This window comes from Aulonocara sp. 'chitande type north' Nkhata Bay, linkage group LG8 (assembly GCF_057382095.1).
Source record: "Aulonocara sp. 'chitande type north' Nkhata Bay isolate Kocher_YH1m ecotype deep benthic linkage group LG8, A_spYH_male_GT1.1, whole genome shotgun sequence".
NCBI lineage: Eukaryota > Metazoa > Chordata > Actinopteri > Cichliformes > Cichlidae > Aulonocara > Aulonocara sp. 'chitande type north' Nkhata Bay.
In genome coordinates this window covers 6,692,689-6,763,288 of record NC_141351.1, presented here as the reverse complement: position 1 = coordinate 6,763,288, position 70,600 = coordinate 6,692,689, and the positions used below count along the sequence as shown (strand labels likewise).

Genomic DNA, 70,600 nt, shown 5'->3' with positions numbered 1-70,600 from the left:
TTATACTATTTGTGCTAAAACATAGTATTTCTACTAAATGTAGTATTTATGCTTAATCATACTATTTCTGCTTTTTATGGGATTTGTGCCTAATATAGTATTTCTGCTTTTTATAGGATTTTTGCTCAAACATAATATTTCTACTAAATGTAGTGTTTATGCTTAATCATCCTATTTCTGCTTTTTATAGGATTTGTGCTCAAACATAGTATTTCTACTAAATGTAGTGTTTATGCTTAATCATCCTATTTCTGCTTTTTATAGGATTTGTGCTTAATATAGTATTTCTGCTAAATTATAGTATTTCTGCTTTTTATAGTATTTGTGCTAAAACATAGTATTTCTACTAAATGTAGTATTTATGCTTAATCATAGTATTTCTATATATTTCTGCCAGGTCCCCAGGCAGCCAATCCTCTGTGAGGACTTAGACATTCAAATTTTCAAATCAGGGCCTGCACGGTTTCCCAGCCAATCATATATGTGTCCTGAGGCATTCAAATTTGCATATTGGGGCCTTCATGGCTTCTAAGCCAGCCAATCATATCTGAGGGCTGAGGAATTCAAATCCACAAATCAGGGCCTGCACGGCTTCCCAGGCAGCCAATCATATATGTGGCCTCAGGCATTCAAATTTGCATATTGGGGAATTCGTGGCTTCTAAGTCAACAAGTCATCCATGTCGTATATCTCTAAAAATTCACATTTTAATGATAAATTGTTAACACTGGAAGATTCCCCCATCTCTTCTGAACAAAACGGTTTAAGAATGACCGTTCTAGCCCCTACGGTTAGGAAATTATGGTCATTTGTTTGTGGGGAGTCCTCACTATGAGAAATAGGCTGCAATAATCCTGTGCCTCTCTGTGCTGTGTGTGTAAAAAGATGCACCTGTTTTGGCGGGAAAACGTAAACAGCCACTCTGATTGGTGGATTTAAATTCGGCAGCTCTCTCCCTCTGTGTGTGTGTGTGTGTGTGTGTGTGTGTGTGTGTGTGTGTGTGTGTGTGTGTGTGTGTGTGTGTGTGTGTGTGTGTGTGTGTGTGTGTTTAGTGGGAGAGAGAGGACCCTGCCCTTATTTGGCAGCATGTCATTGTAGGATTTAAATTGAATATAGTTAGACTGGTTGACTGGATTAGAGCCTGTGTTTGTGTGTCCCTCTGTGCATTTCTGTTTCAATATGCCTCCATATTTGTAATTTTGTAAGTTATTACTATTCTGCTAAATCATAGTATTTCTGGTACTTTTCGGTACTTGTGCTAAATACAGTATTTCTGCTAAATCATACTATTTCTGCTTTTCATAAGATTTGTGCATAATATAGTATTTCTGCTAAATTATAGTATTTATTCTTTTTATAAGATTTGTGCCTAACATAGTATTTCTGCTAAATTATAGTATTTCTGCTTTTTATACTATTTGTGCCTAATATAGTATTTCTGCTTTTTATAGGATTTGTGCCTAATATAGTATTTCTGCTTTTTATAGGATTTGTACCTAATATAGTATTTCTGCTTTTTATACTATTTGTGCCTAATATAGTATTTCTGCTAAATTATAGTATTTCTGCTTTTTATAGTATTTGTGCGAAAACATAGTATTTCTACTAAATGTAGTATTTATGCTTAATCATAGTATTTCTATATATTATATCTGCCAGGTCCCCAGGCAGCCAATCCTCTCTGAGGACTGAGACATTCAAATTTTCAAATCAGGGCCTGCACGGCTTCCCAGCCAATCATATATGTGTCCTGAGGCATTCAAATTTGCATATTGGGGCCTTCATGGCTTCTAAGCCAGCCAATCATATCAGGGCTGAGGAATTCAAATCCACAAATCAGGGCCTGCATGGCTTCCCAGCCAGCCAATCATATATGTGGCCTGAGCCATTCAAATTTGCATATTGGGGAATTCGTGGCTTCTAAGTCAATAAGTCATCCATGTCATATATCTCTAAAAATTCATATTTTAATGATAAATTGTCAACACTTGAAGATTCCCCAATCACTTCTGAACAAAACGGTGTAAGAATGACCGCTCTAGCCCCTACGGTTAGGAAATTATGGTCATTTGTTTGAGGGGAGTCCTCACTATGAGAAATAGACTGCAATAATCCTGTGCCTCTCTGTGTTGCGTGTGTAAAAAGATGCACCTGTTTTGGCGGGAAAACGTAAACAGCCACTCTGATTGGTGGATTTAAATTCGGCAGCTCTCTCCCTCTGTGTGTGTGTGTGTGTGTGTGTGTGTGTGTGTGTGTGTGTGTGTGTGTGTGTGTGTGTGTGTGTGTGTGTGTGTGTGTGTGTTAGTGGGAGAGAGAGGACCCTGCCCTTATTTGGCAGCATGTCATTGTAGGATTTAAATTGAATATAGTTAGACTGGTTGACTGAATTGGATCTTGTGTGTGTGTCTCTCTGTGCATGTGTGTTTCCTCATGTGTACATATTTGTAATTGTGTGGCTGTCATAAATTTTTTTTCAGATTTTTGTCATTTAACAAGTATATTTGAGGGACCCTCAGCATGTTCAGCATTTTTTCAGCTGTCCATTTTGCTTTTCCAATTTTTCTGTTTAACTTATTACTATTGTGCTAAATCATACTATTTCTGCTATTTTATAAGATTTGTGCTTAATATACTATTTCTGCTTTTATAGGATTTGTGCTTAATATAGTATTTCTGCTTTTTATAAGATTTGTGCTTAATATAGTATTTCTGCTAAATGTAGTATTTATGCTTAATCATATTATTTCTGCTTTTCATAGGATTTGTGCTTAATGTAGTATTTCTGCTAAATTTAGTATTTCTGATTAATTATAGTTTTTCTACTAAATCATAGTACAGTATTTCTGCTTTTTATGGGATTTGTGCTAAAACAAAGTATTTCTACTAAATGTAGTATTTATGCTTAATCATACCATTTCTGCTTTTTATAGGATTTGTGCTTAATATAGTATTTCTGCTAAATTATAGTATTTCTGCCAAATTATAATATTTGTGCTAAAACATAGTCTTAATTTAAAATTACAATATTCATAGTTCATCACAGTGTCTCTGGTAAATCACAATATTTCTGCTCTGTTGTACTATTTTTCTAAATCATAGTGTTTCTGTAATGTTTAAGTATTTTTGGCTAAATATATTCTTTCTGTTATCTTAGACTATTTCTCCTAAATTCTTGTATTTTTGAGAAGTTATCATGTTTCTGGTAAGTTACAATATTTCTGCTAAATTCTGCTATGCTATTGTATTTCTGCCAAGTATTATGTTTCCTCTAAGATATTGCAGTTCTGCTAAGTTATTCCATTTTAGCAAACTTCTTTTGCTTCTGCAAAGTTTTTACAATTTCTGCAACTTTTCAGCTTTTTCAGCTACTTTTTGCATACAGCTTCACCTTTAAGCATCCACACTGCATTTTCGCAGGAAATGCAAATTTTTCTAGTCTATGGATTGTTGTTTAGTATAAAATAAATAATAATAATAATAATAAATATAATAAATAATAAATAATAAATATAAATAATAATAATAAAATAATAAATAAAAATACATAAAATCATTTTTTCTCAGTTCTTCCCCATAGAAAAAGAACACTGCCATTTAATCTAAACTCTTTATTGGGACTTTTTTCTGCAGTGTCACGTGTGCAGGTGTGAAACGACACAGTGGGATATTTAAAAAAAGAAAAACACACACACACAGAGCAGGATTATTTTTGGCGGCATGCTTTATTTTCGTTTTCCAACCATGATTTTAATGGTCACAAACTGCGCTTTTCGCTGCCGACATCTCAACGGTATTTCTCAGAGAGACCCAGGGCCACGGCGGCCAAGAATTTGTCGAAGGCGACATGAGTTTCCGGGGTGAAATCTTTAGGGAACATAGTGGCGATCACCACCATAGCGCAATGAGCCAGCATCTGCAGAGAGAGGAAACAGTTTACACCAAATATATGAAGTTTGCTCGGCAGAAATCGCTTTTAATAAACAGACTGTTTGTTAGTGCAAATGCATAGTCAATAAACTCGATCTTCTTAAGAACAATCTTTTCAATACGTTGGATTACTTTGTTACATAAATTAACCGTGCGTGAAATAGGAATAGACAATAACCTCTGTTTATAACTGAAATCGCATATGCACATGATCCGCGTCTTACCTTGAAGTTAGATGGATCCACCCTCAGCTTGAAGGCGTGCAGCTCGCTCAGTTCCAGCAGGCCGCCTTTCAGGTTGTCAATCTTGGACACGGCCTCAGTGACTCCACCCAAGATCAGCTTTCCGTGAACCATCACGGGCTCAGAACCGGGAGTCAGGTCCGGCCAGTGGGAGAAGTAAGTCTTGGTTTGCGGATACACGAGGAGCATCCTGTGGAAGCAGAGATGAACATGGTGGGTCACAAGCTCCAGTGGCGCAATCGGTCAGCGCGCGGTACTTATAAGACAGTAGCCTGCAGAGTTATGCCGAGGTTGTGAGTTCGAGCCTCACCTGGAGCACGAGCTTATTTTAAGTAGTGGAAACACACATCTGAAGTGTGTTTAAATATTTGAGGCGACTGTTGCTGTAATTTGGCGCTGTATAAATAAAATTCAATTGTACTGAATTCAATAAAGAAGTGCCAATACAGCCTTACCTGCCCAAAGCGTCGCCTCCAACAGTATCCATAACCTTGGCGACCTTGGCCCAGAGTGCCTTGACGGCAGCCTTGTCTTTCTCAGTCAGACTCATGTTGGATCGGTTGTCTCTCTCTCTCTGATGATGCTACCCGGCGAGGAGCTGTGCTTAAATTCAGTTGCCCCCCTGGGTCACACCCAGGGCATCTGATACCAAGCCACAAGCTGTGACGCAGATAGGACTCATTCACCGGACCTGATAGAAACTTGTTTGGCTTTAGGCCAACGCAGAGGGTGATATCTGCTGGTGACATCTTGGGTGTGAATTTGCAAAAAAACACTCTGCATTTTTTTCGTGTAGGATACCAAAAGTGCAACGTAACCACATTTTCTGCTTTGCAAGTTTGTGAGAAGTTAGAGGTGAAGCACATGGTCCCCTGATGACTGATGAGTGGAGAACATCTCAGGCGGAGTGATATCATGTGCAGAAAGTCTACAGTTCTAAGAACAATGAGTGAACTCGTGTCTAAGGAGTTGCTGTGAAATTAATGCCAATAAAACTGATTGATTCATAAAACTGAACACATTTTTCTATTACTTCCAGCTTTACTGAGGCCTGAACCAAGTAAATTATAGTAATAGTAGTAGTAATAATAATAATGATAATTTTGAATATTTACAAAACAATTCGATTCGATTCGTACTACTTAAATCAATCAATAAAAAAATTAAGTATATTTTCGTGATGTGATCATCATTTAAACAATTTTACCAATGAAGTACAATATAAGTATAAGAAAATGATCTATTAAAAAAACAGATTTCGTGATCGCAAAGAATGTGGGTCATTTATGGATGCAGGTGGGAGTTACAAAAATGCGTGCATGCACATTACGCACTTACAGAAAAGAGCGCAAAATTCTATAATATATGCAAGTACACTCGGTGGATCTAGGATATACTAAAAATACAAGATTAAAAAACAGCTCTTCTTATCAAATTGAAGCTGTTTAAAGCTTTCTCAGATTTATCAGATTTAATTTTTTAATTCAGAATTTTTTTCTTTTTTGGCTCGGTTCATAAAATAAGTTCCTATCAGTGGTAGAAAATAGAGCAGACGGCCTTTATCAGCCAGCTCAAGTGTTCTTAATCAAAACACATGCATCTGTGGACGCAGGGGGGTTTGGGTGGAGGGGGGTTCGCTGCTGCAGATAACACCGGTGTGGTTTACGAGATATAACTTAAAGAGCGTCAAACACTCTCGAGCTGCTTGGCAACCATTCCTCACATTTAAAATAAAGACAAATAAAGACTAAATAAATAAATAAATTCTTTCATTTTTCTCCGCATAAATGTTTAGCCTTTTTACTTATATTTCTATATAATGTTGATATTTTTGTGAAGATGTGAAGTTGTTGAACCTTTATTTGTATAATATCAGGCAGATACAGACGAATTATGCATTTCCATATTTTAAAAAAAAATCTGAATTCACATTTAAAATATATACACACTTTATTTAGATTTTAAAAAGTGGGGGACGCACTTTAATCAATGTTGACAGATAATTTTCAAAAGGCCTTTTTCGCATTTTATGAATTTTATCCTCTGTGTGATTTGTTTAAAAGTAAAATAAATAAATAAATAAATAAATAAATAAATAAATAAATAAATAAATAAATAAATAAAATAAAATAAAAAACTCAACAGCAACTCAGGATTCAGCTAATAACAGCTGAATAAATAAAAATAAATAAAAATAAATAAAATAAAAATAATAATAAGAATTATCAGAGACTTGAGGACTGCATTTGAAATAACTGTAATAGAATATGTTGGGAATATTTTGCGCATAAAATATTGGGCTTTGGAATCTTTGGCCGCACAATAACTGCGCTAATTGAAATTTTGTTTTTGGCTTTGCTTAAATTGCGCAGGACACGAATAACAAAACCGTATCAACAAATCCAGAAACTTCTGGTGAAGTCTGCAGTTTATCTCACGCGCATCATCTCCAGCCTATCACAGCAGACTTCTCATTTGGGGTGGGGGAGCTTCGACGCATTTAAATAGATGCAGGGGGTCTAGTGAAGCACTATTCAGCCTTTTCCTTCAAGCCTGAAGAAAAAAATCATAATCAAACGCCACCATGGTTGAGTGGAGCGAAAACGAACGCAGCATCATCTCCAACATCTTTTCCAAGCTGGACTATAACGACATTGGGCCCAAGACTCTGGTCAGGTAAGGAACACCTCTGCAAGAGGACAATCCTTCCTATGACGTGCCCTGTGGCCAAACTCACGTGTGTTTCTCCCTTGCAGGTGTCTGATCGTTTACCCCTGGACTCAGAGGTATTTCTCCTCCTTCGGTAACCTCTACAACGCCGAAGCCATCAGCACCAACCCGAAAGTCGCTGCCCACGGAATCAAATTGCTCCGCGGTCTGGACAGCGCTCTGCAGAACATGGACAACATTAAAGCCACCTACGCCGAGCTGAGCGTCCTGCACTCAGAGAAGCTGCATGTCGACCCCGACAACTTCAAGGTAAACCTCAGAACCCGCCTTTCTTCTTCTTCTTTTTAATGCAAACACGACATTTTCTTATACCTTTTTTTCTTTCTCCATGCAGCTGCTTTCTGACTGCCTGACCATTGTTGTTGCTAGAAAACTGGGTTCCGCTTTCACCCCAGAGGTTCAGGCTACCTTCCAGAAGTTCATGGCCGTGGTGGTGTCCGCTCTCGGAAAGCAGTACCACTAAAATGTAGATCCGTCTGCATCTGGAAGCCAGAAGGAGATCTAACGCCCGTTTCAATATGTTATGGATCACCTCAAAAGAGAAATAAAGGCCCACTGAAGCAAAGTTTACGTTTTCCCTTTGTATTTTTTTTTTTAAATTTTACACATGCTTATAAGTTATATCTTATATCACACTGGGGGGCTGGATGCCGAGTAGAGGGCAAATAAAGGATCTCGTTTGTACTTTTAGGTTTTTAGACTGTAACATGGCGAAATATGAGAGCGGATTTCACTCTTGCAAAGGTTATAATAAAAACTAAACTAATAAATAATAACAACTTCAAAATAGAAACCATATATTTTATAGGATTTGTAAGTAAAAACAACCATAACCGCAAAATGACCAGTAACAGGCTGTTCTTCATTCTAACGAGAGTACCCTATTGTTTTTCACTATAGATACTACTTTGTTTATTTCATTTTCTGTTGGGCGATGAATTGCGTGCACAGCTGGGGATTTGTTGTAAATTACAACTGGAACAAACAAACATACATGCATTTAATTTTAAGATTATATTTTTTAAATGTACTTTATTTATCTTGCTTGCACTTTCTATTTCACTGTTTATGCCGCTCTCCTCACTCTCAATCAGAGATGGGCAGTTACTTGTAACGCGTTACTGTAATCCGATTACTTTTTTCTAGTAGCGAGTAAAGTAAGGGATTACTATTGCAAAAATGGTAATTTGATTTGATTTGATAAACGTTTATTGGTCCCACAAGGGGAAATTTCCTAAGGCTGCCGACCTATTGCACGTAATGGAGGCGCCATCTTACCCTCTGACCACACATACATTACACAAACATCACATGGGGAAGACAGGTCAGAGAGGTATAACAATGGAAAATGCACCACATGAGGAAAGATAAGGAGAAAAAAATAACTCCTCCCAGACTGAGCTCCAACAGGGAGACCAGTTTGAGAACAGAAAAAAACACCTCTGCACATGAAAAAACTCTAAATACACTAAAGAAACACATGACAAGCAACAGGGGTGGGTAAAGGGTGAGAGACAGCCGATTTAGACAGTGCATCCGGGCCTGCGTGCGCTGGTCTCCTTGATCCACCGTCAGCATCGGAAGGGAATAAGCGTCGAAGGCGTTTGGAAAGGGAGGGGGGATGAGTGTGTGCATATCAGTGTATATGTATGTGTGAGTTCAGCTGAGACAGTGTCCTTCGCCCTGCTAGGCTAAGTAAACAGTCTTCCAGCCAACCCAGGTGTCCTTGTTGTTCAGCCCCAGCCTTGCAGCTGGCGCCAAACGGGTGTCCGCATAAGTGATGGTGTTTTTACTTTAGTGCGAACAGCTCATATGAATTTCAAAGCAGTTCTACAGTCCAACACTGGTCTCTCAATCTCCCGTTGGAGAGCCGCGAGCTTCGCCATACTTGGGTTCTGTGATGTTGTCATTTCTTGTGCTCAAGGAGCCGATTTCTGAGAACTCACGGCAGCGTGCCTCCCCGAGATGTCATCCAATTTGCGCCCAGAGATGTTATTCCGAGCTAGCAGCCGTAGCATCTCCAAGATCTTATCCGTGCTGCACTCAATGAGCCCATTTTGAGAAACTCACGCCTCTCCCATCGTTCCAATCCCAGCGGGCAGCCTTGTGGGGGTTTGAACAGCCGGTTCTGCTTTCTTAATTCTTCGATAAGTCAGGGCCAAGCCAGCTCCGATTAGCCAGAACCCTGTTACCATGATTCCGAATAGGTAGATATCTTCAGCACTCAGGCCCACCCAAGCCCAAACTTCTCGTTGAGAAAGGGGTGTCAATTGCATCTAGGGACCAGTTGATCCAATCCATAATTCCTCTTTTAGGTTTTAGAGAACAGACTGTGAGAGAGTGTTCCAGGGAAAAGTAATACAAAAAACATGACACTAGACAAGGACATAAGAGGCTAAGCAGGGAAGCTAAGGGAGAGGAGGAGAGGAGAAAAGTGCGACCGCCTTCATCAAGAGCAAGAGCAGAAAAATTAGATTACTGTTACTTTCCCGCAGGAACGCTGTATTATGTTTAGAAAAGAGAGAAAAAAATGAAAGCACTGAAATCTGTATCAACTGTACCTTTTCCCACAATTATTAATTCATAATCTTTGAATTATGAATAGGTAAAGGTGTGGTGCTACTTGAGGGCATCGGAGTAACACTAAATAACTGCAGTTAGTTAGGTCAATAGTTTAATTGAACTATAGCTATCAGAGCTGTCAGAATGATGAGTGGAACGCTCTTTGGGTTATATAATATTGGGCTAATTTAATTGCAAAGATGGAATCAGTAATCCATAATTGCCTGCCAATGTCCAGCGCAGATTAGTTGCTCAAAAGTGTACACACCATACCAGGGAGTGCAAATGAGAGATTTGCAGGTGTTTGTCTCTGCTGTTAAGATAAATGAGAGGAGGCGGAAGAAGAACCAGCATGGTTTTCTGTAAGGTTGAAGTATTTTGTTAGAAAGCACCGCGAATGAGTGTGTTCCAGGGGAACAAGACTGAGGTGGAGCGCAAGATTTATCCAGAGGAGAGCTACACTGTTATAAACTATTCCATCATAAACCTGACATCCATGTGTATAGCTGACCTGTGCTATACCGAGAAGAACACCAAACATCATTTACCGTCAGATCCCGACCCCTCTATTTAGCAATGAAGACATAGCTAATGTGTCTCATGCGTAAATGCTCACACTGCCCATGTTTTTTATTTTTTCTGCAGATTGCGCACTAACACAGTCACATTGACACCTACCCCTTTTTAATGATAGAAAATACATTAATGCAACATTAAAATCTCTGTCTGCCCACTGCAGCAGGAAGGACCAAGTTAGAGGACAGAGCCAAAGATTTAGCATTCCGCTCACAGCTTTGGGCCACCCACCAGTCACAATTACGCACTCGCTTCCAATAAATGAACACACATCAACTATCGCATATCTTACAACCGAAATGACGCGTCTCCCCCCCTTTCCCCACAGCGGTAAGTTTCGCGTTAGACTATTGTTTCCTTCTTCCCTCTAATCTGTAACAAACAAAACTGAAAGTTTTGACGGGACTCAAAGGGTGGAAGTGTCTAAGATTAATGTCTTAAATCTAAGCCGTTCAATAGCTGTTCTTCTCCACAGCGGAACAGGTCAGCTGCAACACTGATTTCAGGTTTACACGGTGGAAGACTTTGTGATACAGTGCAGTTCCTGAGCTGTCCCATATATCTGTAACTCTGACATTAAGCCCGTGAAAAGCGGCGGAATTCATAATTCACAAGAGGATAGGTAAGGGAGAGAAATGACATTAAAGAAGTGGGAGACAATCCTACGGGGAAAGAAACAGAAAAGCAGCAGGGTGCTGTGATAGAATTGGCAGTGATAAAAATGGTCATGCGGATGACTTTACGTCACTCGGTCATTTGATTAGTTTATTTAGTTATAGCTGAATAACGCAAACTATCAAATGTGGCGGAATAGCCCCAGAAATTAATGAGAACTCAACAGTGAACCCATGGACTTGGGCGGGCACGTGACCGCCCCACTACTTGATCAATTAGCCCTTCACCTCTACACATCTTTACAATAGAGCTATTTATACACCACAAACTGGGCATAAAGATATTTGTGTTTATTTATAGAAGAGTTCATGTAGTTAACCGAAGCTAAGCTACAAAATAAAATGAGGTGTGGAAAAAAAATCTGAATTAACAGAAAAAAAAACCTACACTACACTTAAAAAAATGAATGAAAAAAGGACACTGAATACAAAAACAACTAATTAGAAAATACAAAATTATAGCTAAGTGCAGTGGAATCAAACTAATTTCAGCACCAGAGACAGCGCCGTGTTCAACGTCCTCACAGCAGCTTCATTTTTAATACGAAAGATTAAACGGGCTCCTTCTGTGTTTTTAAACATTATCAACAAGATAGAAGTAGATATTTATGCTTTTCACATTTGATGAAATAATGGAAAACAAAAACGTATAATTTCAGAAAATACATTACACAATAAACGTGCTAACTCAACCCTGAAAAAGTAAAACTACAAACACATAACGATCGAAGAATATCTTCATAATCTACCGAGAACAAATGCCCAGAGAGAGAGATCACCAGTTACAGTTTTTATTTTCTTCCACTTTAGTAACTTTTGTAAATGTACATCTGGAGTCATAGCTGTAAAATCAGGCCCAACAAAAGGACCTTATCTTTCCATGAGAATAAACTTTTCTGTCAATAAAAAAATATTTTTCACCAAATGACATTGAAAAATGGTGTATTGAAGAGCTAAATCACAGCTCCTTATTAAACACAGGCTATTTGGGTTTTTTAAAAAGTATCTAATTCATGTATTCAAACAATATTCTTAAGAGAAATTGTGAACATGTCTATGATACTAACGATTGAATTAGACTCTTCAAAATTACCTAGGGTCACTTTTACTTGCAAGGACGTCACATTTCATGACGTTAGAACAGAAGTCTGATGGTACAGATGAGGAAATAATTGTTTTATTCTCTGGTGAATTTGTATTTTTCTCACTTCCAAAGAAATGAGCACAAACAGAATTCTGGCTGGACTGTAGGGATCAAATAATCATTTCCTCAGTGACCTGAAAATGAATTTATAATGTTTGTCTCATGTGTTTTTCTAGATTTTTGTTTGATATTCTGTACAGTCACTGTACAGTAAACCTGCAAATTACAAACGTACAAATTTACCCCAGGATCAAATAATTATTCCCCCCACTGCGTACCTGACATCTACACCTGGTTTTTAACTATATAAAAATTAAATTTTTTTTAAAAACCCTCACATAATTAGATATTCTGACATCTTACATTAAATGTAATATTACTGTAATATTATTATTATTAAAATGATAGAAAATGTATTATTTATTAGTGAGTTATGAAGAAAAATGTACGTTTTAGGGTGTCCCACAGTACTACATTTCAATACAGCAGCCGAAAGGTGGAGAAGACTGCTGATTGCTCAACGTTTGAACAACAGTAGCTCCCTTCACCCTCCCTATCTCCAACTCTCATCTTCTCAAATCCCCCCAATCACCTGCCCTTCCTCTACCAATCTCATCTACACCCACACCCCACCTACTCTTCAGCATGTGCTCTAACTGTAACTGCTTCCTTACATATTGCGCAGTCTCCCAGTTATTTTAATGCTAAGATTGCTTCAAGCAGACTCTTACTTCAGGCCAACAGGGCACGGTCCTCACAGATGTCAGGTGTATAAAAATTTCATCTGTGTCTCTGATGTTTTGTCTTTTTTCCCTCTCATTAAAAATATTTCAACCTTGTCTGACTCATGGATTTTCACGTACGCGAAGCTACAGATAAGAACCAAAGGTGAGAACACCAGTCTCTGCAAGTTTAGGGTTCACAGGAACTATCAAGCCTATGCATTTTTACTTTACTGGGAAAGAAGTCTGAGGATTTTAACTTAAGCGTAGTACAGCTCCTAAATTATGAGTAATTTGGCATTATTTGGACTATGTAGCCTGTAAAATGTAGATTGTAAAATTACAACCGTGCGTAACTGTGCGCAGATACAAACAGAAGGCATAAATTATCTCTCATGCTCTTCACATGAGATGACTGCTACAATCAACTCAAAATGTTAAAAACAACAACAACAACAACAACAACAACAACAACAACAACAACAAAAACCCAGCAAAGGTAAAAGCAAGGATGAAGAAATGAATGCAGTTCATTCTGCTGTCATGATATTAAAAACATTTACACTCCCATTAAGTAAAAAAGAGTATTAGCACGTTTTGGCAATCCTAAAAAAAGTTAATTTTTGTGTAATCAACCTCACAACAAAGATGTCTGTAAATTACAGAAGTTATTTCACTTAAATATCTAAAAAACTGACATTTAACATCTTGTCTATGAGCTGCTTTGAATATTGCATCAGCATGCGTCTGTATTACCACCAGTTTACCAAATGGGGGCACTGTTGCTCTGTGTACCGTAAATACTTTATTTGAGGTCCATAGATAAACCTGGAGAGTCCTCCCAATTCACTGGTGTTAAAACCTGAATCCTTTGTTTCTGTAATACTAGAAAAATAAAACAATAAAACAAAAAACAGATTAGATTTAATATTAAATGTGCCTTTGTAGTTGTAAATGTATTATTTATTATGAAAATATTTTACAGTAGGAAAGCTTGCTTAAGTAAAATAATGTAAATTATCAGCTGACATGACGGTGAGCAACTAAAAAAACTTAACTCAGTCAAATGATGAATTCCTTGAAAATGATCAACACAATGCATTTTGAACGTGATATGATAATGCGTGAAACACCACAGATTCGATTTGTTTTTATTTGATAATATAACAGCACAAAAACTAACACACGAATTGCACATTTTTTACCATTAAAAATGTAACAAAGTAATGACAGAGACACATACAGAGAAAAACAAAAAGATTTTACATAGCATCATAAATGCCTCGTATGCTTTCTGGAAACCCAGTGCTTGAGTCTCATCTGTATTTCTCAGCAAGAACAGCAGCAAACGCTGACAGGTACTTGTCCATGGCGGCGTGAGCCACCGGTGTGAATTCATCCCCCAAGTAACAGGCAAGGCTGACGAGCATACTGTGCGACAGCAGCTGCAGGAGAAACACAAAAGATTGGTAAAAAGTGAACAACATACTTACATAATTTATAGTATGTGTCAGTTTTCTGAAAATCATGAACCCACACACTGCCATTTATCGTCCTCAGTGTGTTATTGTTAATATAGTGATGTAGTATTGTGTAATTTGCACAGAAAGCATGTCTGATAATTTTAAGTGCCAAACAATGCATTAAAAATATCGTCTCCTCCTCACCCTCTCGCCTCACAACGGCTAGTTTCACAGCTTGTAATTCCCCAAACATCCACAATTGTCATATATGTATAATACAATACCGTATACTTATACACATTGTCATTTTGTTCACTTATAATTTTTTTTTAACCATTTTTCAGATTTCCCGACTGGTTCACATACTGCCTTTTTGCACCCCATTTCAATATTCCTGGAGGAACCCATTTAATCAAATGTATTATTTATTTTAATTAGTGCTGTCAAAAGATTAAAAAAAACATTTTTCCATTTTTTTTCCTCCTTCATAAAACAAACTAGTTGATTTGTCATCTGAACAGGCTGGAAAAACAAAACAGCAGCAGACTTACAGTTAGTAAATCTGTTGTTTTCTTTTTAGTTCAGTTAAACTCTATTATAGAATTACTGAAAAAATCCCTACATACTAATAGGATTATCTTTTGCATGCAGAATTAAAATGCACAAATAAATACAATTTCATACATTGCAGTCACCTGTACGCCTTATAGCATACAACAAAGAAATTGCACAAGTATATATATTAACCCTGTAGCAAGTGCATCATATTTGATACATGAGTTTCTGGCAATTATTTTGTGGTTCAGGCTTTACTGGATTAGTAGATATACTTAATAGGAAAATCTGAATAACAAAAAACTGATTATCTCTGATTAAAAGATTAAAAGTAAATTAAAAAAAAAATCCAATGCAAGAAGGGGATGGAAGGGCTGTAAATAGGTCTGAGGTGTTTAGGCACCTTAAAGTTTCCGGGGTCTACCCGAAGCTGGTAGGCGTGCAGAGTCTGCAGGGGAGCCAGGGTGACAGTTAGCTGACTGATGTCTTGGGCCCCCTCAGCTATAGCCAGGACTATCTTCTTCCCGTGAGAAAGCAGGTGGGAGGAGTTAGGACTGATGTCTAGATGGGAAAAATATGTCTTGGTGCCCGGATAAGAGGCAAACATCCTTAAGAAGGGAAAAGTGAAATTATTTCCATGCTGATATGATAGGAGCAACAGAGTAAGTGCTACATGTTGACTGTCTTTGGTCACCAACTATCATTTGTGTGAACTCGAGGCCCACAAGTTTCTAAAATGATCTCGGATCATTGCCAACACCTTGAAATCCCTATTAGAGATTTCAGGAATTACCCAGCAGTGAGCACTAGATAAGCGTTACATTCTCTTGCGGGATTTGTTTGCAGTAACTACTTACTTTAGTAATGGCTAGGAAATCCTGTAACAATACTAAAATCTAATATTAACATCTGCAAACTGAAATGAAAGCTTATTGGTAGAGGAATCTATTTATCACAACACACACTCTTACTGGAGATGTTACTTTGTGTGTAGGAGCCTAAATCTTCATGCAAAACCATTTAAAGACAATGCAGTAAAGTATGAAGGTTACACAGGTAAGTCTCAACCTACCTAAGGAGTGCATCTGCTCCAATCTCTGCTGCCACAGGAGTCAGTCTTTCCCATATTTCCTTAATTAAGTCTTTTTCCTTCTTGGACAACATTGTGGCCTATCATACACAGAACCACTGTAGCCAAATATGCAAAGTGTTAGGTCTTTACAGCCAAAAAAACAAACAAGAAACTAATCAACCATTTTTTGCGCTGCATTAACCTGTTAACCTAAATGCTAAAAAAGAAGGATGAGTGAAAGAGCAAAAGTAATAGTTCCTACTGTTTGAAGAAAACAGCTTGTACTGGTTGACCTCTCAGCAGATGTGTTGTCTCTCTCTGCCTCTGTGTTATCAGACCGCAGCCAGGGCAGGGTGCGGGCGACACACCACCACACTATCTGCTACCGTATGTGCGTCACACTGCATATTTACCATATCATTGGTGGGGTAGAGCTCAAGGTGCAGCTGTAGTTGAGCCCCCCCCCCCTTCATTGATGGTAGAATTCTTTTTCTTCAGCCTATTGTTAATAGTTTTTAATTTATAGGCATTTCAGCAGATTAGTTGCTGTATCTGCTTCAGGGCTTTTTGCTCCCATGTAATGAACAAAGACACACACGCACACTAAAAAGTAACATTTTAAAAAACTAAGACTGAATCATAAGTTTATTTTAATGAATATGTTCTCTAAACCTTAGCAACTATTAAAACAGAATTTAGTGCTTCTGTTAGCAACATTAAAATAAAGAAAATGAGTCAATACTAGTGTAATTTGGATGATAATCTTTTTTGTCTCAGCTGCTCTTATCTGCAGGTCCACAAGTTGCCGGTTACAGAACAGTGGGTGTGAGCCCAGCCCATAACGTTATGAACCACACTGCAGTGCACATAGAGATCACATACATATAAGCCAAGTTTTAATGCCTCTGCTGATCTTAACACAAGACGTGAAAATGAGCCAGTGTAAAACTACCTCACTGGACTCAGTGAGCCTTGTATGTAAGCTAATATTGTTTATTGGACTTGTTTCTGTTTTCAATTTGAAGCTTGAGTGAAGTTTAAACAAATAAATAAACAACAAATAAAGAAACTAAACGTTTCTTCTGGATACCAAAATTCAGAGTTGTAAACTTTGGATTTCTAGCAATGGTAAACTTACTGGGGAGCTGTTTTGCTCATTTCCAGATCCACGTTTTTTTTTTTTTTTTAACAGCTCGTCAGATCATCCACTGAAACAAGCTATTTTTTATTTTTAGCTCCTCTCCTTTTAAGCCACTCCTAATTCTCCTGATTGACTCTAGCTGTCCATAGCAGTTTTATATGGTGAACCAAAAAAACTCAGCAAGAGTGTCTTTTTGTTTGGGTAAATATACATTAAAAGTGATGTTTAATGCTGAAGAGTCACAGTTACTCAAGTGGCCCTTTAATATTTATAGTGATTAAATAACATTACATCAATAATAATTGGAAGAATAATAAGCTATAAAAAAAAAACCCTTCTCATGTCAAAAGTCACATAAAACCTCTTATGTGGCTCAAAATTATTACCAAAGCTTAACATGGTAAATTAGAAATAACCTTTTTATTATGATTGTCGACTTGAATTTAGTGTTACACATATACTGTGCCAAAGTAAGTTAACGCACGAATTGAGCTGAATAGAAAAACAAAGAGATGAGATTAAAAAAGCCAGAATCGTTCAGTTTGAAAGAAACAACTCCAAACAATTACTCGCCTACATACACTGAACATCTATAGGAACATAGTTTTGATAATGGTCTCCTGTCAGCAGGTAAACCCTACCACTGTTTGTAGCCACACTATAAATAATATCACAAATTCACAAAAATGAGAACATGCACAGATAATTAAAATAAAAGTAAATACATTAAAATGACACCACCATAGAGCAAGATATATGATTTCAAACAAGCACCAACAGTCTTCTGAGTCTTCAGGTGCCAAGTGTGAATCTGTCCACACCTACAAAGACCAAGCTTGTATTCTTAAAACAAGTATGCAGTTTTTTTGTTAGAGACATATATTCCAGTTATTGCTTCAAACTGACTGGCCATGAGGATTTAAAAAGCCTTTTAATGTAGAGTATGTGTCCTGTAGTGCTTAAGAAATGAAATGGATGGTCCATAAGTGGACTGTTAGGTTTTCTAGAATGTGCTCTTTGTTGTTCACCATATTTGCTATTGATTAAAGCTGCCTGCTCCAGATGAGGCTTGAACTCAGAACTGCTTTCCAGTATATTAAGTCATTGGTACTGTGCACTAACTGATTGCCCCACTGGAGCACCAGACTGTGACTGAAGATTTCCTTAATGGTGTTGAAATTCTGTTAAGCTCTTTTAAATGAAAATGGAAGATTTTGAATGATTTTTATGAACGTTTACTTAAATCAAGTAGTGAGACTAACACAGATTAAATTGCTATTTATGGTCATGTAACATAATTTCCACACTGAAGAGTCCAGGTGAGCAGGGCCGTTGCTAGCCATTTGGGTGCCCTAAGCACAAATGCTTTATGGTGCCCCCCCCCCCCCCCCCCCCCCCCGCCACTGAAAAAAAAACAAAAAAACATTAATACTTTTGAATTTCTCAGTGGAATTTGTTTAATTAAATAACAACAAACATGACAGTTAAACAAATAAATAAGGTTAAAGGAGGTTAAAAATACAACATTGGACAGGTTAAGGCCAGTTGTTTGCTCCACATTTATATAGCCAAGAAAGTATTCTTTAATATCTGGTTGTGCTTGGAAACAAACAATTAAATCCAGGTTGAAGACTCACCTGTTCTCAGCTGCATTTGAATAAAGCACCAAATCCACACTTTAAGCTTAAATTTCAAAACTTACATTTAACTACTGATTTTATCTACTGTCCTGATTTTATCTGTTTTGATTTTATATACTGTTGTTTGTTTGTTTGTTAATTAGTTAGTTAGTTTATTTGCTTGTTTTATTCAATTTTAAATCATGCTTTTTATTTGTTCTTGTTTCTAATGTCTCTGTAAAGCACTTTGAATCACCTTGTTGTTGAATTGTGCTATACAAATAAACTTGCCTTGCCTTGCCTTGCCTTACCGGCAAGCGACGCCTGAGTTTCATCACGCTTCCTCTTCTTCTTTCTTTTCTCCGCTCCCGACTCCTGTTGCCGTTTCGAGGCCATGTTCAAACAGGTGTTTACCAATTATAGAACAGACCACTGGGAGTGGGGGGGCACCAGGAGGAGACTGGAGACAGGGCACAAAGCAGATTCACCCCTTTTCTCGGGAAAATTGTTTTATGTTGCTTTTGTATTGTTTAACCATATTAATGCATATGATATTTATAGTATTAATATGGTTTACTTTTTTTTTTTACGACCCTGATTTTTTTGGTGCCCTACCGGCCATTTGGTGCCCTACGCAGTGTGCGTTATGTGCGTTTGCGGAGCTACGGCACTGCAGGTGAGGCTTGAACCCTCAACCTTAGTATTTCTTCATACATTACTGCCTTAGAAACACTGCACGCTGACTAGCTGCACCACTGGAGCTGAGTTGCAATATAAAGATTAAATCAATTATTAATTTTTGATAACTGTTGATTAAACCAACCAAATAGTTTTGCTGGCTTTTAATGGCACATGGCTGCCGTTTCCTGAGCCTAGTTCTGCTGGAGGTTTATGTGTAATAAATTATTTGTTTATTTCACAAAACAATAAAAGACCGCCCCAAAAGACCACCGCTTACCTAAATGACTTCAAACTCACTCACTTAGACTAGGATGAAAGAAAGATGAACACACATACAGAGATTCCTTTATTTACGAATAAAATGATTTCTCTACCTGCTGTAACAAAAAAAGCCAGCATCAGCAGGAGTACATGTTTCAGTGAGCAGTACAACACACAGAGAGCCCTTTATTTGTTAGAGAAATAATATTAATAATAAATAAGTTTGCTGCCTTCAAAACCAAATAAACCGAATAAGCTGTGGGATCCATCTAATGACAGTTCAATGAAGTCCAACAATATGAGGCAAAAAAAACCCAAACAAACCTGTATGCTGTTGACTTTATTTGTTGATTTACATTTGTTTGCCTTATATAAATTAGTAACCACTAACTCACTGGTGTGATTGTACAATTCCAGGTTGTACAACATCTGCATTTATGAATAATCAGGTCTTGGCAACACAGCAGTTTTCAATCCAGCAACAAGAAGCACAATCATTCCAACATGTTTCCAGACTGTGTGATTTGAATGTTTATAAACTGCATGTCAGCAGTAAAATAAATACAACCATACAGTTATGATTGTTTTACATTAGCTACTTATCTTTCACTCATCCTGTGTTAAATTGTACTCTAATGTTTTTTTAAAATCTCAACCTTTAAAATAATACTCAAAAAAGTTTACATATTTCCCTCTAACACTGATAAAAGTCTCCTAAAAGCACAGCACGAGTCTGTTCTGATTACCCAAGGTAATTATCCTCAAAGCTAGTTTGGTGCAGCTCCTCAACACAAGCAGTTTTTACAGACAGAAGCGGTTCTTTGTACTCCCACGTGATGTGCCACACAACAAACTGGAAATAGCTTTAAGTGACATGTGTGCACATGTTTATGGCTTCTTGTATTTGTGCTGTTACCTGAGTGTCTGTAAATGAGCTTAAACCAGGATTTGGATGGTCGATACAGCATTTACGATCGCGGAGGTTCTGTCCCTCTCAGTATAGTGCTGAGAAAAAAGAACTTGGCAAATGATGTTTCCTGTTCTGGCCTCCAGCAGTAGAAGGAAGTGGCCTTTGAAGTGCTGCATGCAGCCAAGCAACTCACAACTAAACAGGCAGCAGGAGGAAACCTGCTCTCCAATACTCAGAAAAGACAAACTGCACACAGCTGTTTACCACACAACATCCCTTTTCAAACCTCAGCAAAGCTAAACAGTTTTGGCAATGGTTCTTTTTTTCAAGGAGACCGGTGTTTAGTGTGCAAATTTGTAAGCATGTTTATTTAAGCATAATTGAAACACTTTATTTAGCAACTGGTTCCCAATTCATTTTAACATCTTACATTTTCTTGTGTATAACTAGATGTAACCTAATTTTAAAAGCAACTTGAAAATACAATATATTCTACATTAGCTTCTTTCCTTTCCATCCATCCTTGAATAGTTCTTTAAGTTACTTTTGGACATTGTAATCCCTCAAATTTCCAAAGGTTCAATGGCTTCTTGCTTTGATTTTTTGTGTATGCATATTTCTAGTCATTATACCATTTCTGCAGGTTTAAATAACTGCCTTGCATTCTTTATTTTTTCATGTAACCTCCATTTCTACTGAAGTGAAAATTTATCCCTAACACACCCAGGAACACCTGGCCAGGCTTGCACAACCTGTGACCGCAAATATGATCCGTTTTCTAGGCTATGACCTGTGGGCAATATTGTTTCGCTTACAACAATCACATCGCCGTGTGAACTAAATGTTGTGGGGGTTATGATGAGAGACAGTGGTCAGATGAACCTATTAAAGACTTTAGATGGCTTTGTATAGAAGAGGATGGTAAGAAGATCCAGGAGACCAAGACACTGACCCTGAAGGGGAGTCTGTTTTAGGGCGAATAAATCACTACTGCAGTACCTGTGCTGGAAGAGATCTCTGACCAAGAAGATAAAATTACTTTACTATATATATATATGACATGTTTGTTCCAGCATATATGTAGGACCCTTGGATAGATTTATCCTTGACATACAGAGAAATATGGATGTTTAAAACGCCAATATCTAAGATAAATAAAGAAAATGCCATTTAATGCATCAGCAATAGTAATAAAATTCATGCAGACATTATTTCATTTATGAAATGTGATAAACTTATAATTTTATTTCGTTTTTTTGCATTTGGTTAGTCTGTATTGATTCCCTCTTTTTAATTTGACCTGTTTTTTCATGCTTTGATTTGTTTTTTATTTTTTATGCATATGTTTTTGTAATATTTAACCTTGAAGTTACCCAAATTATTGTATTTTATTTTTGCATTTAATTGTGTTGTTGTTGTCGGTTTCAAGTCTTTGCATATATGTTGACTGAATCATTGAGCCAAAATATATGCAAAATAGATTTAAGGTATTTTCACTTCTTTACCTGGTGGCAAACAAAAAAGCCAAAGCCATTATCTTCATCTCTCCAAAACCTTGTTGAACTAATGCAATAACATATCGGTTATGTATTTCTGATCGTGACAATTCTGCTCTTCAGTCATTACATTAGGTTTCACTAGCTTAACAGTACACAAATATTCCTGGGGTCTAGCGGGATCTTAAATATAGATTTCATGCATGTTTAGTGCTTCTGGAACATAATAAACTTTATTTCTTCACTTAGACCCTAATAATGAGGGATATGTCCAGTTGTTAAATATGCTTTCTTAGTTAACAATGTTTTGTCTCTTTTAACACTTCTAAATCCTACAATATGAGTACAATTTGCTCTTGGAATGATTTGAATTACTGGGACACTGGCGGCATTTGTAATTGTGAGCATTTTTCTTATTTTTCTACAGCTACTCTTAGTACCATTGATGTTAAGTTAGACTCTTTTTCTCTAATTGATCTTTCTGAGTTAACTTCAATAATTACTTCCTCCAAGCCATCAACGTGTCTTTTAGACCCCATTCCTACAAAACTGCTCAAAGAAGTCCTGCCATTAATTAATTCTTCGATCTTAAATATGATCAACCTATCTCTAATGATCGGCTATGTACCACAGGCCTTCAAGCTAGCTGTAGTTAAACCTTTACTCAAAAAGCCATCTCTAGACCCAGCAGTCTTAGCTAATTATAGGCCAATCTCCAACCTTCCTTTCATATCAAAAATCCTTGAAAGAGTAGTTGTCAAACAGCTAACTGATCATCTGCAGAGGAATGGTTTATTTGAAGAGTTTCAGTCAGGTTTCAGAGCTCATCACAGCACAGAAACAGCTTTAGTGAAGGTTACAAATGATCTTCTTATGGGCTCTGACAGTGGATTCATTCGATACTGTCGACCATAATATCCTATTAGAGCGATTAGAACATGCTGTAGGTATTACAGGTACTGCACTGCAGTGGTTTGTATCATATCTATCTAATAGACTCCAGTTTGTGCATGTAAATGGAGAGTCCTCTTCACACACTGAGGTTAATTATGGAGTTCCACAGGGTTCAGTGCTAGGACCAATTCTGTTTACATTATACATGCTTCCCTTAGGCAGCATCATTAGAAGACATAGCATACATTTTCACTGCTATGCAGATGACACCCAGCTCTATCTGTCCATGAAGCCAGATAACACACACCAATTAGTTAAACTGCAGGAATGTCTTAAAGACATAAAGACCTGGATGGCCGCTAACTTTCTGCTTCTTAATTCAGATAAAACTGAGGTTATTGTACTCGGCCCTGAAACGCTTAGAAATATGGTATCTAACCAGATTCTTACTCTGGATGGCATTACCTTGGCCTCCAGTAACACTGTGAGGAACCTTGGAGTCATTTTTGACCAGGACATGTCCTTCAATGCACATATTAAGCAAATATGTAAGACTGCGTTCTTCCATTTGCGCAACATCTCTAAAATTAGAAATATCCTGTCTCAGAGTGACGCTGAAAAACTAGTTCATGCATTTATTACTTCCAGGCTGGACTACTGTAATTCATTATTATCAGGATGTCCAAAAAACTCGCTGAAAAGCCTTCAGCTAATCCAAAATGCTGCAGCAAGAGTCCTGACAGGGACTAGAAAGAGAGAGCATATTTCTCCTGTTTTGGCTTCCCTTCATTGGCTTCCTGTTAAATCCAGAATTGAATTCAAAACCCTGCTCCTCACATACAAGGTCTTAAATAATCAGGCCCCATCTTATCTTAATGACCTTGTAGTACCATATCACCCTATTAGAGCACTTCGCTCTCGCTCTGCAGGCCTACTTGTTGTTCCTAGAGTATTTAAAAGTAGAATGGGAGGCAGAGCCTTCAGTTTTCAGGCCCCTCTTCTGTGGAACCAGCTTCCAGTTTGGATTCGGGAGACAGACACTATCTCTACTTTTAAGATTAGGCTTAAAACTTTCCTTTTTGCTAAAGCATATAGTTAGGGCTGGACCAGGTGACCCTGAATCCTCCCTTAGTTATGCTGCAATAGACATAGGCTGCAGGGGATTCCCATGATGCATTGAGTTTTTCCTTTCCAGTCACCTTTCTCACTCACTATGTATTAACAGACCTCTCTGCATTGAATCATATCTGTTATTAACCTCTGTCTCTCTTCCACAGCATGTCTTTTTTCTTATCTTCCTTCTCTCACCCCAACCGGTCGCAGCAGATGGCCGCCCCTCCCTGAGCCTGGTTCTGCCGGAGGTTTCTTCCTGTTAAAAGGGAGTTTTTCCTTCCCACTGTTGCCAAAGTGCTTGCTCATAGGGGGTCATATGATTGTTGGGTTTTTCTCTGTATCTATGAAGCGCCTTGAGGCGACTTATGTTGTGATTTGGCGCTATATAAATAAAATTGAATTGAATTGAATTATTATTCCTTGTAATGCTTTAAGGGCATTTCCTGATCATACACATACTTTTACTGCTGTGACATTTTTATAGGCTTTAAGAAATTGTAGGAGTTTTATATATCCTTCTCAATTAGTGTTCAAGGTGCTTTATAAAGGAATGTTGAGGAAAGTACTTTTTCATACATCACTTTGCTTCCAGATCCAAATTAGCAGAAATTTGGATTTCTGCTATATCGACCTTGCTCATGCTGTAACTGATGGAATGAGGGGTAGGACAGTGGCATGTTGGTTAGCACTGCTACCCTACAGCAAGAAGGTCCTGGGGTCAAATCCATTATCCTGCCTTTCTGTGTGGAGTTTGGCTCTTCTCTCCTGTGTCTGCATGGGTTCTCCGGCTTCCTCCTACAGTCCAAAAACATGCAGTTAGTGGGGTTAGGTTAACTGGTGATTCTAAACTGCCCATAAGTGTAAATAGTTATCTGTCTCCATGTGTTAGCCTGGTAACCTGTCCCAGAACCCTGCCTCTTGCCCTATGGCAACTAGGTTAAAATACTGCATATGACTAAAAAAACAACTATGTAGATTACTCTTAGCCCGTTTTATCGCCTAGCCTGTAGTTGCTCGTTATCGCCGATAGACGGCGCCCTCCAGTCGCCCTTAGGTCGGTCTGTCGGTCGGCGTCCATCCAGCGGTGGCGGCAGCAGCGGCAAAGTAGGCGGACCGGGTGAGAGACTACACATGAGCAGCTCAGTGGCTGACGGAGAATCCGGTGTACGCGCTATAGTACGGAGGCTTCAGCTGGCAGCTGTTTCACATTTTTATGGCACGTGAACACGGTACCGCCCTCACTAACATCTGGAGCTCGCGCTTAACAGGGAGACCACTCTTCCTTTTGGCCGCGTGATGAGGCAGGTAGAACTTATGTAGGGCAGTGAGCGTTTCACTGGCGGGGACCCCTCTGTGCTGTACTCGGCAGAAGGAACCGGCCTCATCTTGAAGGTAGGTGGGAATAACGTCGCCTGTCATAGCGGACATCGTCGCTGCTCAATGAATACACACCGTGTAGTATTTATAAGGCGGGAGCTGAGCTGTCAGCATCTCACTCGTGGTGCAGGTACGCTGTGTTTTAACTGCTTTGCAGCACACGGGCTCTCTGGGTGGGGTCTCCCGAGGCTCACACCAAACACCCATTGGTGGCACTGTGCGTTCATGCTTGTTGTGTGTGTGTGTGTACTAAGGGAGTTTAAGCCTTGTGAATTAAAACGCCACGCTGTTGTGTAGCAAATGTGTGTGACACATACCTTGGTCTGTCAAATGGGTGGAAGTCCAAGACATAAGGACCATTAGCGGGTCTAATGAGGTATGAAAGAGAGGAAGGGAAAGTCAGAATAAGGCAGACCTTGTTACCCACTGGCAAAATATCTCTGTATGTTGTCTACTCTTAAATGATATAGTAAGTCAAGGCAGGGTTGGATGATTCACACACACAAACAGACACACACGCTAGGGCACTTGCAGGTTTTTAAGAGTGATGAATTGATTTCAGAGTGCTGCAGGCTCGTCTGTTGCTGAGATGAAGGGGACTGCTAGAGTTGCTGGCTGCGCAGGAATCCCACAGAGACAATTAAACCACTGACCCGTGTCATCAAGGATTTGTTTTGCCTTCCTGTTCGGAAACGTGGTAGGGAGCTGAATTTTTGGGCCAGATGGCAGGAGCATACACTTGCACACACACTTGTAAAGCGCGCGCGCACACACACACACACACACACACACACACACACACACACACACACACACACACACACACACACATCACCTGGCGCAGCTGTAAAAAACTCCCTACTGAGGGACACAGCAGTTTTGGTCAGGGTTAAAACCTGCGATCTCAGTGATGACTTAATGGAGTGTGGCAAAAACAAATTCATTGCTCAGCTGTCACAAACACATGTTTCGTTAAGATTCTGTTCTTTCAGCTGTAACTGTGTTGTGTTGTATGTTAGTAGTACCTGATGTTACTAATAAGACAGGATGCAGGATGCTCTTTATTTTGGAGGGAAATGGATCTGGCAGTGAATTTGGACATACAATGAAGTATTTTATGAAAAATGTCTAGATTTATACCACTTCTAAACAAGTAAACCTGCTGTTTTCTCTGATTTTCTGAACTGTTGATACAAGGCAGGCTGGATCGATGCTGCTGTGTTGTTTACACCAAACTCTGACACTACCATCCAAGTGCTGCAGCAGAAATCGTGACTTATCAGACCAACCAACGTTTTTTCAGGCATAACTTGCCCAGTTATTGTGAATCTTATCCTCAGTTTTCCATTCTTAGCTGACAGGAGTGACATCTGGTGTGGTCTTCCGCTGCTGTAGCCCATCTACTTTAAGGTTCAGCATTTTGCGTGTTCAGAGATGCTCTTCTGCATGCCTCAGGTTAAAAGAGTGGTTATCTGACTTCCTGCTGTCTTCCTGTGAGCTCTGACCTCTGACATCAACAAGGCTGCTCACTGGATATTTTCACTTTTTCAGGCCATCATTGGTTCGATGGTTGTGCAGGAAAACCCCCGAAAGATCAGCAGTTTCTGAAATACTCAGACCGTCTGGCACTAAAGCCAACTAACTACCCTTCCTTCTCAATTCTTATGTTCAGTTTGAACTTCAGCTGGTCGTCTTGACCAAGTACGCCTTAATGCACTGAGATGGTGGCGTGTGATTGGCTGCTTGGATGTTTGAGTTGAACAGGCATACCAAAGAGAGTGGTTGGAGATTGTACATATCATTTGATCTTTAAAATATAATAATCAAAACAAACTAACATTTCTAAAGCGAAAAACATTCAATTTCTCACGTTAAAGGAAATATATGTGGGTGATTTTAAACTTTGCTTTAAATTGCTGTTATTACAGATCCTTTCATCACTCTACAACTCTGTTATAAATACACGTGGAAAAGCAGCTCATGGTGTCATAAATCACCTCTGCTGTGAAGTCCTGATTATGATGGTGGCCCTAAATTAGAACTGAAAGCGCCTAATATAACCTGATGACAAAAGTACGACAGCACACATGCACCCACAGCGCTAAACAGGAAGCCAACAGCATAACCTAGATGTAAAACGGTAGGCATCTGTAAAGCATGAAGACATTTCGCAGGTGTGTCTTTGTCTCTTGCCTGGGCGCACTGAGGTTGCCGCATCGAGCTTGTTTGAACAAGTTAGACATAAAAGCGACGGTGACAATAGCAGGTTTATTTCTGGGCCGCTGCTCTCACAAGTGAAATGCACCTTCATGTTTATACTGAGCCCTCTCCGCTGGGTGCACCAGGGTGGAAAACTGCGTTGGTTTTACAGGAGCCCTCAAGCATTTTCTACAACTCATTTTTCATGGCAGCTTGCCCAGGAGTGGATCATCTCTAGTGCCTACAAGCCATACTCTACATTTTTCATGTGATTTATGCAACTACTTGTTATCGGGCAACTAGTTCATTCATGTAGGATATGTCGGTAAATAGGTTTGCGCAAATTTGAATGGGAGGTGTCGTGGTTCCTTTGGTCGTCCGTTTTTTAAAAGGCATTTTTTCTAAAGGCGTGTTTTTACAAAAGGAGGTCAAATTGATCAAATAACTGCAAAAGAAGCAACATTCTCCCCAGCCTTAGTGGCAATTTCAGTTTAGAAGTATTTAAACAATGGTATACTGATGCTAAACTAACTCAGTGAAAGTGTAATCTTTGATGACTCCTAAACATCTCAAGAAACCCTCCAACTAAATGGTTGTGTTGGCGATTTGTGCCTGTCATTTCAGCTGGCTGCTGCAGGCATCCCTGGCCAGTCTGCAGTCTAAGTGGCAGACACACACAAACTCTTGACTTCTGATCAACAGTGGAGTTCTGGCTGATGGGGACCCACACCCAGTTTCACACCTTGGCTCAGGCGATTAGAGGATCATCAGGGGGTCCTTTTGTCCCTCTGTGGGGGGTTACTCCCACTAGGTTTATATCTGGGACTCTCCACCATTTGACCTTAGAACTGAAGAAGCTTCTCGGATGAGAGGTGAAACGTCTTCAAGCAACTTAAAGAAGTCCAGACGCTTTTCTTTGCAAGCTCCTTTGACAGTGGAGTTCAAGCTTTGTCTTGGCTGCTTTTATGTTTTGCTTTCACTTGTGGTTTGGTTAGGGTTTGGCACAAAACCTATTTGGTTATAGTTCAGGAAAACCCCCAGTTTGGGTTAACTACATGCAGTTTTTTCCACACAACATAAAAAAGAAAAAGCTGAGAAAAAGCAAAATATCAACAAAAATTGAATCAATACGTTTTTGAGTTTTGGCAGCTTGAATTTTCTTGTTCATCTACTTAAAATATTCCCGTGAGGTTAATCCATTCTTGTTTTTCCAGACTTATGATTGGCAGTGGGAGTGCACTAGGCTTTGACCTTTGGGTTTGTGTTTGCTCCTAGTTGCTGACAATATATGATGCAGTATTGTCACAATGCCTCACTCACGATACAATATTATTGAGATTTTTAACATTTTGCAATATGCTGAGTTTTGGAATATCTGGTCCATCTAGTGATTCATCCATTTTCTTCTACTCTCCAATTCAGAGTATCGTAGGGCTGGAGCCTATCCCACCTGTCTGTTTTATCCAATGAGATAAAGTTATGTCACATCTGTTATTTTTTTTCTCCAAAATGAGGTGATTAAGTATTCCAACACTGTCACTAAAACCTGACGTAAATGTTGCCACATGCTGGAGTCAGTGTGTTATCAGATATCTGCAATTGAATAAGGTCAAGTTTGGTAGTTACATGCAGTCTGTTTCTGATAATACAGTAATTAACTGGGATAAACTGTCAAAAATCTGTTGCTGTTTACGTAGACAGACATTCACATTTTCACACAGCAAACTTCCCGTTCTACAGGAATATAACCAGAATACAACCAGCTGGCCGGCTGTTGCAAATTTTATGTTTCTAATACTAGCTTTTTAACATTAAATTTTATTGTTAAGCCCATCAGTATAGTGCAATTATGTGAACAAGAAAGTTCAAGTTGTCAGAACTCTTGTCTAAATGTGTGTATATTTGTAAAATCAACAAAAACTATCACGAGTTGAGAAAACTCAAAAAGCTTTTGAATCGTACTGTCACAATATTTAGATTTTTTAAATAGTTAAGCTTTCTCAGCTTTGCACATAAAATCACAAGTGCACTCTGCAGTGCTTTTTAGATATTCTTTATCCAATCACAATTGTTGTACTAATATTGAATATTGTGTCATCCCCTGACTCTTATTTTGAAAGTTGAGTTGCTGCTAACCAGCTTCTCCGTGCCTTTTCTGTCATTTTTGACTTGGCTGCTGTTGTGGTAGTTCTTCATATTGTTCAGCTGCTTCTCCAGAAGCTCTTTTGTGTTGATGCAGTATCTTTACTCCACTGTCATGGAGATCAGCTAACAGATGGAAGGCCCTTTTAGGGAGAACCTTGAGTGTGTGCTGCTACGTCAGGCTCATGTTAGCTGCAGAGCAGAACAAGGTTTACTTTAAAAAGGTAGACTTAAAGTCTCCTCTCTCTGTGCCGGGGCAGCTGACGATCTCTGTTATTCTTGTGCACTTCCGTTTGTGTGCCTGCACGTGCACATGCAATTGCATACTGGCACTAACACTTGCCTCCATTGCCTTTCCTGCCCTTCCAGGATGCTGTTACATCTAAAAATGACAACAGCACAGCACATGATTTACATGCACGTGTACCACACAAATTACCTATGTGTTTTTCTGGAAGAGGAAAGTCTGAGGCATCAGCAGATTAGCTCAAATTCTGTAGTGAAGCCAGGTAAAAGGTGTGAATCCTCTAGCCATCTTTAACAAGTCCAACATGAGTTAACCCATACTTTTGGGTAGATAGTGTACACAGAGGAGTTGTCTGATTGTTTGGTAACTGTCTGGTGCTGGCTGCATAAAAAAGTTTGTTTTTACAGTCAGAGTGTGCAGAGGGGCAGCAGACCGCGGCTGCCTTTCATGGCTGGCAACAAATTCAGACCTTCAGCTGCAGCATGAATGATTAACAGTACGATGACATGACTTTCCTAAATGTGCACTAACAGGTAATGGTTAAATAGTTGAGTATGTGCAGTTTGTTTTACCCTGCATCCACCCCCCACCCCCCAAGAAACAAATGATCAAGATTTGAGCTGATCTGCACAGATCTGGACGGGGATTTCTCTAATCCTCTCTCTCCATTATTGTGTCTCTTCCTCTTTTTTCTTTTTTTCCTGTCACTACATGGTGCTTGCGCTTTCATTTTTTTTCCTCAGATAAGATCAGACAGGTGCTTTCAGTGCACCATGCAAGTAGTGACAGATAATAAAAAAAAAAGGTGTTCACATTCATATGTGTGTTATTTTTATTTACTGTAAGCAATAAATAGAGAGAAACCTCTGCACTCTGACATAAGTATGCATTTTTAGTTTGATTTTAATATTCTCTAAAGTTTCCTCGATCGTTCAAGTCTCGCGTAAAAATAAAAATCAGACTCCATAAATTCGATGAAGTACCGTGCAACAGATTGTTGTGGGTTCACTTATTTATACAGTGTAAGTGCGGACATGCAGGTCACGGAACAGTCATGAGTGGATCAGTGTGATAAGTGTGTGATGGGGTGATGACCGATGGGCAGATGTGCAGTCTTGCAGTTACTGTGAAACATTTGTTTCAGGATGAGTTGGGTAGGAGCTGCATGAACAGATTTCCCGAGTGTATGTTGAGTCTTTGAAGAGTAGACTTGCAGTGGGTGTGCAGTGATACTGGAGGGACAATACCTTACTTCAATATTAAAAGTGAAAGAGATGGCGCTCCAAGTATCCTGAATCAAATTTTTAGGAGAGTTCTGGAATGACAAAGGCTGCGGTTGCCTCGCCTCTGCCTCCAAAGAAGCAATAAACAGACAAACAGGGAAGGACGTGAGGCACATGTGCTTGTTAGCATAAATGCAGGTAAGTCTACTTATTGTTTTTCTTGGCTTACTAAATCTAAAATCTGAATTACCACGGCATTTGCTCAAGAGCTCTGGAATGCACCAGGGGTGTTGTTCATGTCAACACTATGGAACAAGCTTTGTTTTTTTCCCAGTAATAATCCTTTGTAATTCTACTCAAGCAGTTTTATTGGAAAAGTTAAGACTTTCTCTCCATTCATTTAGATAATAATTGCTCAGAGGTGCTACCAGAATGGTTGCCTAATGGTGAGACTTGCTTCTACATGGATTAAAATGAACAGCTAGCAGTGTACCCACTATGGAGGTCTTTCAGTTGGTACCAAAATTAAACCTGTGTTCTTTGTAATGGCCAGCTGGGAAAATATAGTATTACAATATTAATCTTACCTAGTTATCCAGAATTCTTAGGCAGTATTAGTATTCCTAGCATGTTTCAGCTGTGTATCCAGTGTATTTTACTATTTAATCCTAACTTTAAGACAAATATTTTATCTGTTTATCCATCATTGTTGGCTAATTATTGCTCCACAGCTACTGCACTCTAACTGGAGACATACTTGCTAAATGACTTGTTGCAGGTGGTAATATCATAAAGCGTAGAGGATTGCTGGAACATCAAATCACTCCGGCCTCTTTGTGACTTTGGCGAGAATACTTTCACTCAGCATGAAAAGAAAATCAGTGAGAAAAGATCATCTTTATCTCGAAATTTAAAAAATAAAAGTCCGGATGAAAAGAAAGCTGCCTGTCAAAAAAGAATTTTAATCTGGCCATTATGTGGCCTCCAAACACTTCTTCAGTGTCTGTTTGATGACAATGCTTTTCCCCGGCCAGACTGCTTTATGAAAATCCTGAATAACTCCTCTGTGTTTCTTTGAAACCACAATTATGACCACCATTTTTCCTTCATATTCTTTTCAGAGCCAATTCTCTATCCCCCTCGGTATCTTACTCTAATGTGGCATCTGTGGGCAATTACCATTAACTTTTCATACAAGGCCAGCCAACAGAGGAAGCTGTTGTATTGGCGCTCACAGCATGGATTTGCTGGCAACGTAGAGAGACGGCAGGAAGGAGGAATAGTAGGAGGGTTAGACGGCTGCTGAGGAGGCCTATTCATGTCTCCAGGCGAGCCCACACTTGACTAGACACTTATTGTAGTGGTGACCTTCCTGTCACCATGCAGCTAACACAAAACAGCTTCATATGAGGCGCATGTGCTGTTTGTCCCCTTCCCTGCGAGTCAACCCTTCCCTTGGTCTCGTTTTTAGTCGTTATTAATATTTCTTTTCCTAGTTATTACATTCTCTCAATGCCCCAGTGTTTGGCTGGTTTAAAGCCCCTTTTAACAGTTATTGTATTATATTATTATTTAATTAATTAGTAACTTATTTATCGCAAGTGTGACAGTATTAGCCAGTTAAGGTCACTGACTTACAGTATATGAGTGTTCTTCTAAAGTCCTTTTGGCTTGAGTTCAAGGGTTCATTTGTTTTAGACAGATTTTGCTGTTCGATTAGTCTGCACCTGTGCAAGGCTCAGACTGGCCATCAACACCACATTTAAAGAAACATTTAAATTGTTATCTTGATGTGAGTGTTTGCAATCAATGGTGGTAAAAATTTATTGTGGAAATTCGTTTTTTCTTCCCTGAGCAGTCATTTTTTAATGCTTTGTTTAGTTTGTTACATGAAAATAGTGATTAGTTACTAATTACTAATTACTTCTCCAAGAAAAAAATCTTGTTACTTCACTGGTTAGCGGCAGGTTACTTAGTTACTTTTTAAAAACTTAAAACACAACCTGAATAAAGCACCAAACCTTTCAGCCCAATTCTATTTTTTCTGCATAATCCATCATGTAAAATTGAATGAAATGAAAAAAAAATCTCTTTTTAAAACTTGTTTTATTTGTTTTAATCTTTTAACTTCATGCACATTGCATCAAGCAAAGATTATATTATATGCGACTGGCTTGACCTGGAAGAAATTTGTTTAACATTTAAACCTATTGTCTACATATTCCAGCATATGAAATAAAATGTTTTGTGTCTTTCAAATAGATGAAAGTAAAACACAGCAAAAAACAAATAAAATCAAAGATTCAGCAGCACTAAGTCCTGTTGCCCTTAAGTCTATTTTCAGCTGTTGAGCTGGAGTGGAGCCAGTGGAGGTTTGCCCGGTGCTGGGGGTTTCTCTATGAATCTCACATTCCCGTGGCAGCGTGCTAGGTGCTTGCTCAGATTTGAAGTTTAATTTTTCGCTTTAGGAAGAAGTTTTCCTCCCACGCAGATTGTACAGCAGATGCTAATGTTTTTATCACTTTTTAACCAATCAAACTCAAAGTAATGTCAGTACCTCCAAGCTTTAAACGCTGCACGGTCGTACTCTCTCCCGCACTCCATATTATCTATTGTTGATCACACGCCACAGACGTCGCATGTGTCATGAGACACTCTCACAAAATCACAGTTTAGTAAAGCAGTAACGCAGTGTGCTTACGGGAAAGTAACAGTAATCTAATTACTTTTTTTGCAATAGTAATCCCTTACTTTACTCATTACTTGAAAAAGTAAACGGATTACAGTAACGCGTTACTTGTAATGCGTTACTTCCCATCTCTGGTTATGTATAACTCTTATCTTTGCCTTTGACATTAAATGAGGGTTAAATCTTGTGTTTTCTGGCTATTTCAGCTAGAACGCAGTGCTCTAACCCAGGTTAACCATCAGACTCAGAGTTATTTGGCGTAAGTCAGTCTTTGGTTTTACATGAATTCCCCTTGCCCGCCCCAGAAGAGGGCATGGTGATTGGTCGGCTAGTCCTGTTTTTAGCTGAAAGGGAAGTCCTAAAAGCGCCCAGAATCAACCTTATAAAGTGCTCCTTTTATTTATTATTGAGGATCTAATGATCACTGATTCTAAGATGCCATGAAACATAAAACCCATCGTCAGTCTCAGTCTGCTCTCCCGGGGCTGTTACTGTGTAGTCTCTTTCACTCTGTTTTGGCTTCTGTCTCTCTTACCCTCTGTCACTGACTTTTTGTTCAGTATTTTCTTCCTTTCTTTTTGTCTCTTCTTCCCTCATGTTATTGTTCAGTCTGGTGTTGCCACCTTATAACAGACCAGGATGGTAGGCGGGGGAACCAGTCTTCCGTTCTTGCTGGCAAAACTCTGCACCATCATCTCAAGTCCCATACCAGGCACAGGGGCTGTAAACTGCTGCGCTCTCTCCAGCTGCATTTTTGGCAGCGATATATGCTATGAAGCTATGAGGTGTTGGAACATTTAAAGTGATGAATGGCAATGCTGCAGGCTAATTCTTACAGAGAGGTTTTCCATCGAGTCTTTTGTGTTGAATTATCTGCAGTTGCCAATAATTACCTACTGTTTAAACTAATAATGATACCATCAATTAATCCGAAAAGATTATACGTAAAACTATAAAAGATGGATTCAGTGCTTTGAGCGAAATGAAGAGAAGTGCTTTTAGCCTTTAAGCTTGCAATGTTTTTGATAGCCACCAGGGGGACGATAGCTGTGGTTACAAGTCTGTGGAAAGTTTACAGGACAAGTGGGCCTCGGACTTGAGACTGACGAGTCAAATGCCGACTGATGTGTTGTCTGACAGTGTGATCCATATCCGCTTGTCACATCCAGTTTCAGTACACAAAGATGGCGATTGCCACACGAATGCTTCATTTGCTTAATGTGTAAATAACGTCCTAATAGTGCAGTGTAATTCAAAGCTTGATCGTATCTGCATTGCTCAGGAAATTCAGTTACAGGCTTCTCAATGCTCTGACAAGATGAACATGTGAAGGATTTCATGCACCGAAACGAAACTCTGTAACTAAAAGGCAGAAACAGGTAAACGGATGCAGATGTTTGGCATAGCAGACAGACAGACGTGTACATGGATGCATACACATACACAACAAACAGCTTGTTTATGTTGTTTGGACATGCAGATGACTGTTTTCGTTTCAGAGGGATATTTTGTGTGTTCTGTGTCCATCTCCTCTCCACACAGTATCACACTGTTTGTTCTCTGCTTTGCACTGGATTTCCTTTGGGTTTTTTATGCTCTTTGACTTGGTGCAGCATGTCTTTTTTTTCTTTCTTACCCATCTTTCATCTTCTCCCAACATGACATAAAAACCATTTTCTCTCCATCTGTTTTTCTGTTTTTCCTCTCCTCTCTGCCTTGATGCATTCCAGGTCATCTCAAGTCAAGAGGCAGCGTGAGGTCGCGTCCCATTATCACGTTATAACGTCCTTGGAGAACTTTTCCCAGCCTTAATGAATGCATCCTTGCAACTTTTGCCACTTTTTTTTACTGGCATCACTGTCACAGTTTGATGTGTTATGAACTGTTTGCTTCCCAGCAATGGTTACCTTGAGGTTCGACGCGATCGCTAGCTCTGCACAGATAAAAAGGCTTGTCTTCCTATGCAGACTGCTTCATCAGAATTGTGTGGGTGTGAATTAAAGTGCAGCGGGTCGGATTTTGAATGCACGCACGTCTTTCCTGCTTGTCAGTCTGAAACTGCTTCCCCACGGGCCACGTGTCAATCTACAGTGTGGAAACACTTGATGCCGTTAGTCTGTGCCAATCCTTTAATCTCTTAATGACATTCATAGGAGACATTTTTTTTCCTTTGTGAAACACATCTGAGACTTTTGGATTATGCAAAACTAAGAGTGCAGGAAGTGTAGGTGTCGATTTTTTACTTCCCGCTTCTGCCCCAATTAAATCCATCCTGCTTCGATAGCTCACTAGTTGAGAGACATGATTGTACTAAGAGGCAGATTTGACCTCTGACCTGCTCTCATTGTTTGGGCTTCTGTTTATCTTTGTATAGCTAAGCAGCTTTTTTATGCCGTTGCCCTCTGCATTAAGGCAAAAGGACATTCTAGCAATTCTGCCAAGCATATTTGTAAGCAGATAAACTTTGCATTTAGATTTTAGAGTGTATAAATTATTAGAAAGTAATGATAAAATCTGGTTCTTGGAGTAAAAGGGAACATTTCTCTGCTTGCCTACAGGAGACTCATGGGTTACTCTCCATATATGTAAGTTTTTTTCCTTACAGCATAAAAGGCTTTTGTTGCAAACTGGTGGTCTGTAAATAAAACTGAATAAAAAGTGGCTTTTTTTTTTTAGCCTTTACTGGGTGATAGTACCTCTAACCCATTGTTAAGGGAGAGCAATAAAGCTTTACTAGAGATAATAAAACTTGCCCCTATTACATTTATTAATATGTGTCAAACCACAATATCAAATTGAATTTTTTAAAGATTTCGCATCTCTTGTAGTCAATATTATTCCCTGTCAGCTTTTCAGTTTCACAAGAATAAAAATCTGCTTTTTAGTAACACATTCCTTGGAAAAGTTGATCATCGTATATCTAGTCTGATGTTGATCGGTCACGGTTCTCACACTTATCATACTGCAGCTGACAAATTAGAGTAGAAGTAGGCTGCAAGGTACTTTCCAGGAATGTGAGGCATTTCCTAGCCTACAGTGTAGCTGTGAAAGGCAGACAGGATGAACACGGCACATTTCTGTTTATTTTAATTCTGCTTCTGATTGTACCAGTGTCCTCAAGGCAAAGTTTCAAAAGTTTATAAAATCAATTGACATTTTATTCTTTTTTGTGACATTTGAAACATCAAACTGCTGTAAACAAGCGATTCTGTCAATAAGAAGCCTTGCAGCTTCATTTAATAATTCAAAATTGTTTTACAAAGTGTGCAACCAGATCACGTTTGACTAAAGCAGTTTTATGGCACAGAGGGAGGTTGCTTATAGAGGAAGGTGAGGGCTGTGGTTTTCTTCTAAAATAGATGAGGAGCTCTTGAGAGTTTTTGTCATGGCAGATGGTGCAAAGATTCAAAAGCAGATGGAAAAATTGCTTGAAAAACGTTCATCTTCTGTGAATGAGAAAACCAAGCATCACTAAGGAATGGGATGCAAGGTGTCAAAGACGTCTTTGTGACAGGTTTAGACTACAGTGTGGTCTTAATCAGCCTGTCTCTTTTATAAATTATTCCAGTGTGTTGTGTTTGACAGTGGGATGTGTTTATGTACACACATACAGTAGCCTTAAGTAGCAGCGTCACTTGTGTGTGGGTTTCTTTTTGGTGGTTTTGTGTGTGTGTGTCTAAGTGGGTGGGATATGTTCCCGCACCCCTGTGCGCTGATCTGCACAGCGGCTGATTAACTAATGAATTGCTCACTGTCGTGTAATCTTCGGTAAGAAGATAAAAGACAGACGCCGCAGGACAATCAAAGCAGTGTTTAGACAGATGGTTTGAACTCATTAAGACCCCCCACTGTGAGTCTGTCAGCGCGTTTTGCAGCACAATCAAACTTGTAAGTGAACAATCTACAGATTGATGTTAAACAGGCAATCAGTGGTGGGCTTTCTTGTAAGAATGCATAGAAACTTACCGATTTACCAGTCTGTTAGCTTTTTACCAATCTATTAGTATTGGAATTTATATTGGCCAATGAATGAACATTTAAAAGATAGACATCGGAGGGATACTGTAAATAAGTAAACAAATAACTACATATGACAAATGTTAGGAAATCTGTTTATGTTTCATGTATCTGAAAGAAAAAAGATATGTTGGCCGATATATCGGGAATCTTTTTTTTTAAATCACCAAATAATGGTATGAATATCAGTCGACATCCTCACTTTCCTTCCTGTGTCTGGGACATAGAATTTTATAATTGATAAATAGCTGAATTCATCTGATCGTGAGTCCAGATAATTCAGTTCAGTGCAGCTGAATACTCTGAACACTGATGTCTCTGAGGAGCTGCTTTACAGTCTTGTTCTGTTTTACAATGTTTTTATTTTGTCAAATTTGAGTCTCATTTATTTGGGTTGAGCCTAATTATAACTAACCTGGGCAAAATCATTTTGTCATCCAGCGCATTTAATAAGCAGGCTGCAGAAAGAAAAAGCAAAAATAGTATCAACGAGAGGAGGTGGCTGCTTGGATTATGGCACAAAGACTGATGGTAATATAAACTGTTATGTTCATATTATTCGTTTATTTGTTCTTTTTCAAACATATTGCATGTTTCGGATATGCAGCTGAGAACACGATTTAGCAATGAGTCCAACTTAGACTTCTGTGGTGAATAATCTTTTCTGGCCAGCGTTCGGCCTCAGAGTGGCTGCCAAAATGTTAAATAAGGCTGCGTCTTATAACCAGGAGTTGGGGTATAGACACAAAAGTTAAAGTCTCCTCTTAATAATGTCTAAAGATCTAAATTACTTTTATACATGTTATTGTAAATCTTTTATTCAGCACAGTACTTTTATGTTTTTACAGTAAGAAACCCTCTAAAAGAAGCATTTAATGCTGCCAAATTTAGAAAGTCAGGAAGTCCAAAAGTCAACATACAATTTTAATTAATGTTTTTGGCAAGGAAAGACGTGACTGCTCTTCTCTTTTATTTGTCATTCATCATTTCTTGTTTTTACTTACTGACATGACCGAAATTCTGTTTCTGTAGCGGCAGATGTTTAATCATTTATTAGTGTTTGTTTAGAGGTAGTAGCAGATTAGAGAAACACACGCATGCACTCATCATCCAAACTCTGCAAACAGAAAGGAAATGACCTACTGTGTTATGACTAACATCTGGCACAGATGAGAGCCCAGAGCAAATGTAGTCCCTTTGTAGGGGGTTGGGATTGAGGGTAGGATGATAGAAGCACGCAAGATAATTCAATGCAATTCAATTTTCATGCATTGTTACATAACCATAACAAATAATTAAAAGAACTGAGATGCACAGTTGTGGGAAGTCTCTGGGAGAAGGGTTTTTGTGTGCAAAAGGATCTGTAGGAACAGATGAATGCAATGAAATGGCAGTAAATCAGAAAAGCGCTGCCCTGCGAAGAAAAACTACTTTAACACTGAAGTTGAAATGGGCCCAGTGGTGCTGTTTGGCAGGTTGTAGTGCCTATTAGAACAGAGCAGTGCCAATGTAATAAAGTTCAAACCCTCCTGGGCTGTCTGAGTTTTAATCTTATGCTGAGTCCAAGCCAGTCAACTTGGAACTGCACTGATAATTGTCAGTTTTATAACACATTCTTGCTGGAGAGCAAAGGAAACACCAGGGCTCTTTACTAAATATACCATATATCCTTCAAATGAAAATAAACATATGACCTGAAATTTAACAGTTGTCTGGCATTATTATTAGAAAGAACTGCAGAAATAAAATCCAAGTAACAACTTCACTAACACTCAGTGGATACAGTAGTAGGTACAGCTTGCTTTTGCCCTCAGATCTGCCTTAATCCTTCGTGGCATCCATCAGTGATTTTGGTCCATATTGACATGATAACATCACACGGTTGCTGCAGATTTGCTGGCTGCACACTCAGGTTATGAATCTCCCATTACACCACATACCAGAAGTGCTCTGTTGGATTTAGAGCTGGTGACTGTGGAGGCTGTTTAGGTACGGTGAACTCATCGTTATGTTCAAGAAACCAGTTTGAGTTGATTTGAGGAATGTGACATACTATGTGATCTTGATGGATACCATGTGGTCATAAAGGGATGAGCATGGTCAGCAACAATACTCTGGTAGGCTGTGATGTTTAAATGGTGCTCAGTTGGTACTAAGGGGCCCAGCATTTGCCAAAAACATATCTCTTACACCATTACATCACCACCCTGAAGCAAGCTAGAAGGCAGGATGGATCCATGTCCTCATGTTGTTCACGCCAAATCCTTGACCCACCATCAGAATATTGCAGCAGGAATCAAGACACATCAAACCAGGCAATGCTTTTACAATCTTGTCCAACTGGTAGCAGTTGGTGAGCTGGTACAAACTGTAGCCTCAGTTTCCTGTTCTTAGCTGACAGGTACGCAGTGTGGTCTTCTGCTGCTGTAGCCCATTTGCTTCAAGTTCAGTATACTGTGCATTCAAAGATGCTCTTCTGCACATCTTGGTTTGTAACGAACTGTTATTTGAGTTGCTATTGCTTTGCTATCAAAGGCAACAGTAATGCAAAAGATTAGTCTGGGCAATCTGTCAAAAGTCAGTATATTAAGGTTGCAATGAAACTGGCTTCAGCCAGCTGAAAAACTTTTATTGGTTTTCCACAATTCAAAATATGTAAAAATAAAATTATGCTGGTATTAAGGCATGGCCACACCATGTAAGTGTATTTAAATCAAGTGGAATCATTGGGATTTGTGGATTTGCTTCCAGCAATGAAACCAAAGCACAGAAATTTAGCCAGACATCATTGATCTTTGAGGGAAAGCGAGCCAAGGGTTTTAAAATGAAGAAAACATTTCTCTCTGAGAACATGAATTGTTACAAAAAGTAGAAGACACTGATACAGAGACGCATTGACGTCTTGTGTCGTGGGACTCTAGCTAAGCTAAGCCTGCTTACTTCCCAGAACTCTAGAAGCCTTTTTTGCTCTTCTCTGACTTCTTGCTGAATGAAATTCTGTACAATCACAGATAAAATGCCAGGGGTGCTAAATGTGCTACCGGAGAGAAAATAGAAAAGAAGCTCATATGGATCCTGCCAATGGAAACAATGAAAAGTAACACTAAAACCAACCCAGTGCCCAGAGATTATACTGGACAGCAGGAAACAGTTGATGCCTGGGTGTTTTAATTGACTGTTTTTTGCCTGGCTGGCAGGGGCAGCAGCAGCTGGGCTGGCAGGTACGCTAGTTTACCAAGTGTCACATTGTCACAGAGTTTTTAAAGCTAAATATTCTAAAGATGCATGGATTAAGTTAACTGTGTTACTCGGTCTTTGCATGAAAGAAGTTGATGTAATACAGCACTTTGATTTAAATATAGCTAGATATTCAATATCCAGAATTCTTTTAGCCATCCTACCAAAGCACCCAAACAATTTTTGTGCAGTACACTGAATATTAAAAAGCAGAGTAAATGAAAGTCTTGCACCCTCAAAGAGGAGCCAAAAAGAAAGAAAAAGAACAAAGGCGGCAAGAGATTTAGAGAATAAAAGGGAGACAGTGCAGAGAGCAGATTGTGGCCTGCTTAACATGATGAGCCACTGAATATCAAAGCTTACTGACATGCAGTCACGGTAGCTTTACATGGTACAGTTACTGGTTGCAGCCTCAAAGACCAGAATGGTAAATGAACTGGTTCTTATATAGCGCTTTTCTACTCTTCTGAGCACTCAAAGCACTTTACACAACTTGTGCATTCACCCGATGCTTTCTAGCTAAATAACACGCATTCACACTCCGATTGATGCATTAGAGACCAATCTGGGGTTAGTATCTTGCCCAATGATATTTGGCATGCAGACTAGGGGAAGCCAGGAGTTGAACCACCAACCTTCCGATCAGTAGATGACCTGCTCTGCCGCCTGAGCTACAGCCACCCCAAAGGCAAAGGATCAGGGAGCAGTGTCAGGACAAGTCCTGCTTCGGTGCCAAAGAGATGCCTTTGTTTTATTCTGTCTCGACACGTCAGCAAATGTCACTCCATGTAAAGCAGATCCAATTACGCTACCATTCTGCTGCAGTCCCCTGAAAGCACAGCAGGCTGTGCACAGAAGTTCATATTTCCTTTGAGGTAACACTTTGACATGACAACATTGGAGTTTTGATGGCAAATTGAAGCCAAAATAAGAACTTAAAAGCCTTTAAACGTTCTTTTTTGCTATCATAAAAAGTATGCTACTTCATCCAGAGCAAGTAGTCAGTCTTAATGCTTTCAAAAGGAGAGGATAATTTTCAGAACTGAAATATGAAGGCTCTTTACTGGCAAGTTGGATTATGTGATGACACTATCTTTTGCTTTTTTGCTCAATTTGACTCACTGATATCAGTGACACAACATCCTGCTCACGACACTATCACAGCATCACCTCCATCGAATCGTGGGCAGTACAAGCTTCTGTGGCTGAACAGCAGGGCGATGTCATGTGGCATACAGCACGGGGATTACATAACCTAATCTGCCTGTCATGAAAAATCCAACTAGAGGAAAAAAAGAGGAGAGAGATCAAGATTATGGAATAACAAATGGCGAATGTTACAAAACCAGATAAAAAATGGGGATATTGATTTTGGACCGCTTTGCACCTTCTAGCAGAGACCTACAAAGACCTGATGCGGGGGGCTGACGCGAGCGCTGTGTAGTACATGCATGTGAGCGAATTTTGACCTTACTTGAAAAGTGTATATCAGAGTGCCTGAGTTCATGTTGCCGTGCACACACAATATCACCACTACAAAATAAGCAAAGGATGTGGTGAAGCAAAGGATTTTAGTGAAGCCTTCTATTTGCAGGGGTGTGTTTATAAAAGAACGCGCAGACTCCTTCATGTGACCGCAGAGGCACCAAAACACTGACACAGGCAGCTGAGAAGCGAAAAGAACAGAATCCAACTTTTGTTTGATATTTTACTTTGTGACCAAAAATTGCGTTGGCCCAGTGCATGAATGCACTCTCAACTTACAAAGTACAGTATACTGTACTGTCCCAGAGTTTCTTGTAATTTTTAAAAAGTGGTCCTGAGCAACTGTTCTGCAGGCTTTCTAAAGGCCTTTCAGTCTTTCATCAGCACTTATTTTCAGTCCAGTCCTTGTACCGGACCTTTTCAGAGGAATGTTTTGTTTGTAAAACCACTTAACACTGACCTACGAATCATTCAATCATGAAAAAGAACCCAACTCAAAGGAGGAGAGAGCGTTGTGTCTACACATAACAGACAACATAGCAAAGAACCCATTTTAAACTGAATCACTTTGCTAGCAGCCAGTTGAAAAAACACACGTTTTCTTTCGTTGAATCTATAAAAAATGTTTGACAGACGTAAAACAGTATTTTTGCACCAATAAACCGTACATTTTTACAAAAAGCCTAAAACTTGGTCTAATCTGAGCATGCTGTTCAGTGTTTCCTTGAAAAGTTTGAGGAAACTAGACAAGTGGAGGACAAGAGAAGAAGTGGCAGGCCTAAATGCTATTTACAGCAGATGAACAGTACATGAAAGTCATGACTTACAGAAATAGGAAATAATCCAACAAAGACCTGACACAGGACCTTAGAGATGCATCTGGCCTTTTGGTTCATCAGTCTGTCTCAGTGAAGAGTGGCTGTCAAGAAGCCATTATTCTTAAGGAAAGGAAACAGGGAGAAAAGACAGAGATGTGCCAAATTACACAAGAACTGGATTTAAAATCAGTTGCCTTAGGTCAGGGTTGTCAAACTGAAATACACAGTGGGCCAAAATTCAAAACTGGATCAAAGTCGCGGGCTAACATTAATATTCATTGAAAAAAATCTTCCTCCAAATATAAGAATGAATCTTTTCTTATGGACTCAAACAAGTTTTGCTGAAAAACTGAGTATGGAACAAGCAAAGCTTAATACTAAGCAATATATATAACTTATATAAACGTATATATATAACTTAATATTGCACACATGCAAAATCGAAATTCCAATTAAATAACACATCAGTGGAATTCATTTCTTAAATAAAAATTGTATTTGCAGCCAAAACACCAACAGAGCATTCTGGGAATTGTAGTATTAGCAGTACATGAACGGTATAATACCAGCAGGCCAGCTCTAATAGTAATTTTGTATGGCTTCGCGGGCCAGATGTAATTAGGCTACGGGCCAAATTTGGCCCGCAGGCCAGAGTTTGACACCTATGCCTTAGGTCTTTTTTAGGTCTAAATTTTTTGCTTCGGATTCTCATCTAGGTCAGGAAAGAGGTCAAATAACAGCCATCTGTAAAACACAGTGGAGGCTCTTTCATGGGTTGAGGCTGCATTTCAGACAGCAGTGTTGAAGATCTTCTCAAAATAGATGGAATTACTGATCCAGAAAGATTGAAGTATTGTTGTATGTTTAGCCAGTATGACAATGATCCCAAACACGCTGCCAATACAGTAAAAATTTCCATTTCTGGATAGAAAACCACACAATGGATTTTTGTTAGTGTTTTAGCATGTTAGTAGGTATTTATAACAGGGTCTTTAAAGTGTAAATTCCAGTCACATTAATTTTGGGCCTTAAAGTGTCTGAAAACCTCCACATTCTGAAGTTTTTTTTTATACATTTGTTAATTATCTTTTTTTGGAAGGGGCGGGGTATTATTGACCATGCAGTAACAAAACTATAAATTAAAACCAACATGTTGCCAGTAGCCACTAATGGAAACTACAGCGTGTATAAAACACCCAGCTTGTGTTTTGTTTTGCAGTGTGAGGTGTCTGCTAATGCGACATACCCACTCATAAGTGAACATGTTAGGTGTTAAAGCTGTACAGTTGCGCAGGAAGTCAGAAAAACATCGGTTGCCATAACACACCAACAGCAGTACCGAAAATCCCACTCCAGTGAAACCCACTCTGCATTAGCAGCATCACTCCTGTAACTCCAGACAGTGCTTGGAGCTACGCTGACATTAAAGTGGTGGTGCTCTGGACTAATTCTGGCTCTGTGATTCTCATTCATATCCCTCATCCTTTTCTTCTGCCAATATGGATGTGAAATAAGTCTTAAAAAGCATTTATAATCATCTTAAACAGGTCATTAAGAAATCTTGCTGGACTAAAGACAAAGCGCAAAGAGCAAGCTGATGAGGGTGTGATTAGTTTTGCAGACTTTAAATGCAAAACAAAGTATTGGATAAGGTGAAAATTAAGCCTAACGATTTACCTCGAGAGAGAAACATCTGTGCAAAATTTCATGGCAGTCTAGACAGCTCATGCAAAACCACAAATATAAACCTCATGGTGGCGGCTGAGCAATCGGGGGGATCGTCAAAGTCAGTAGACTTATCCCCTGGGAACCATGAATGTCTGCACAAAATATTTGGCAGTCTAATGCAATATTGAGATGCATTATTTGATAAGGGATGACGCTGCCGCTCCTTCAGTCTTATGTTCTGCTGTCACTAACGGTTTGTGTTGATATTTAACATGAATATTTATAGTGTAGGCTGAGTATTAGAGAACAATACAGTTAAGGTTGAAGCAATCTAACAGAAGGTACGATTATTCTGTCAGGACTGACGTTTTTACCACCTAGACAAATGATTGTGGTGAACCCTTCCACTTTTCACTTAAATCTGTCACAACCCCTCCAAAATAAACTGTGCTTAGCAGAAATGAGTTTGTTTTAGCCAAACCAAACCTCCCAGACTCCACCAACCTGAATAGCTCCAGCATATAATACAGCTAAACATACTGTCTACAACAAAGAACATGCACAACTCACGCTCCTTGTTGTGTCACTACTCCTACTACCATCTGCAGCTGAGTAATCACGCTTTATTTGTGCAAACGCCCACCCTATACTGACAACATCGAGTTCACACCTGCTCTGTAGGCACTGCCATGTAAAGATCACTATCAAAATAGACATGGCCTTTTCGCCTGAGAGCAGATACACAAGAAAATCGGATTTTACTGAAAAATACACTCTCGAAATGACAAGCCAAGTTATCCAAAAAAGAGATTCCTTCGCGTTTTTGCTGCAACTCTATAGGTTTGTGTGCAGGAGTTCTTGGGCTTTGGAAGTACATGCCATCCTGTCTGGATTCGTTTGCATCAAGAAGTACTCCTGCTGCCGCCTTTGATTTTCTGGCCAGAAGTCTGAATATCAGCTCCGGGATCACCTATGATGGAAGAGATTATTGTTGACTTTATGGCAAAAGAGGAGAGCCTGTAATTTCACTCACTGCCACGAATCACAGAACAATTCGCAGCAGAAACCTCGGCGGTGGTCGCTCATTACTTCTCACTAGAGCCCCATGCAGATGTCCTATTATGCAGTAATAGTCCCCTTCACTCATGCATAAGGACTTCCACTTGGCACAGGCTGTAACTGTGATCTGAGAAAGACTTCTCAAAATGAGCTGAAATGCAGACATCCTGCAGGGGCTCCAGTGGCGCAATCGGTCAGCGCGCGGTACTTATAAGACAGTAACCTGCAGAGCGATGCCGAGGTTGTGAGTTCGAGCCTCACCTGTAGCAGTGAAGTTTTAGGCTCTTCGGTTTATGAGATTTAAGCCAGACCGTGTGTGTGCGTGCGTGGGAGGGTAGAGTAGTGCTAAGTTGATGACAACTTTAACCCCACAAACACACTGCTGGCTTTTGATAGCTACACAATACTTTGTCTGATATTCTTTAAGCAATGAGCACAAAGTAGTTTAAAAATTACTCTAAAGACGGTGCTTGACTCTTCAGCACAGCAAGAACTTGGCGTGCTTGTGTTTTATCTGAGCACAAGCCTTCCATGTGAGCAGCTTAGTGCCACCTTGTGGTTGTGAAACATAGCTGCACCAACGTGCCTCCAAAACTCCAGGGGAGGAGTAAGTACTGGTAGATCTTAGTTTGCAGATAAATGCTGAGTATCCTGTGGGAATGGAGAAAATATTAACTGGTGTTTGGGAAAAGTTTAAGCTCAGCTGAAATAATGTGTCATGTGTTTGCATTAAGTTATCTAAATGTGCTGCAGTGCTGCTTGTAAGACGGCAAACAGAAGAGTAATGCTAAGTTTGTGAGTTTGAGCCTTACCTGGAGCAAAGGAGCAAACTGAAGCTATCAGTGTTGAGGAGTTAAACTTCAGGACACCGGAGGCGGAACGGTGCAGCTTGCTTGTGGCCAGAATAAGAAAATAGTGGGCCGCTGCTCCTAATAATATCAGCATGTTTATTTCAGTCAGTAATTCAGTTGACACAATCATCTGAAAGAAGATCATATAGTAGATCTGCTCAACTGTGGTTCAGTGTCACTCCACACTGTGATTCAGTTTGTTAGGAAAAGACTTCAAGTTGTTGGCAGACTAGTGGCTCATAATTTGGATTATTCAGGAATTTGCCTCAGTACTGTGTCTGTGCGAGGTCACATCACGTGGATTACAGCTGTTTATTGTTAGCACGCTCTGTCTACTGTCTGCGATTAATCGACCAAGCTGGTCACTTTGGATTTTTTGGCTTGTGACAGTTCGGTAATTTGTCTGAGCACTTTTTCCAAAAACCCATTTCCTTCTCTGTTTGTGTTGCCCAGCTGGCAGGTGTCAGGAGAGGCAGCGAGCATGGATGAGCCGAGCAGCAGGAACAGCAGCCTGCAGAGGAAGAAGCCACCATGGCTGAAACTGGACATCCCAACCATCCAGCTGACACCGGATGACACGCCAGCGCCCAACCAGGTGAAGGCACAGGACTCAAAAGCATGTCTGGAGTAAAAGCAAGATAAGAGGTGTAAAATTCTGACTACAAGCACATGTTATACTGGAAAAAAATCAATGTTTTTGAGCGCTTTCAACAACATCTGGCGGTCTTTCACCTGGTGGCAACCAGTGTTGGTCAAGTTACTTGAAAAAAGTAATCAGTGACTAATTACTGATTACTTCCCCCCAAAAGTAATCCCGTTACTTTACTGATTACTTATTTTCATAAGTAATTAATTACTTAGTTACTTAGTTACTTTTTAAAAACACGATTTACAACCTGAAGAGGTGATAAAGCGATAGATCTTTCAGCCCAATTCTACTTTTTCTACATAATCCATCATACAAAATGTAATCAAATGGAAAAGTCTCTTTTTTTAAAACTTGTTTTATTAGTTTTAATCTTTTAACTTTATGCATCAAGCAAAAATTAAATTATATGCAACATTCTCTGACTGGAAGAAATTTGTTTAACATTTAAAACTATTTTCTGCACATTCCAGCACATAAAATAAAATATTTTGTGTGTTTACACTCAGTCTTTCAAATACAGTGGGGCAAAAAAGTATTTAGTCAGCCACCGATTGTGCAAGTTCCCCCACTTAAAATGATGACAGAGGTCAGTAATTTGCACCAGAGGTACACTTCAACTGTGAGAGACAGAATGTGAAAAAAAAATCCATGAATCCACATGGTAGGATTTGTAAAGAATTTATTCGTAAATTAGGGTGGAAAATAAGTATTTGGTCACCTCAAACAAGGAAAATCTCTGGCTCTCACAGACCTGTAACGTCTTCTGTAAGAAGCTTTTCTGTCCCCCACTTGTTACCTGTATGAATGGCACCTGTTTGAACTCATCATCTGTATAAAAGACACCTGTCCACAGCCTCAAACAGTCAGACTCCAAACTCCGCCATGGCCAAGACCAAAGAGCTTTCGAAGGACACCAGGAAAAGTATTGTAGACCTGCACCAGACTGGGAAGAGTGAATCTACAATAGGCAAGCAGCTTGGTGTGAAAAAATCAACTGTGGGAGCAATCATCAGAAAATGGAAGACATACAAGACCACTGATAATCTCCCTCGATCTGGGGCTCCACGCAAGATCTCATCCCGTGGGGTCAAAATGATCATGAGAACAGTGAGCAAAGATCCCAGAACCACACGGGGGGACCTGGTGAATGACCTGCAGAGAGCTGGGACCAAAGTGACAAAGGTCACCATCAGTAACACACTACAACGGCAGGGAATCAAATCCCGCAGTGCCAGACGTGTTCCGCTGCTGAAGCCAGTGCATGTCCAGGCCCGTCTGAAGTTTGCCAGAGAGCACATGGATGATACAGCAGAGGATTGGGAGAATGTCATGTGGTCAGATGAAACCAAAGTAGAACTTTTTGGTATAAACTCAACTCGTCGTGTTTGGAGGAAGAAGAATACTGAGTTGCATCCCAAGAACACCATACCTACTGTGAAGCATGGGGGTGGAAACATCATGCTATGGGGCTGTTTTTCTGCCAAGGGGACAGGACGACTGATCCGTGTTAAGGACAGAATGAATGGGGCCATGTATCGTGAGATTTTGAGCCAAAACCTCCTTCCATCAGTGAGAACTTTGAAGATGAAACGAGGCTGGGTCTTCCAACATGACAATGATCCAAAACACACCGCCCGGGCAACAAAGGAGTGGCTCCGTAAGAAGCATTTGAAAGTCCTGGAGTGGCCTAGCCAGTCTCCAGACCTCAACCCCATAGAAAATCTGTGGCGGGAGTTGAAAGTCCGTGTTGCTCGGCGACAGCCCCAAAACATCACTGCTCTCGAGAAGATCTGCATGGAGGAATGGGCCAAGATACCAGCTACTGTGTGTGCAAACCTGGTAAAGACCTATAGTAAACGTTTGACCTCTGTTATTGCCAACAAAGGTTATGTTACAAAGTATTGAGTTGTATTTTTGTTATTGACCAAATACTTATTTTCCACCCTGATTTACGAATAAATTCTTTACAAATCCTACCATGTGGATTCATGGATTTTTTTTTCACATTCTGTCTCTCACAGTTGAAGTGTACCTCTGGTGCAAATTACTGACCTCTGTCATCATTTTAGGTGGGGGAACTTGCACAATCGGTGGCTGACTAAATACTTTTTTGCCCCACTGTAGATGAAAGTAAAACACAGCAGAAAATAAATAAAGTCAAAGACTAGCGGTCCTGTTGCTCTATTTTCACCTGTAAACCAGGAGTGGGGTAGGTGGAGGTTTACCCTGGTGCAGGTGTGCCGCGGTCAGTTGAAGAATCCGCGAGTTTCTCTGTGAATTTCCCATTACGTCGTTGAGCACTCGGTGCTTGCTTTTAGGGGTTTTTTTTCGCTGTAAAAAGAAGTTTTCTTCCCACGCACAACGGATGCTAATGTTTTTGTCACTTTTTATGGAATCAAACTCAAAGTAAGGTCAGTACTTCCACGCTTTAAACGCTGTACGCTCATACTCTCTCCGCACTCGATATATGATCCATTGTTGATCTGCACACAGCTGTTGTCACAAACGTCGCACTTGTTTACGTCACTGTCATGAGACACTCTAGCAAAAAAATCACGGTTTTAGTAACACAGTAACGCAGCGTGCCTACGGGAAGTAACAGCAATCTAATTACTGTTTTTTTGCAATAGTAATCCCTTACTTTACTTGTTACTTGAAAAAAGTAATCAGATTACAGTAACGCGTTACTTGTAACACGTTACTGCCCATCTCTGGTGGCAACTCAGTAAATTCCATCAAATGAAGAAGACCGTAGCACTGAAAACTCTAACCCTAGCGGATTGCTTCTTCTGTGTGGAATTAGCTTGTTCCTTGACATGCAGTCACTCATTCCCAGTGGTACAGAGCATGATTGTATCATTTGTGTGTGTGTTTATGTGTGTTTACGTTACAGCCAGTGAGGCGCCTGCGCAGCGTCAGCATGCCAGGGGAAAACCCTCAGACCTGCATTGCTGCCTTGGAAACCTCCAACAACTACCTCAGACCTCCTGCGGAGAGATTGCCCTCCATCACTCAGTCCATTAAAAGGTTAGACACACACACACACACACACACACACACACACACACACACACACACACACACACACACACACACACACAGGGGTATATAAAGAGAACTCCTCTGTCCTCTCTTCCTATTTTCTCCAGCTGCTAATTTCCTCTTTCTGCTTCTGCAAGCAAAATCCATAATTCTAATAATTCCTCAACTAAACTATTAGATGCTTTTGCTTCCTTTCAATTAATCCTGCTCTCTTTTTTCTCTTTCCCCCCCTTTTACTTTGGCCTTGCTTTTTTCTTTTTTCTTTCCCTCTTTGTCTCCCTTCAAACCTCTTACTCCGATGTGAACGTAGTGAGAAAAGGGTGCACTTTGAACGCATCAACACCGTTCCCCCAAAGGGCCAGAGGAGCCCCAGGAGGGTGTCAACCATCCGAAGGCGGTCCTGTATCCCCAAGATACTGACCGGGCGGCGTTCATCTATACCAAAACAAATCATCAGGTACATGAGAGGTGAAGTAGGGGGCCAGGATAACAGCGAGTAGAAGCTGTTAGTTGATTTTTTTTGACTAGTGGTAGATTATTGGGTTTCAGCAAGCTCCAGGGATGCCAGCATGGACTTAGTTAGTTGAAACATCTTGTCATGTGAGTCTTGACTCAGACTTTCAGGTGAAAAGCTACTGCTTAACCCGTTGCAACACAAATTCTATCCTTTAAACTACTCACCTGATCTAAAACAGGACCTGAAAATGGGCTTTCAGCACAGGTTCGATTTCCTAAATCCCAAAGACAAAGCCCAAAAGGAAGTAAAGGACTCCAGTTCTCTGTCACTCCACTTGATTTGCAGTATGCTGAAAGGTTAATATGGGTTTATTTTTTTTGTCCAGTGATGCTAAAAACATGTTTGTTGCTTAATGTCTAATCCAGCCTTAACATTGAGTAAAACAGCTAAACTGAGACTGAAAGCTGGTGGACTAACATACAGACATCAAATAACTACTGAGTCTTCAAAACAGATGCTATTTGCTTGTAAGATCACACCTTTAACTCCAAAGGTGACATATCTGTGTTGTGTTTGTGCTTTATCTTTAAAACATGTTGAAATTCTCAGTAAAAATGGAGCTGATTTGTGAAGCATTTACACGCTATATTGAAAATAATAGAAATAAATTTAAAAATGATTTTCTTTTGAAATGTTCGTGTAAGATTTGATACATTTTATGATGATGACATGTTTATCACCCAGAACGCTTCATGTCATATTTATATTTACATTAAATTATGGCAGTCATCATTTATGAATGCAAAAATGCTATTTTATGTCTGTCAAAACTGTTTTACTTTTGGCATTTTTCTTTGATTCAGCCAAAGAAATTGGAACAAATTATGTGTTCCTGACTTAGAAGGCTGTTAGTAAGTGTCCAAAGATACAGTTTACAATGGGTTACTGCTAAGTTGTCTGTTACATGTAGAAACAACACTGGTCCATCCTTTGAGGTACGTGCCTGTTTTATGCTTGAATGATTCATAGGTCAGTGTTAAGTGGCTTTACAAACAAAAATATTATTCATCTGAAAATGGTCAGATACAAGGATGGGACTGAAAGAAGCCAATGAAAGAGCCTGAGAAAGCCCAGAGAAGAACACTTTAAAAAGTGATAGGAAAAGTCAGTCTCCTTGGAAGCAAAACATAAAGAAATGAGGGGTGACTCATGAGTTTTGCTCAGTACTGTATGACAGTACTAAACTGGCCTGCCTGCAGTAACTGATACATTATTAAATATGACAGCGTTGAGCGGCTGAAACTGCGTGTCAAGCAATAACTGTGCAAACGTGTTTTTCAAAACTAACTTTGGTTCACACTTGATGCAACACAAAGAAAAACACATTACTGTCCCAACGTCTTTTCCAAAAAACATTAAGATGTACAAGTTTCAGCATTTAATGTGTTGTCTTTGTTATGTTTTCAGTTGACATGGTGGTTTAAAAGATTTTCAAACTCATTGGTCACATTTTCTTCATGCCACAGCTGCGAGGGTTTGTTGGTGTCAGTCCAGGTCATACACAGGACCACATGGTTTGTAGGAGACAACATAACACAAACGCTCATTCTGGCTATCTTATGTGCGTCATACCACTTCAAAGCGGCTGCTTAAACAGAATTAAATTAATGTAAACGTTTGAAGACGGAGCCGCAACTCAAACCTACAGATACTCTTCAAAAGAGAGTGTCCTAATGTTCTAATTTCATCTTGCAGAAATGTATTAGCTTTTTATTTGCATTTGTGGAAGAAGCACAGGACGCGTTTGATGTTCGTGAGAGAATTAATGCGATTGTATGTGACTCGTGGAGGTTAGCTGAGGTCCCTCCTCCGCAAGAGTTCACGAATCCATGCTAAATCTTTACTATTCAAACAAAGCACGTCTCTGAGTGTGATTTGTTGTGTGCACGCGGGGTATCTTGGAGGACACCCTGATGTTTGTTTATCGTTTCTCCCTCCTAATGCCCATGATGATCTTTCTTCTCTCCCTCCTTCTAACGTTCCATTTCCTGTGGTATGTTAGAGGGAGAACTGGTGTTTACATTCACTCCTGCAAAACAAGGCAGAGACACAGGCCGGCAGAGGGAGAGGGGACTCACTGATAGAGATCGTTGGGGGCTGTTGATGTGGGGAAAATGTTCAGTTTGACGAGGACCAGCATCGCTGTCTTTTTTGCCCAGTAGGTCACATCCTTTCATGTGAGCTCTTAAGGAGGGACGTCTCCAGACAAATTAACGCTCTTTGTCGGGTATGGAAATTTAGGCTGTGTGTGCTGGTGACACAAGTTCAGAAAACAAAGATCCACCCACTCATTGTGTGTTATATAGTCCAGCTGGATGAAATTGGAAGCTCTCTGTGGATTTCTTTTCACGTCATGATGTGGACATCAGCCTCCCGTCTGACTGAGGAGTTTAGCACTGGATTCTCTCAAACTTTGATTAACCAGGAGAGCACAGTAGAAGAAAGGGATGTTCAGCAGACTCCAGACATGTGCTGATCCTCCGCTCTTTGCTTAGCGGTGACGTAGAGCTGGCCTGGATATCAGGAAATCCCCTTATGGAACATTATATGTGGGATTTGTGAAGGATCAGTTTGTATTTGGCAGATTGAGGTTTATTAGGAGTCAGGGGCTAAGCGGGGACAGTACTGGCGATGGAGATCACTCAGCTCCAGAGTCCCCAGCCCAATCAGGAATGAGCCATACTCTAAAGCCCTCTTGGAGATCTCAGGACAGGTGAGTGCGCTGAGGCAAACTGGAGCAGAGCAAAACATCTGGCTCAGCATGAGATGCTTTGGAAAGTCAGTGACATGCTGGCCTTTTAAAAAATGGTGTTGACAACCAGCTTTCAATGGATGGACAAATAAATCCCTGATGACCTTTCAGCATATTGTGGTTCACAAGTATTAGAGGGAACTAGAGTGCTGCACACGTTTTTCAGGCTTTAGAAAATGTAACTCATGAGAGAGACTCTGGACTTCTCAGACTAGGGCAGATGAACCATTTACCTACCTCACAGCACAATGTTGTACTTTGTAGTTATGTATTAAAAAACTCATTCATATTGTTTCTAGGAAAACAACTTGAATGAGTTTGCCGTGAATTACAATGCGTTCTTAAAATAATGTCTATTTTGACTTTAATAGTAATTTTATCAGTGGTCACACTTGCTGCCTCCACATGTGGCTATGAATGAATGAGACTGGGCATGTGCAAACTGAACCAGCAGTAGTCTAATTGTTTTATAGCTACCTGGATTTTTTGTGTAGTGTTTGTTTGGATTGTGCAAAGCTTTACCCTTCTGCCTTTTCTTCTCCCTGATGCCCAAAATGCCGTGTGAGCCCATAATTACGTCGACTGTTGTTTCATGTGTACCAGCCTTACCTGGAGGATGTGGAGACTAATGCACGCGTGTTAAAATTGCTTTAATCTTCTGCGATGTGTGGTTGTTTCGTGCTGTCGTCAAGCAGTCTGAATGTTTTGTTCGCGTTTTGTGTGGGTGACTAAGAAAAAGAAAAGAAAGAAAAAGACGTGCTCGCTTGCTCGTGCGTGTGCCCAAAAAGAAAAAGAACTGCTTTTCTAAACAAACAACTGTCACCGAGCCTGAAATGAGCCCATTTCTGAAATTTGGCCTTGTTGTTCCACCAGGATTTAATATTGTTTATGAGGTTTGTGTGATTGCTAGCTGCATTTAAGGAAACAAACATTTTGTAACTGTGCAAAAGTTTTTGAGAAGTCTGGATCTCCTGTCCTCCTTATTTCTCTCTCTCTAATCCCGCTGTTTACGTCTCCGTTCTTGCTCAAGGCATCCAGTCTAAATCCTACCGTTGTTTTGTTTTTGTTCCAAACCTGTTTCCTCTTTTTAAGAGATCCCTCTCTGGAGGGACAGTAATCAGGGCTGCGCCACCCCCACCCTGTCCTTGTGCAGCCTTAAAAGGCTTCCCCAGCTGGCGTTTTTCTTGATGATGAGGGCTGAGTGTTTATTACTAAACGTTCTGCTCTCTAAACAGCCTCCCCCTCCTCCCACTGATCGGTTAACACGCAGCCTGATGTGCGGACACAGTTCTTGGAAAAAGGGGGACCTGAATGCACATTTATCGAACTGAAATGTAATAAACAAAGACCCATATTGTGTCATCTACTCTGGGAATATGAGGCAACATCTGCTTCTTTTCTGCCAGCAGAGGGCTGTAAATTATATAAGGAAACAAGACAGTGTATTTCATCCAGGCTCTCAAAGCTGGGTTCAAACTTGCACACATTAGACAGAGATAAAAGTACAAGAAGAGCATCTTAGATGTTATAATATAAAAGTGTTGTTTTCTTGACTTTTTAAAATCATGGCCCGTATTTCATCCTGATTCATTATTAAGTTCTTGTGCTAAGATGAACCTGATTCATTTCTGACACACTACCACTACATCAAAAAAAGTATATGCTTTCACTAAGCAGAGTGTGTCCTCTCCCCCAGGGGTACGGCTGACTGGTTTGGGGTGAGTAAAGACAGCGACAGCACCCAGCGATGGAGGAGGAAGAGCCTGCAGCACTGCAGTCATCTGTACGGGGGTCTGAAGACGCAGGTGATGAGGGAGATGGAGCTTCACAGCCAAGACAATCTCTCCCTTGCCAGCACTGAGACCCCTCCTCCCCTCTACCTCCCACCCCTCCACCCCAGTCATCACCACTATGGCATGCAGAGGGTAGGCCTGCGCCAATGTGGGGGGGGGCGCATGTTAGAGGGATGGAGACGTAGATGGGCACCTTTTCTTTCGTCACATTTCTCCCCCACCTCTCTCCTCCTGTTCTTCATGTCACATCTTGAAAATCGGGGTCGCTTTAGCGCCTTGCTTTGTTCGCTTTCGTAGGGTTCAATTGATGGGGTCTTAACAGAGAAAGAACTTTTTATTGACGATTTGTTTGACTAACCGCAAAAACAACAAGCCACTGAAAGTCACAATAATGAGTGCAGCACTGATATTAATTATACAGTTACAGATGACGGTTTTTCCAAGTAGCATTTTTAAACACATTAGACGTCTTTAGAAAGCATCAATTATTTCTGTTGTTACACAAAAATATAATTATTTCAGAAAAAAATAAAAATTACCAGGGTTAATATCATCAGTCCCAAGTTAAAACTGCAAAACTTTGAGCCGTCACTTTAGAAAGCATCAGCCCAAAAGTCAAAGAAGTCATTTTAGAGCTGAGAAAAAGAATTATTGAGAGAATGAGGTGGATATAGAAAGTTATCACAGCATTTCAAAGTTATAAGAACTGAAAAATCATCAAGAAATGTCTTCCTTCTCTCACCCCAACTGGTCCCGGCAGATGGCCCCGCCCCTCCCTGAGCCTGGTTCTGTCTGAGGTTTCTTCCTGTTAAAAGGGAGTTTTTCCTTCCCACTGTCGCCAAAGTGCTTGCTCATAAGGAGTCATATGATTGTTGGGTTTTTCTCTGTATCTATTATTGTACGATCTACTGTACAATATAAAGCACATTGAGGCGACTGTTGTTGTGATTTGGCTATATAAAGAAAATTGAATTGAATTGAATGAATTGAGTCACACAGTACACAGTAATACTAATGTAAGCATTCAAAATAAATCTAGGATGCTGGAAAAGCTGTGTTGAAATTCCTTGCTCTGTTAAATGCTTAAAAATTAAATTTTCATGGCGGGGGAGGGGAGGGGCTAATAATTCTGTACTCCTTTCATTGTGAATTCTGTGTAGCTAATAGCATGTCAGCGTAGCCCGCTAAGTGCTAGTAGCCTAAAAAGCCCTTGGTTTAGCAAATTTATCTGAAACTTTGCCCTTAATTTTAGTATAAAAGATCATATCAGACGTAAAACATAAAGCACATGTGAAGTAAAATCTACTTACCCCCTTTTACATCAATTTAACCCTAATATCGATGTGTATGTGCATCCCTGTTGCCTCTTTTGTTCTGTCGTGTCAATCGAGCTTAAAAGAAAAAGGTTGTGGTGAACCGACACACTTGTGCGACGCGTTGTGTTTGTGTGCAGATCGTAGACCCCCTGGCTCGGGGTCGTGCCTTCCGCAATGTGGAAGAAGTAGATGGCTTGAGCGCCCTGCAAACTCCCATGACGCCCGGCACAGCTTCCCTCTGCTCATTTTCCAGCTCACGCTCTGCCCTCAATCGTCTCCCACGACGACGCAAGCGAGAATCTGTCGCCGTCATGAGTCTCAAGGCGGCGGCGGCGCTAATGAAGGTGTATATTTGTTGTTTATTCCAGAATTCCTACCTAAGACGGTCTTGCTGTCTTTGAATTCTTCTACACTGCTGCCTGTCAAGATAGTCATGCATGTTCCTCCTTCCTGGTATTAAAAGCTCATGCAACAGATTCTAGTAAGATAGCCCATAAAAGGACTTTGATTTACATTAAGTTATTTCTTATTTGTCCCAGAAAAAATACACTTACCATAATGATTTGGCAGGTTTTTTTTCTGTACACAAGCATGTTGTGTAAAACAGGAGATTTGCGTGTCCTGTTGGGGATTAAAGTCAGGCGCTATACTTTACAGCAGTGTGCACGTGACTGTCCTTGTGTGAACCACGAGCTACAGAACACATATGTAAAGCAATTATGCTGCTGTTCAGAGTGTGTGTGTGTGTGGTGGGGGGGGATTACTGGGGGTTTTACCAGCAGATGATCCGTGACAACACCAGTGAATGCTCAGTTATCTGCTGCTTTGTTTTCAGAGCACTCTGGAAGAGCTGAGCTCATATAGGTGCAAACCCGCAGAGGCCACATCGCATCATTAAGATACGCGGTCTCACTCTTTTGCATCAGTGCTTAGGTTTAGTTACCAAAAACTACTTGGGGAAGATTTAGGAAAAGTTTCACTACTGTGTTGTTCTCTTTTTGCTTGTGTTTTTTTTCCAGCAGGTGATCAAACTGATCCTTTGTATCTTCTCTCTCTGTCTCTCTTCTCCTCTGTTTTTCTTTCCCTCTCCTTCTGTTGAGCTTCTTCCCAACTTCTCTTTTCTTAAAAGTAAAATAAATAAATAATGCAGATCGAACAAGCAATGACAATCAAGTAGACCAGTATGGGAAACGGCATAATGATCCACTTGGGAAAGTAAATCTGTTGGGCATTTTTCTGGTTGCAACGGTGACAGACAGGCCAAAAAACATGATACTTAGATATTTCATTTAAGTGTGACGCCGAGGGGTTCATAGGTGAGCAGGTTAGAGCTTTTTCACTATTACCATGAACCCAGTGAGCCACCTTGTGGCTCTCATTTCGCAATGATAAAGTAATACCTTTATTATTAAGGTGCTTTTGTCGATGTGATTTAGAAAATTTCCTCCATCTTTGTTTGAAATGTCCTGTTTATGATCGTTTCTCAGGGCCGGACGTTAGGCGAGAGCACCGCTGGGCGGCGGCGCAGACGGAGTTTCATGCCTCCTAGTTTCTTCGAAGATGACACTGCGGATTTCCCCGATGACCTAGATACTTCTTTCTTCACCAGAGTGAGCAGTGGACACACTCTCTCAAAGCGACTTTTAGTCACTGTGACATTCATTTGAATTCACAGATTGATAAAGCTTGCATTTTTTCGTTCAGGATAAGAACTTCCTGCAGCATAATTTTCAGTTCTGCAATCTTCTGAATGCGATAGCCCGCAGAGGCTTCATGTAGCAAAAACATGTGTGCTTATTTCTGTGAAATAAATTAAAAATACTGTCTACGATGTATTTATGAGATGAGTCTTTGCAGGAAGGCCTGCAGGATGAGTTGTCCAGCTATGCTGACGAGGTTTTTGAGACTCCGTCGGAGGCTGCCCTCAAACAGCTAGATGAGAGCGAGCTCACGGGAAGCGCTCTGGATAGGAACGAACTAGAGAGGAGTCATCTCATGATGTAGGTCTCCACTGTATCCTTCACATGCACACAAAAAAATGAAAGGAGCTGCAATCCCTTAGAATGCTTCCTCCTCCCCGATTCAGGCCTTTAGAGCGAGGGTGGCGGAAGGCAAAATCCGGCTCTGCGGTCCAACCCAAAGTCCGCCTGAAACAGGAGGTGGTGAGCGTCAACAGCCATCAGCAGCGAGGGCAAAGAATCGTGGTTCCGGTTAAGAAGCTTTTTGCCAGAGAGAAGAGGCCGTACGGGCTGGGCATAGTCGGACGTCTCACTAACCGGTCGTATCGCAAACGCATAGACAGCTACGTCAAGCGGCAGATTGAAGACATGGATGATCACAGGTGAGACGGGATGTGGCTGTTTAGAAATGTTTAAATGCAAAAAGTAAACAATGCATTAAAAATGCTTCCCTCTCCAGGCCTTTTTTTACCTACTGGATCACCTGCGTCCACCTGCTCATTACCATTCTGGCTGTCACCATTTACGGTATTGCCCCTATCGGCTTCTCGCAACACGAAACTGTCGACTCGGTAAGTAAAGTGTTCGACTTTTATAAGGGTTTAATGCTGCTTTGTTACAAATGTTTGAATATTGAGATTTTTATTTTTTATTATTTTTTTATTTTTGAGGTGCTGAGGAACAAGGGGGTTTATGAAAACGTGAAGTTTGTGCAACAGCAAAACTTCTGGGTGGGTCCGAGCTCTGTAAGTACTTCCAGTCTTTTATCCACCGCCTTTCACACTACTAAAAATCGCAGGCGAGTTTGAATCTCAGTGACCTCTGCCTCAAGGTCAGAGGTCAGAAGTCGAGTTTTCTAAAAATCTTGTGAATGCGATAATTAAAGAACAAAGTGATGTAGAATTGAAAGAGGCTGTACGCCCTCTTTAACCATAAGTGTGTATAATCTGCTCATGTATTCATGAACACTTGTTGTATTAGCTACTAATACACACAAATATCATATAAATATAATGTATAAATAGTACAATAAAGCAATGGAAAAATGGTTAAGTGTTAGTTTAAAGTTAAATGATTCAAACGCATGTCGAAATTAAATGCATGTATGATTTTTGACTAAATAAAGGAATAAATGGTTAAAATATACATTTTCTGTTGTAGTAGTATTTAAACACACCAGGTTCCATATTTAAATTAATCACACAATCTTCAGTTGAAATGAATGCGCAAATGTATTTGTTTGTTTCCTGTGGCTGGTGTCTTGAAAGACTTATTTGACAGAGGTGTTAGGATCTACATGGACATTTTTCTTTTCAAATTGTCACGTCATCTCTTCTTCGCCACAGGAAGCGCTGATTCACCTGGGAGCCAAGTTTTCCCCGTGCATGCGTCAGGATGAAGAGATCCACAAGCTGATCCAGGAGAAGCGAGCACTAGAGAGAGAATCGGGCTGCTGTGTGAGGAATGATCGCTCCGGCTGCCTGCAGACTCTACAGGAGGAGTGTTCGGTCAGTCACACCAGCTTAGATTTGAAAGAGTCTCAGCACCAACCATGACCTGTTTATTTCAGGCACACTATGATTTTATTGAAACTTGTGCTCAGAAAATGATACCTTACTGATGGGCAGGTCACCTACCAATTGGAAGGTTGATGGTTTGATCCCTGTCTGCTCCAGTCTGCATGCCAAATATCTTTGGGCAAGATATTAACCCCAAGTTGCTCTCTGATGCTGTTGGAGTGTGTATGCATGTTAGGTAGAAAACAGTGAATGAAGCATGTTGTGTAAAGCACTTTCAGTACTCAGATAGTGCTATACAAGAACCAGTCCATTGACGTATAGTGTCAGTGCATTCTGAATATACATGGCATGTCTTTGCTCTGCAGAGCACACTGGCAGTGTGGGTGAAGTGGCCTCAGCACCCCAGTGCTCCTTCTTTGAACAGTGAGCTCCGGCAACATGGTGCCGTTTGCCATCAGGACCCCAGGTAACATGATTATCATTCTTCAGCTTTAATAGAAAACAATTTTGGATGAAGGACTCATAACTTAAGACAAGAGCAACAGTCTGCCGGACAGACTTTGTTTTTATCCATGTGTGGGCTGAGCTGTTGGAGCCGACTTACCCTGCTGGAAGACGTCAGTGTTCACTCTTATTTCTTGTACTTTTGATTTTGCAGAATCTGTCTGGAGCCAGCCTCTGTTTCACCGCATGAGTGGCCGGATGACATCACTTCTTGGCCTGTAAGCGCACTAACATGTTATCAGTCTAACCTCACAACATCCACAGGGTTAGATTAAGGGTTTGGTTTTATTTAAAACAAATGCTAAACAGGCCACTGTTCGGAAACTAGGAGATACATTTCCACTGAAGTCTTTAAGCATTTTTCAGTGTTACAGCTAAAATTCGTAACCAAAGCCAAACCCTACCCCTAACTCCAGATGGGCCAAGTGTTCATCTGATACTATTATTTATCAACGAGTAGATACATGGATCAGGTAGTATCAGATAGCAATGATTCTGTTTCTAAGCCAGTCATATACCAAAAGGCTAAGATGTCTGATTATACAACTGTAGCTCAGTACAACTGTACTGCAAGAGAGTCTCTAAAGACTAATGTAATATTGCATTTAAGTGGTTTGGTTCAAGTCAATGTGAGGCAAACAGTTGTCTCCTTGTTCTCCTTGTGTGTGTGTGTGTGTGTGGTTTTTTTTTTCTAAACTGTTGTAACTGTAATCCGATGAGAAACTTTCACTGTGGTTTTGATTTGTAGGTTTGCACAAGGTTCAACTCGGGGAATCACACTAACCTCCCCCACATTGATTGCACCATCACAGGCCGGCCCTGCTGCATCGGAACCAAAGGACGGTGAGGATCGGGATCACTTATTTACAACACGTGCTCAGTAACAGCGTCAAACATTAACAGTATCTTTATAAATGTGTTTGAATAAAAGATTAGTACACTGATCTCTACTTAAAAACCTGAATTCGTGTTGCAGGTGTGAAATAACTTCTAGAGAGTACTGTGATTTTATGCATGGCTACTTCCATGAGGAGGCTACGCTCTGCTCACAGGTAGGACAAACAGCACACACACACCTTTTTTAACTGCATGTTTAAAAACAGTGGCCTGTGTAAATTTGCTCCTTTAAGTGAGAGCCTGGTGATTTAAAACATTGTTGCTCCAGGTGAGGCTCGAACTCACAACCTCGGCATTGCTCTGCAGGTTACTGTCGTATAAGTACCGCGCGCTGACCGATTGCACCACTGGAGCCTGCAGCACACAGTGCAACAGAATGGACTGTGGACTGCATTCACCTCTGGCACGTTCCACCACAAGGTGGCAGCAGAGCATCACTGACTGTTGTAGCCGTAACCCTGACTGATTGTATTGTTGTTTTCATTTGTGTCAGGTGGCCTGCATGGACGATGTCTGCGGTTTGCTGCCTTTCCTCAACCCAGAGGTCCCTGATCAGTTCTCTCGGCTCTGGTTGTCCCTGTTTCTTCATGCTGGGTGACTGCACTCTTCCTTTCTCCCTTCAGTATTTAAAGCAGCCATGAAGATGTTAAATTATGGGAAAAACTTAGTTGCCTGAATACTTCAGTGAAAATGTGCATGCATTTGTGGAATGTTAAGGATAACTGGTTGCTTGTCCCTGCAGAATTCTGCACTGCTTGGTTTCGGTGTTGTTCCAGATGACGGTGCTGAGGGATATAGAGAAGTTGGCTGGCTGGCTCAGAATCTCTATTATCTACATGCTCAGTGGCATCACTGGCAACCTGGCCTCTGCCATCTTCCTGCCCTATAGAGCAGAGGTACAAGCTGATGTTGATGTTGCCAAAAAATATCATAGTTATACATTGTTTTCATTTAGTCGATCTGTGTGCGATCTATAGGTGCCTGTCTTTTTCTTCCCAGGTGGGTCCTGCTGGCAGCCAGTTCGGCATCCTGGCTTGTCTTTTTGTGGAGCTGTTTCAGAGCTGGCAGATCCTCGAGCGACCGTGGCGAGCGTTTGCTAAGCTGTTGGCCATCTCTGTGTTCTTCTTCTCTTTCGGTTTGCTTCCCTGGATCGACAACTTTGCCCACATCTGTGGTTTCGTTTCCGGATTCTTCCTGTCCTTCGCCTTCCTCCCATACATCAGGTAAGTGACTATTGCTCTGTGTGCTTTTCTATCCAGGCTTTACTGCATTGGCAGTACATTCGAGGCCATTTTAATGCTAAGAAATGAAGCAGCTGCTAATCAGATGCTTTCTAGATGGTATTACATGGTAGGTCAAAATGTGACCGCACTTTTATGTGTGTTCAGTCCAGCTCTTGTGTAGCTCTTGTGTAATCTAGCATACCTCAGTGTTGTCTGATGGAGTAGAGGGATTAACTGAAGGGCCAGATGCATCTCTTAAACACTTTCATCTACTGTTTATCTGCTTCTACTACTTCTCCTTTCCTCTTTTCTTTTATCTTTTCTATGTTTTTTAAGACAGGCTGCTAGTAACAAAGTGCCTAAAGATACAGTTTAAAACAGATTCTGAATACGAGTGAAAAAGCAGTAAGTGTCCAAAGAAAAGCTGTGAAAGACCTTCAGAAAGCCTGGAGGACTACTGCTGAAGGAAGGTCTGACTCCTTGGAAGCAAAATATAAAGAAATGAAAGGAACGGTTCACATGTTGTGGAAATTGAAGAGACTGAAAACTGTTGCCACTACTTTATATTTAAAGCTAAATTAAGCTGGCGCTAGTTAGCTTAGCTTAGCATTCACTTGACTTACCTCTAGATTCTTTATTCTTTCCTTTGACTGAACGTTTCCTCAGTCTATATGCAGTGTTTTCATTCCCTTCATCACTTTCATGATTTAAGAGGTTTGATGCAAAACAATGACCGTTCTCTGAGGGAAGTAATGATGTCACTGTTGTTTTGTTGTTGTTGTTTTTTCACCCACCAGCTTCGGCCGTTCCGATATGTACCGAAAGCGAGTCCAAATCTGCGTCTTCCTGCTGATCTTCCTGGGTCTGTTCTCCGCTCTGGCCGTTCTCTTCTACATCTACCCCGTGAAGTGCGACTGGTGCGAGTACCTCACCTGCATCCCCATCACAGACAAGTTCTGCGAGAAGTACGACCTAAACGCACATCTCCTCTGACTGTTAGTCCTTGGAGTCCAAGCTGATGTCCACTGATAAGATTAGGATGTGTGAAATGGTGCTTGGCAGCACTTACGACTGATAAAACCATCAGTATTTCTAGATTTTGTACGGACTGGTGAATTCCAGATGTATTTTTTCAATATACAAAACAACATGCATGAAAGCCTTCAATATGCATGAAAACAAGGAGAACAATGGACTAATAACTGATCTGTGTGTGACTGATCTTGTCCTGGGCTATTCAATGTCCACTTGCACTGGCCAGTAACAGTACACCTTAGTGGCCACATGGAAGTTTTATTTGGTACTTTTTACCCAGCAGTCACAGCTTCCTGGACGCTCTGCCGTGAACTCTAAGGACACAAGGCTCTAAATTCATCAGCGTGCCTTACTGATACAGCACAGCCTCTGACTTTAATGTCTGTGGAAACTGCTTTCAGACACAAATCATGTCAAATATGTTTTTTACTTCAGTATTTGGAGGCTGGAATGCCATTTTGTTTATTTGTTTACCACTCTGGAAACCACAGCCTTTAAAGCACTCCAGTCACAAATGGATGTTCTGTTTTTTTAATATTCACCTCTTTTTATATATATATATATGTTTACAAAAAACAACAACAAAAACAAAAACAGGTGGGTTCATGCGCTCAATCGTAGAAAGCTGTTAAAAGGTGAATTTGTGTATGTGTGTGTGTTTTATTAAAAGTGGTGGCGTTTTAGCTACCTGGCAATGAACACATGAGGACAAAATCCGTGACTGTGTGTTGTCTGTTCTCAGATAGCCAGAGATTGATGCTTAAACTCACAACCTCAGCATTGGGGGCAGGGATAGCTCAGTAGGTAGAGTGGTGGCCCCATGATCGGAAGGTCGGGGGTTCGACTCCACTGAACGGCTACCCTGAGGTACCCCTGAGCAAGGTACCGTCCCTACACACTGCTCCCCGGGCGCTGCACTGGTGGCTGCCCACTGCTTCACTGGGTGAATGGGTTAAATGCAGAGGAACTATTTCCCTATGGGGACTAACAAGCTCACTTTTTGCTTCATAAGTTAGTACTCTCTACCAGACTGCACCACTGGAGCCCACTGTGTCTGTGGTTTTTGAGTTTGTGAATTGTCATGAATGACTGTGACTCGCACAGATCTTTTTTTTTAGATGTGTCCTTGATCCAACACAGCTGATTTAAATGGCTAAATGACCTCCTCAACATGTCTTGAAGTTCTCCAGAGGCCTGTTATGAACTAATCATTTGATTCAGGTGTGTTGACCCAGGGTGCGATCTAAAACCTGCAGGACTCCAGCCGTTGAAGCCTGGAGTTCCCCGCCCCTATTTTAGACCATGGTCGACAACCAGGGGCAGAACTGGCCTGGGAAAGACTCCAATCTGGTCCGCTGAATGGACTTGGAAAAGCTGCATTTTTTGGACTTTTAAATTATTTGAAAACATTTTACAACTTTTTCTGATAACAACACCCCATCCCCACCACCACAGCTGCTCATATTGCACCACAGTAATCAAGTAATAGATAAACAATAACATAACAAAAACGTTCCTGTTTTTTCACTACTGACTATATAAATGTATATTTATTTACAACAAATCCACAAAAAAGGACATTTTCTGTGAGTTAACACAGAAACTTTGTTTTATAATTACAGGACAGTCTGGCCAGTGAGCTACCAGATCATTTTCTGTCATTTTACACATTTATTTCTTAACTTTGAAGTTGTGTTTTTAATACATTAACATCATTAATCACTCCTTGAAATGGAGAATCCATTATAATACACAGAATTCAAAAACACGTACACTTTTTGTTTCAGTGAATATAGATATTTTACTTTACGTTACTGCTAACAGAAGTGATTCTTTTTAAAATTCTGAGTATGGTATATCATAATGAAATTGGCATATAAACTGACCTTTTCGGTTTGTCAGATAATCAGTAACCCTCTCTTGGGCACGCAGAAAGAATCAAATCAGATGTGACGCCTCGTGAGTGCAATAACGTAAGCCGACAATGATGATAGTGCCCTTTTACACTGAAACTATAAACACCATTAAATACTGATGGCTAATTTCTTAACACTGGTCAGAGCCCAGAGCCGGACAAATAGAAGTCTTGCTGCGTTTGGGGAACGGCCAATAGATGGCAACCCGAGACCAATAACTTACAGGTTGGGTGAAACATGACCGCCGCTGAGGGTGCGAAGCTCAAATTACAGCAATGCTGTTGTGGTGTTTTCGGGGATTTGAATGTCATTAATTCAAGCAGAAGGTTTATTAGCGTGCAGAGCGCTTATTGCGGCCCCTGATGCTCACCGCGTGTTGCACCGATGGGTTTGTTGACGCCGGCGCTTTCTTCCTCCTCTCTTTGAGCGTGCACGGACACACGCACACGCTGGCGTTTGCATGCACATACACACGTGTGATTGCTCTGGCATTCATTAAGTCTTGTCTGTAATTGACTCTAAATAAGTGCGCACTTATGCTAGAGAGGAGCTAAGAGGACAACACTGATCTGCATACACAATGGAGCAGAAGTCGTCTTTGTACGACTAGCTGGAGTTGACTTTGGTGTTGTGATAATTGTTGTCCTACTCTCTTTTATTATTAATATGCAACTGGGCCAGGAATGCAGGATTAACAATTAATTGACAATTAATTAATTAATCTAAAAATCTCATATTTGATCAAAATCTGGCTTGATTAGATGCTTTAAGACAGTTCTGCAAGCATGAAAGAAAAAACAGTAACGCTTCATAATACAGCCTGTGCAAGGGTGTAATTCCCCAGTAATTAAATGGACTTTAAATTGAATTGTAATTATAAGAAACAAACAAATAATAATTATATATGAATGCATAAAAAGAAAGAAAGACAGATAAATTTAAAAAAGAAAAGTTCCCCACTCCTTACAGCTTGAGGGCCCTGAGCAGTATCTTTACTGTTCCTATGACTGCGCTCTTCTGGACCGAGATCTTGGATGTTCCTGGGATCTGGAGACACTGGCCCAGTTTGGGGTTTCTGCCCCGACTGCTGCGATTACCACTGGGACCACTGTTGCCTTCACCCTCCACCCTATTTCCCCAGCTTCTCCTGTTCCTTCTTCCTGATATTGCTGTCACTTTCTATCACTATCACTTGGTTTGTCCGTCTGTATCTAGAAGTTCCACAGGATCTTTGCTTGGTTATGGTCAACCACCACTCCCATTTTCCCCTATACTATGCCAGCCACTTGGTTCTGGTGTTCCATGTATGCCCTGCCTGCTAGCCTCTTGCTCCCTGCTGTTATGTGCTGGATTGTCTCAGGGGTATCTTTGCACACCCTGTACCTGGGGACCTGCCTGCTGTGGTGTCCTGGTTCCTCAACAACTGAGCCGGTATGGCTTCAGTTATGTGTCTCTCAATCATACCCCAAAGTAAGCTTGAGTAGCATGAAGGACCTAGCCAGGGGACACTTACTGGACGTTTGCCATGGTCAGGTTTCAAACCCCAAACCTTTTGTTCCAAAGGCTGTTTTTTTGTTTGTTGTTTTGTAATCACCAGCAGATTGTGTTTTGTTTTTTTTAAATGAATTTGATTATACGTTGATCAAGTTGAGACTGCCAGTAACCGAGTTGAGATTTTTATACGTAGCATTTAAGTGAAATAAAACTTGAGCACTATAAAAAAATCACTGCACTGCTTTGTTTGCACAATTTCTACAGTTGGAACTGTCTGGACTCTTTGGACAGCATGGTGGCACAGTGGATGGATAAATGGGTAACACTGTTCCCTCACACGAAGAAGGCGCCGAGTTCAACCTCCTTTTTCTCTGTGGGCTTATTTAAATTTCATAAACTAAAACTTTGTGGTGATTTGTGATTTTATACTATAAGAAGTCTCCTATGATCTCCTTTTTCTGTGTAGTGTATATGCTGTATGGCTGAGCAACTAACAGTGACAAGTTAATGACCCTGCGTACAATTCCTGAAAAATAATCTCATTCTGTCATCTACTGGCTGCTTGGTGTAATTAAGGCAGCACCCAAAGCCATTACACCCCCCCCCGCCCAACAACAACCACCACCCTGCCCACCTCCCCATCCCAACCTCACCACTCAGACTCCTCAGAGGAAATTATCTCTCCCTTCTCACAACCCCCCCCAAAACACGCACACACACTTCTGCACTGATCCCTTCTCCAATCCAACCCCTGTCACGTCCACCTCCTCCTCATGCTCATTTCATGCCTCCCTTTTTCCATCACTCATTCATCATTTGGTTTTTCTAGTCCATCCATCCATTTTGCACACCCCCACCCCTGAAACTCTCCATCAAGGCTCCCATAGAGATGGTAATGTAACATGAAGAGGGTGGTATCTGCGACCCATTGATCAGCATCAAACGAGACACATTTAGATACCCCTTCGGTGCTCCCTGAACCTTCCCCCACCTCCTTGTGTAGTGTCGTAATGGTTGGTTGGTTTTTCGGGCCTGATAGGAGTAAATTAAACTTATGTCACTTGCAGGTAAGAAAGAAAGAAAGAAAGATAGATAGATAGATAGATAGATAGATAGATAGATAGATAGATAGATAGATAGATAGATAGATAGATAGATAGATAGATAGATAGATAGATAGATAGATAGATGTAACTATTGCGTGGAAAGATGGAAAGGTGACCCTGAAATGGGACCCTGACAGCTGGCCAACAGGTGGCAACTGACAGACCCTCTCTCTTCATTGTGCCTGGAACACATAATAATACACACAGACTCCTCCGACTCAGCACCCTGGCCATCAGGTGAAGGAGGCTACTAAGTGGGCAAGGGAGGGGTGGCTGTATTTATATGTGTGTGTGTGTGTGTGTGTGTGAGTGAGAGAGAGAGAGAGAGAGAGAGAAGGGGGAGGTGTACCTGTACCGCAGGGCTTGCACACACCTGGCTGATGATCCCACCTATGTCAGAGCTGATGGAGAGTAATGTTATAGCACCCTCCCCCAACATGGTCCCATACACCACCTGGACTAATGCTGAAAAACCTTCTCCCTCTAGTGTGTGTGTGTGTGTGTGTGTGTGTGTATTCACTATAAATCTTTATCTAGTAGCTGCTTAATCTGCGAGCTTCACAAACATCAAGCATGTGCAGGTTATAAGACAATCTCTGCTCTCTGAAACTGTAAGATGTGTATCCACAGTGACATTTTTGTACTAATGTTCCAGCTTGTCTACAGGGAGTGCAGAATTATTAGGCAAATGAGTATTTTGTCCACATCATCCTCTTCATGCATGTTGTCTTACTCCAAGCTGTATAGGCTCGAAAGCCTACTACCAATTAAGCATATTAGGTGATGTGCATCTCTGTAATGAGAAGGGGTGTGGTCTAATGACATCAACACCCTATATCAGGTGTGCATAATTATTAGGCAACGTCCTTTCCTTTGGCAAAATGGGTCAAAAGAAGGACTTAACAGGCTCAGAAAAGTCAAATAGTGAGATATCTTGCAGAGGGATGCAGCAGTCTCAAAATTGCAAAGCTTCTGAAGCGTGATCATCGAACAATCAAGCGTTTCATTCAAAACAGTCAACAGGGTCTCAAGAAGCGTGTGGAAAAACCAAGGCGCAAAATAACTGCCCGTGAACTGAGAAAAGTCAAGCGTGCAGCTGCCAAGATGCCACTTGCCACCAGTTTGGCCATATTTCAGAGCTGCAACATCACTGGAGTGCCCAAAAGCACAAGGTGTGCAATACTCAGAGACATGGCCAAGGTAAGAAAGGCTGAAAGACGACCACCACTGAACAAGACACACAAGCTGAAACGTCACGACTGGGCCAAGAAATATCTCAAGACTGGTTTTTCTAAGGTTTTATGGACTGATGAAATGAGAGTGAGTCTTGATGGGCCAGATGGATGGGCCCGTGGCTGGATTGGTAAAGGGCAGAGAGCTCCAGTCCGACTCAGACGCCAGCCAGGTGGAGGTGGAGTACTGGTTTGGGCTGGTACCATCAAAGATGAGCTTGTGGGGCCTTTTCGGGTTGAGGATGGAGTCAAGCTCAACTCCCAGTCCTACTGCCAGTTTCTGGAAGACACCTTCTTCAAGCAGTGGTACAGGAAGAAGTCTGCATCCTTCAAGAAAAACATGATTTCCATGCAGGACAATGCTCCATCACACGCGTCCAAGTACTCCACAGCGTGGCTGGCAAGAAAGGGTATAAAAGAAGAAAAACTAATGACATGGCCTCCTTGTTCACCTGATCTGAACCCCATTGAGAACCTGTGGTCCATCATCAAATGTGAGATTTACAAGGAGGGAAAACAGTACACCTCTCTGAACAGTGTCTGGGAGGCTGTGGTTGCTGCTGCGCGCAATGTTGATGGTGAACAGATCAAAACACTGACAGAAACCATGGATGGCAGGCTTTTGAGTGCCCTTGCAAAGAAAGGTGGCTATATTGGTCGCTGATTTGTTTTTGTTTTGTTTTTGAATGTCAGAAATGTATATTTGTGAATGTGGAGATGTTATATTGGTGTCACTGGTAAAAATAAATAATTGAAATGGGTATATATTTGTTTTTTGTTACGTTGCCTACTAATTATGCACAGTAATAGTCACCTGCACACACAGATATCCCCCTAAAATAGCTAAAACTA

General features: G+C 40.4%; 4 protein-coding genes and 3 non-coding genes across 9 annotated transcripts; 4 read left to right on the top strand and 3 right to left on the bottom strand.

Annotated features, from left to right (window-relative positions):
• Positions 1-3,703: 3,703 nt before the first annotated feature.
• Positions 3,704-4,783, bottom strand: LOC147322971 (hemoglobin subunit alpha-like). Its single transcript, XM_086303011.1, has 3 exons — positions 4,625-4,783; positions 4,152-4,359; positions 3,704-3,913 (listed from the first exon to the last, which is right to left on the bottom strand). Exons 1-3 carry the CDS (start codon positions 4,717-4,719, stop codon positions 3,785-3,787), a joined length of 432 nt encoding a protein of 143 aa, XP_086159137.1. The 5' UTR covers positions 4,720-4,783; the 3' UTR covers positions 3,704-3,784.
• trnai-uau (transfer RNA isoleucine (anticodon UAU)) lies at positions 4,394-4,487 on the top strand. The gene is made up of 2 exons: positions 4,394-4,431; positions 4,452-4,487. It is a non-coding gene; the product is annotated as a tRNA-Ile (tRNA).
• A 1,904-nt stretch (positions 4,784-6,687) lies between the features above and the next one.
• On the top strand, positions 6,688-7,464 carry LOC147322970 (hemoglobin subunit beta-1-like). The gene is made up of 3 exons (XM_086303010.1): positions 6,688-6,845; positions 6,926-7,148; positions 7,234-7,464. The coding sequence occupies exons 1-3, from the start codon at positions 6,754-6,756 to the stop codon at positions 7,360-7,362; spliced, it is 444 nt and encodes a 147-aa protein (XP_086159136.1). The 5' UTR covers positions 6,688-6,753; the 3' UTR covers positions 7,363-7,464.
• Positions 7,465-11,532: 4,068 nt separating this feature from the next.
• On the bottom strand, positions 11,533-16,036 carry LOC147322969 (hemoglobin subunit alpha-D-like). Of its 2 annotated transcripts, XM_086303009.1 has the most exons (4): positions 15,930-16,036; positions 15,668-15,783; positions 14,999-15,203; positions 11,533-14,022 (listed from the first exon to the last, which is right to left on the bottom strand). In XM_086303009.1, exons 2-4 carry the CDS (start codon positions 15,757-15,759, stop codon positions 13,894-13,896), a joined length of 426 nt encoding a protein of 141 aa, XP_086159135.1. In that variant the 5' UTR covers positions 15,760-15,783; positions 15,930-16,036; the 3' UTR covers positions 11,533-13,893. The 2 variants fall into 2 exon arrangements, with proteins under 2 accessions (XP_086159135.1, XP_086159134.1); XM_086303008.1 differs by having other exon boundaries at positions 15,668-16,015.
• An 8,841-nt stretch (positions 16,037-24,877) lies between these two features.
• On the top strand, positions 24,878-64,727 carry rhbdf1b (rhomboid 5 homolog 1b (Drosophila)). 2 transcript variants are annotated; one of them, XM_086303005.1, is made up of 20 exons: positions 24,878-25,174; positions 47,248-47,389; positions 50,337-50,470; positions 50,796-50,942; positions 55,451-55,679; positions 57,001-57,207; positions 58,351-58,473; positions 58,721-58,863; positions 58,950-59,204; positions 59,282-59,393; positions 59,493-59,567; positions 60,168-60,329; positions 60,707-60,807; positions 61,000-61,063; positions 61,594-61,688; positions 61,822-61,897; positions 62,236-62,336; positions 62,485-62,638; positions 62,742-62,965; positions 63,763-64,727. In XM_086303005.1, exons 2-20 carry the CDS (start codon positions 47,276-47,278, stop codon positions 63,956-63,958), a joined length of 2,712 nt encoding a protein of 903 aa, XP_086159131.1. In that variant the 5' UTR covers positions 24,878-25,174; positions 47,248-47,275; the 3' UTR covers positions 63,959-64,727. The 2 variants fall into 2 exon arrangements, with proteins under 2 accessions (XP_086159131.1, XP_086159132.1); XM_086303006.1 differs by lacking the exon at positions 50,796-50,942 and having other exon boundaries at positions 63,763-64,726.
• On the top strand, positions 46,119-46,212 carry trnai-uau (transfer RNA isoleucine (anticodon UAU)). The gene is made up of 2 exons: positions 46,119-46,156; positions 46,177-46,212. It is a non-coding gene; the product is annotated as a tRNA-Ile (tRNA).
• trnai-uau (transfer RNA isoleucine (anticodon UAU)) lies at positions 62,003-62,096 on the bottom strand. The gene is made up of 2 exons: positions 62,059-62,096; positions 62,003-62,038 (listed from the first exon to the last, which is right to left on the bottom strand). It is a non-coding gene; the product is annotated as a tRNA-Ile (tRNA).
• Positions 64,728-70,600: the final 5,873 nt, after the last annotated feature.

Excerpts from the sequence above, each read along its gene's own strand:
- LOC147322971 (XM_086303011.1), bottom strand. The coding sequence starts at position 4,719 with ATGAGTCTGACTGAGAAAGACAAGGCTGCCGTCAAGGCACTCTGGGCC. Across the intron at positions 4,360-4,624 it reads GGAGGCGACGCTTTGGGCAG|GATGCTCCTCGTGTATCCGC; the intron begins GTAAGGCTGTAT and ends CTGCTTCCACAG. Across the intron at positions 3,914-4,151 it reads TGGATCCATCTAACTTCAAG|ATGCTGGCTCATTGCGCTAT; the intron begins GTAAGACGCGGA and ends CTCTCTCTGCAG.
- LOC147322970 (XM_086303010.1), top strand. The coding sequence starts at position 6,754 with ATGGTTGAGTGGAGCGAAAACGAACGCAGCATCATCTCCAACATCTTT. Across the intron at positions 6,846-6,925 it reads GGGCCCAAGACTCTGGTCAG|GTGTCTGATCGTTTACCCCT; the intron begins GTAAGGAACACC and ends TCTCCCTTGCAG. Across the intron at positions 7,149-7,233 it reads TCGACCCCGACAACTTCAAG|CTGCTTTCTGACTGCCTGAC; the intron begins GTAAACCTCAGA and ends TTCTCCATGCAG.
- LOC147322969 (XM_086303009.1), bottom strand. The coding sequence starts at position 15,759 with ATGTTGTCCAAGAAGGAAAAAGACTTAATTAAGGAAATATGGGAAAGA. Across the intron at positions 15,204-15,667 it reads GGAGCAGATGCACTCCTTAG|GATGTTTGCCTCTTATCCGG; the intron begins GTAGGTTGAGAC and ends TCCCTTCTTAAG. Across the intron at positions 14,023-14,998 it reads TAGACCCCGGAAACTTTAAG|CTGCTGTCGCACAGTATGCT; the intron begins GTGCCTAAACAC and ends TTTCTCCTGCAG.
- rhbdf1b (XM_086303005.1), top strand. The coding sequence starts at position 47,276 with ATGGATGAGCCGAGCAGCAGGAACAGCAGCCTGCAGAGGAAGAAGCCA. Across the intron at positions 59,568-60,167 it reads TCTGGGTGGGTCCGAGCTCT|GAAGCGCTGATTCACCTGGG; the intron begins GTAAGTACTTCC and ends TCTTCGCCACAG. Across the intron at positions 61,689-61,821 it reads TGCATCGGAACCAAAGGACG|GTGTGAAATAACTTCTAGAG; the intron begins GTGAGGATCGGG and ends TTCGTGTTGCAG.